The sequence below is a fragment of the Amphibalanus amphitrite genome, unplaced genomic scaffold (genome assembly GCF_019059575.1).
Source record: "Amphibalanus amphitrite isolate SeventyFive unplaced genomic scaffold, NRLGWU_Aamphi_draft 000237F_arrow, whole genome shotgun sequence".
Lineage (NCBI taxonomy): Eukaryota > Metazoa > Arthropoda > Thecostraca > Balanomorpha > Balanidae > Amphibalanus > Amphibalanus amphitrite.
This window is the reverse complement of record NW_024881732.1, coordinates 188817-260905: the sequence shown is the minus strand read 5'-3', so window position 1 is coordinate 260905 and position 72089 is coordinate 188817. Positions and strand designations below refer to the sequence as shown.

The 72089-nt window shown below is 48.5% G+C and overlaps 2 protein-coding genes across 2 annotated transcripts in view; both read right to left on the bottom strand.

The window, feature by feature from the left end:
* The window catches only part of LOC122386006, a 2875-nt gene extending 1388 nt beyond the window's left edge, over window positions 1-1487 (bottom strand). The window contains exons 1-2 of the mRNA XM_043374781.1: window positions 1273-1487; window positions 1-200 (exon numbers count right to left, since the gene is read on the bottom strand). The exon at window positions 1-200 is cut by the window's left edge and continues 6 nt beyond it. Of these exons, the coding sequence (XP_043230716.1) occupies window positions 1-200; window positions 1273-1278 (206 nt within the window). The 5' untranslated portion in view covers window positions 1279-1487. The remainder of the gene's footprint in view (window positions 201-1272) is intronic.
* Window positions 1488-14652: 13165 nt separating this feature from the next.
* LOC122386005 lies at window positions 14653-41770 on the bottom strand. Its single transcript, XM_043374780.1, has 13 exons — window positions 41623-41770; window positions 35677-35778; window positions 33008-33045; window positions 31555-31600; window positions 30243-30397; window positions 29919-29990; window positions 25143-25289; window positions 24504-24591; window positions 22514-22621; window positions 16632-16751; window positions 16177-16427; window positions 15788-15920; window positions 14653-15376 (listed from the first exon to the last, which is right to left on the bottom strand). Exons 1-13 carry the CDS (start codon window positions 41666-41668, stop codon window positions 15261-15263), a joined length of 1422 nt encoding a protein of 473 aa, XP_043230715.1. The 5' UTR covers window positions 41669-41770; the 3' UTR covers window positions 14653-15260.
* Between the last annotated feature and the right edge of the window lie 30319 nt (window positions 41771-72089).

Here is a 72089-nt window from a genome sequence, read left to right as displayed (position 1 = left end):
TAATACGGAAAAACTTCTTTCGGGAACTCGAAGCTAAGGAACCGCGCATTCCTGGACGAAGGCTCCTCTTCTGCGGTGACCGCGGGCGCACTGCTGGTCTCCGCCTTTTCGGGAGCGGCGCGGCGGATCCGGCCCGCGGAGCCCGGCGACACCACCAGGGCGAGTAACAGCACGAGCAGCGGCAGCGCAGCCGAGTACACCTGCAAATCACATCCACTGTCAGCGTACAGCAGTGGTAGGAGCCACTGCCAGTGGATCACTGGATATTTTCCCCACGAAACGGTTGGCAAATAGACGGCAAACTCATGACGTGCGGATTAAGTTGATTTCATGCTTTTGTTCCAGAGCGCTAAATGAAAAGGTCAAATAATGGTCTGAAGATACAAAATCTGCTTTACTGGACTTAAGAATGGAATCATATATTCTCTGTATTTCAACTCTATAGACCTGTTTCCAGAAATGTGCATGGATCCGAGTGATGGATCTATGATCTCAGTGGATCTCGGAGCAAACTGCAGGTTAGAATCTATGATCCCACCGGATCCGACGCGAAAAATTTATCCTGGATCTGTGATCTCACAGGATCTGACGATAAACCAAGAACATGGATCTATGATCTGAGTAGATCCCACAATGCACAACATTTAAAATCAGGTTTCCAAGTGTTTCTATGTCATTAAGTGCCACAAAACTATTGAAAAATTTTCTAATCGCTGATCTCACTGGATCTAAAGCAAAACAATCATATTCGGGTCTATGATCCCCACGGATCTCTCGACGAATTACAGAGCTGGATCTATGATCCCGACGGATCCGAGATAAGGATCTGTGGGATCAGATCCCAGATCCATTTTCTCGGATCCATGCACATGTCTGTTTGTTTCCACACTTACCAGGTCAGGTGTCAAAATGATAAATACGTCATGTCATCATGTCAGGCCAGCATTGCGATTCTGGGTAGGTATGTCAGCGCATATTAACCGTGTGTCTCCAGACATTTCGTGATTGAAACGTGCCAATATGAGAAGTGGTGTTTGTCCCATGCTTTATGGTGGGTGTCAAGGCCTCGTAAAGGTCAAGGTCAAGGTTATTTGGGGTGTCAAATAACCTTGGATGGCTTCGGTTCACTTTTTCGAATGTTACAAGCTTGTGGGCCAGTTTTTGGAGCTGATTTCGAATGAAGCACCCATTTGAACATTTGATATTTATGTTTAGTTTTGGTTCATATGTAACATATTACGAAGCTGTCAGTCAGGCTAAGAGCTTACTTACCCTCATTCTGCTGTGTGGAGGTGCCACTGACAGTTGTGAAGAAGGCGTCGAGCCTCAGCAGTGCCCTCGGCAGACGGTCTCGGGGTCCCGGCGCAGACGGTCTCGGGGTCCCGGCGGACCGTGCGGGTGGCTCCTGAGGCGGCCCAGAGGGTGCTCCGGGTCTCGCTGCCTCCGCGCTCCGTGTGTCACTGCCGGACGCCGCTGACCGCAGTGAGAGTAGAACCCCACACCCATCGATTGCGGTTCCGGTCTGACCGGCCGCCGCCGCCGCGGGTGCGCTCAGCACCGGCCAGTGTCGAGATGACCGGAACGGCAGGCTGCAAGCGGCCCGGTTCTCATGCACGTGCGGCGAGCCAGTTCTGGCGCTAGGTGCCGGTTGGTTTCAAAGCAAGCTTTACCCTGCACGGATTCACATCCGTTAGCGATTTATACATCGTCTGCAGTCGGTCTAAAATATACATTCCCTCTTCCAATGAGATAACGGAAAAGTGCTCACCTGAAGGATAGTGTATTTAAAGGCACGTACATTCGTAATATATCCCGGCGGCCGCTGGGCCTCAGCGCCACCCGCCGGCCGCTGGGGGGGGGGGGCATATAGTTGCCCCCCCTTTACTTCTGCGACGATATCGTCGCAACGCGAAGAGATAGAGAAGCGAAACTTTGCACACATCTTCCTGAATACCTAGCCGAGATTGTGTCCAAATTTGGTGTCGATCCCATTTGAAATGACGTCACAGTGACGTCATAAGTGAAATTATAGATTTACGACTCTCATATTCCTCACGATACATCAGATATATGGGACCGAACATAAAGGGCCGATTATTGGTCAGAAACTAGATGGAAGTGTAGTTAGATGTTTTAGGATGACAGCAGGTGCTGTCTAGTTCATTTACAGTTGAGTTTCATGCTCAGCGTCATCAGAAACGGTCCATATCGGAAAACTACAAAACTGTATGACGTCACTGTGACGTCATCTTAGGTGCTACAACCACCAAACTTTCCTCAAACATTGCCGAGGTATTCATTTGAAGCTATGCCAAGTTTCACACTCGTAGCTCATCAGGTTTCGGAGATATTTCACAAAACGTAAAGGGGGGGGGCAACTTTATGCCCCCCCCCCCAGCGGCTCGTGGGATATTTTGCTGCATCAGCCTTCTTACAAAAAAAAAACACTTGTTAGTTTCAGTGCTTTCGGTCATTTAATATCTATTTGGTCTTTGACCGTTTTCAGGGCTGTTGGGTCACAAATAATACTGCGGCTAGACGTCGTGCTGATACGACTGTCGTGTGATGCGTCGGAGCGGCTGCGCATGTCCCGTTAGGACCGTCATGTTTCAACGGGACAGGCCATCCAAACATTGGACAGTCACGCCGGAGACGTTCGAAGCCTTCTCTGGAGCCGTCTGTGCTTTCCCGCTGGCTGTGTGAGCTCACCGAGGGTCAGCCCGGAGCGGGGAACTATGATCGAGTATCCTCAGGGTATTGTTATATTTACCTATAACTGACCTTAACTGATAGCAACTCGCATATTAATCGAATCGTCATGCCGGTTACCTGCTTCCTGATATTGCTAAGTTTATTTAATCTTGAACTATGAGTATCTCACGCTTATTTTCGCACATTTTACTAACTATGTAAGCAGTTGCGTACCTACTGATATTAATACTTTGAGTAAAGCTACCGATAGGCAATGGCGGACGATGGGCAACCGTCATGTTTTAACCTGCGCCCCGCTGGGGGTCCTGGATTTCCACGCCCCGCTGGGGGGGGAGTGCTTGAACATCGCCCTCTAACTCGGCTCCTGGGCCGTGTAGCGACACGAGGTAAGCGGCATTCGAAATAACATCCAAAATAAGGACGAAAACACGAAGTCATCTTTTAGGTGAGGTCAATAGTCAGGTCACCAGAAGTCATCAAAGGTAAAATGTTGCCTATCTCAACATTTTTTTTTTCGAAACAGTGGCACATCACTCAGGAACCGGTAGAGCTACAGCGCCGTAGAAAAGCACATTAAATAGCCCTTTTAACGCTCTTTCTGTCGCAAGCCCTGCGATTTGATCTAGGTCCAAAAGTTTAGCCTCCAGTGGGCAAAAACTCGAAAACTGGCCGTTTTTACGAAAACACTTCCTGTAATATTCTATAACTCAAGGAAGGCGCAGTTATTTTGCCAGCATCGTGTTTCTCTCGTCAAGACCCATCGAATGAACTATGATTAGACCATGAAAGATCAGCTTGAAAATTTGACCTCAGGCCAAGGTCATGACCTGACCGGAAAAGGTCATGCTGCATATCAGTAGATCCGTTTCGTCGAGCCACAACATATCTAAGGCGTTTGCATCGCTCTAGCATGTCTTTATCAGACGTTATCAGCGAAAAACTCAAGATACCATTCGTGATCTGAAATGACCTCAGGGACATAACGAGGGGTCATGGGTGCCTTATTCTGGTTCCGTGTGTCATGCTTACTTGTAGCTTGGTATTCGAAAGTATTTAGAATGACGTTTGTGTAAGAGAGGCGCATTAAATTGTCTCCCATTGGCTTAGGTATAATAGAGAGGGCGCAAAATTGACCTTACTGTATGTCACTGATATCCAAATTCCGAGCTACCAAACTTTGCTCATGCTATTGCTCTTATCAATTGCTGAAAGTTTCAAAACGATCGGTGACTAGGTGTAGCTATGGTAGGCTTTGGAACTTTTTTTAGGTGAGATGACGTGACCTACCTGGTAACCTGGTCCTGAGTGACCTTGAGCTGAAATTTTAACAGCATGTGTAGAAAAGATTTATGGAAAGGTGTACCAGAAAAGGAGGCGCCCCGCGCCGCCGTTTTAAGAGATATTTGTGTAAAGCCGCAGGGGGTGTTCAACCCCCCCCCCCCTCCCCCAGCAGGGAGCGGGTTAAACATGTCGTAACTATAATCAACCAAGTCTAGACAGGACGACACGCTTTCTAATGTGTTCATGCTTTAGGTGTAAGCCTTAACTCGTTCATGGGTACAAAAACCATGCACATGACCTCATTTGATGCAAAGGAAGTGTCCGCTGTTGAAACATTCTGAGGCAACAAGTGATGTAACGCTGCATCTCCGGAATTACAACAGATAAGCGGCCAAACCGGTCAAACAGCCAGGCTGTTCCGCACAGTCCGCAATCCCACGGGGGTCTTGAATCAGCGCGTTTCATCACAAGTGTGTATCAAGTCGCATGCTAGGAAGACATCACCTATCCATCCGCCTCGCTGAGCGACAGGGACTCGTGATACCGCCATGTCCGTCCGCTGACGCAGACCAGGTCAGCCTGCTTACGGGACGGTACTGAGTGCGAATGTGTCCTTAATCTGATTACGCACAAACTGGTTCGGGAGTATATCACACATTGCCGGCCCGGTAGCACTCGTAATACTAACCAGTGATAAAGGAGTGGCAGATAAATCGATGGCTTCGAGGGACAAAAGACTTTTGTCTATTGTTACGGTTTTGAATCGCGATCCCTATGAGCTGATTTTGACAACTTGGAATTTAGTAGACAGGTGGCAATGACCAAGCTTTGTAATCAAATCAGAGAGCTGCCTGTTAGCATGTTGGACATCTAATAACGGCGTGTCCATAAAACGGATACTCGAGCTGTATCTGTGGTGTAATTAGAACCATACGGACATAACTATGCAGAAAACGAATTAGATACCAACCCAATACCTATCTGCTTTGCCTAGTGCTTTCCATTTTAGAACGGAGATGTGCGATTTTGCTATTGTTTTTTTTGTAAAACATGCATACTTTTTATGGCTAAATTCGTGATCAGTGCTACGAGCCGATTTGTTTTGAGTGTTTTCGTTAAAAATGAAAACGTCTGCACTGTTGTATGCCGGTGAAAAAGTCGAAAAGTTTTGATGGCTAGGACAAGGAAGCAAATATACCTACTCAGGGACTGAAGGCGAAAAATAAAACAAATTTGAATAAAAAATAAAGATAAATAAAAAAAAGCTGCACCACACCCCCAAAAAATAGTGGGCCAAAACCGAGGAGGTTTCCGTTTTTGGAGGGGTTACGACCCCAGGCCGTGAACTGTGGCCGCTCCCTGAGCAAAGTCCTGGCTACGTGCCTGAATATACTTAAGGTACCTACATCAGACAGCCATTCTTTCCGTCGGTTACGAACAAGAATCCGTTACTTCTTAGCACGCCTGCACCAGAATCAATTAAAGTCACACATTCCTACCTACACCGAATGAGAGCGAATGCCAGACCCGTTTATAATAGGAAGCGGAAGAAAGTGAGAGATGGCTAGCATGATTGCGTAGTACCTGAGCTCTGCAGAGTGTGGAAGCACAACTTTCGAATGCAGTGCGGATACGATTGCGCAAATACAGAGCTCCTCTGACGCTGGAGGTCGCTGATTGGATGGTTTCCTCGCACCGTCCTTGGGCAGAGGGCTTCACTCGGTGACTAGATCAGCCCGCGTGCACATGCGGGCCGGGTCTCTGCAGTAAGTGCAAACACCGCACTGTGCCGGCTCGGAAAAGTGAATCGTGATTTCCCGCTTGCATCGCTGGAAGAGCGGAGCGCAGAACAACAGGTTGGTACTTTTTGAATAGTTGTTGCGCTCTTCTACAGTTTATAATTATGCTTCTCATCCTTGTAAGTAATATCTCTGTATTGCATTGTTTTATCTGTAATGCATATTGCATATCATAGAGCACTCAACGCTTTACGTTTCAACGGTTGACATGCCTAAATGTATAGTAAGTTCCTGGCGAACGACATCATTGCAACTCTCGACATACCTTTTGCCTATGCAGTGCTTATGCAACATGCATTGGCATTTTCGTCTTGCTTTTCTTACTTTCTTTAGTTGACTTTTCCTAGGCATCAAACCGCACCAGCTAATTGTATTTCATTTCGATTTCCAGTTCTGAAAAACAGTTCTGCAGACGGCGTAACATCGATTATTGCCCCGGGCGCAATACTCTCACAGCGATGAGGTCCTCATTCGTTCTGGTGAGCTTTAGACGTTTGCTGTAATGTTGATAGATGTGTCGTGACTCGTGATAGTAACTTTGCTAAACCAAATAAAACATTTGTCATGATTTGATCATCAGTGATTGGCACTTGCACATCACATTACCTATGACTTCTTGCAGCCACTCGTTGTGACTGGCCATCTGACGTGAGCCCCTCCTGCAGATGCTGTTGGTGTCGGCGGCCGTCACCTACGCCGCGCCATCGGACCTGTTCCGGCCCCCCGAGAGGCCGCTGGGCCAGGACTTTGACCCGTTCACCACGGCTGTTCTGCAGCAAGTTGACCTGTTCGTGCGCAACCACTTCCCGCTGCACCCGGCCCAGCCGTACGTGGACCGGCCCGAGTATATCGGAAAGCACGGCTTCCGCGCCGAAACGCTGCTGGAACGCCTCAGCTAGCGCTGCCCCTATGTTCACTGAAAACAATTTAACCCAAGGCTGGCGAGTAAACCGGTGTTTCGCGGGTACCCCTATCCGCAACCATTTTTAACCACCCTCCCAGGAGTAGAGTAAGGTCCCATTGCAGTGTAGTCGTCCCTGCTCTCAGTGGATATCTTCGCTGACAGCGGTTATATCCGCTCAGAGCAAGTACGACTACACCGCAATGGGACCTAGCACTACTCCTGGGAGGGTGGTTAAAAATGGTTGCGGATAAGGGTACCCGTGAAACACCGGTTTACTCGCCGGCCTTGGGTTAAATTGTTTTCAGTGTTCAATGTTCAGCGCTCTCGGTCTGCTATTTCTCGTTTTCAATAAGAACAGAAGAGCTGCAAAGGTTAAGTGACCACAGTCATGTTCAGTGGCCACAGTAGCTTTTTCTCTCCTATCGAGAAAAAATGGATGCGATTTTGGATGGTTGGCGTAGCTGAGTCATTGCAAAGTTTTAGGCGATGTACCTATAAAGGTGTTCATGTCTGTCGAAGAATAGAGTGCGTTACGCTTATAAGAGAGAACTTGAACTGAGAGCTTTACTGCCCGATTGTTGTTACGCCGTGTAGGCACGTCTATGTACCTAATGGCGATCGCCTGGCTTCGGCTAGCTCTGCTGTGATGAGACATGTTGTTGTTGTATTTGTTATCCTGAATAAAAGTTATCATGCTTCAAAGGTGCGGTTTTTTGCTTGTTGTTTGCGTTAGCTAGCAGTTGCATTTTGATCCGTGATATGGGAAAGCTACAAGATCTTTTTTTGTGAATCGTTCGCACTAATCCGACAAGCTGCATATATTAATAAGCCATTCCCGTGAAAATTCGACAAATAGCGTGAATCATAAGCATATCTTAGTGACCGAATCCTCAATAAAATCTGAATAAATGACAAATGATAAAATTCGGGTATATTCGGGATCGGTTGACGAAAATCTGTGATCGAATATACCCGAAATTTGTTATTTTGTCATTTATTCAGATTTTATTGAGGATTAGGTCACTAAAATATGCTTATAATCATGATGATTTTCTTCACAACGCTTAACTCTATAAAAATAGCGTGAATCACCGAGTGCCTCAGCAGTGTCATAGCCACTCGATAGCCACCGAGTAGGGGAGAGTGGGGTAATTTGGCCGCTTTTTTTAGAAAACGATGTAACTAAAAATCGACAACACATTTCTGCATTTTCACAACGCTGACAGGTGTTGCATACATTTTACTTTCTTGGACAGTAAACTTGAAATGATTGAGTAACTACTTATATTGAAATTGTGGCGTATTACAAAGGTCTGCAAAGCGGCCAAATTGCCCCACTAGCAGGGTTATTTGGCCGGGGGTATGGGGCAATTTGGCCGGTGTTAGTTTGAGGCCATGATTTTTGTTATAGGCGAGTCAGCTTCACATTCAGCAATGACGCGTGTCCTATGACGCATTTGAAGCATTTTGGAGGTTGACTCAGCCGTCACAGGGGTCGAAAATAGTCAAAATAGCGGCTCTAGATGCGACGACAGTTTTTTACGAATAACTTTGGAAGTAATCAAGTTAGGCCAAAACTGAAAGTACCACCGTAATTCTCTCGTCATTCCGCATCGAAACATGTATGTGTTGACCTCGAGATGTCAAGGTCAAGGTCAAGGTCAAGGTTGGCTTCAGGTCACGTTACCTCAGGTCGCTTGACCTCAAGGTTACGTGAGTTCAAGGTCATCATGTATATCATTCGATGCGCCTTGACGAACTGAACACAATGAGACCATTTGCGCGGATGTATCTTTTTTCTGTAAGTTTTTTATTAGCAAAAAAGCGTTAGGTAACCTTCGATGACGTCACATGCCCTTACAGCTGTCCAATAGGAAATATGGCATCAAGGTAGTCAAAGTTGGTCATGAATTATGTCCTTTATGGTATAATAGACCATGACAACTCGGCCGTGTAGGGGTGCTCAACATCCTAGACCACGTGCTAATGTGCACGAGTCTTTTCGCTAGAAAATTGATGTGTCTGTTTTGGTCGGGATTAAAAAATATACTTTTGCTCGCTCTCGTATACGTTACGATATCTCCCTTACATGGCGCGGTCGTATTAATTAAAGTAAAAGTGTCAATATGGCGAGTGATGACCCCAGTGCCCTGCTACAACTAGCCACAGCGGCTGAAGAGTTTGAGGGGGCCAGCGGCGACATCAATACGCCAGCAGATGACACCGCATCAGCTGCAGAGACCTCACCGCTTTTGCTCCTGCAGCAACAGCTAACGGACCTGCGAGCATCGCTCCTCGAATCCCAGGCGCGCGAGGCCCAGCGAGATTCCCTAATGGAGCAGCTGACTCATATCGTGGCTGCCCAAGCGCCGAACACAAGCGCTCCTGATCAGTCATCCTCAAACCGCTCAGTACAGCGAGAAGTCAAAAATGTCAGGCCACCGACCGGCACGTACGAGATGTCCTCCGTGGAATACCGCACGTTCTGCCGTGACTGGCGTGACTACCAGCGTCTTACACAGGACTGTAATTCAGCCACCGTGACGCACATACGTCTGATGTGTGACGCACAGCTACGGCAGGCCATCGATACTATTCATGGCGATAAATGGCAGAGCTACAGCGTCGACCAGGCACTGCAGGAAATCGGCAACATCACCAAACACAGTAGCAACCCAGCTGTGGCTCGCAAACGTTTCCACGCGCTAGCACAGACGCCAACTGAACCAATCAGAGAGTTCGTCGTCCGGTGTAAGCAAACTGCCGCCGACTGCCGCTTCACGTGTCCCTCCTGCAACAGCGACCTTACCGACTGGATGCTGACTGACCAGATCACCTGCGGCGTCCAGAGCGAGGCGCTACAGCAGGAGCTTCTACTGAAGCACAGCAGCTTCTCCAGCTTCGAGGCGCTGCGTTCGTACTGTGAAGCGCATGAGTCAGCATATAGAGACAAACATGAGCTGTCGATGGCTTCCGCCACTTCTGTAGCTGCGGCCGTAGCTCCAGTCGACACCGCTGAGGACATCGAACAGCCGGATCCAGATCAAGCACCCGAGCTTGCCGCCAGGATGTCCGCTCACACCCGGCAGAAGCAGGGCAAATCCCACCAGCCGGCAGCCCCATGCTCCTTCTGTGGGCGCGCTGCACACACCAAGGGTCGACAAGGCTGTCCGGCGCACGACAAATTCTGCACCCAGTGCGGTAAGAAAGGCCACTTCAGCACTGTGTGTCGAAGCAAGACAACGCTCAGCTCGGTGCGCGTTGAGCCTAACGTCGTAGCTGGTGTCGGGCGCGGACTTCCTCGCCTGCAGCTCACTGTGATTCACCCCGGCAGCCGCAAGTCGCGTGTTCTCAGCGCCATCGCCGACACCGGTGCTGAAGTCTCCGTCATGGGTCGCTCACATCTAACACAGCTGGGACTCAGCCCCAAACACTTAAAGAAGACGCCAAGACGTCTGCAGCATGCAGCCGGTGGTGGTCTGCAAGTGCTTGGCACCATCCGGATGCGGCTTTGCCTTCAAGACAGGCAAATCACAGAAGACATATTTGTGGTAGCGGGCGTCAGTGACATGTTCCTCTCGCTATCAGCATGTAGGAATCTGAGCATCGTACATGCCGACTTTCCGTGTCACCAGATCGGCGCCATCTCTGGCGCTGATCATCCTCCTGAAGGCGCCGACATGACCACAGACAGGCCCCACCACCTGCCTGATCGTCCAAACCAGCTCCCATTTCCACCCACGGAGGGAAACATACCAAAGCTGGAGGCCTGGCTGAAGGAGCACTTCTCGGACAGCACCTTCAACACCACGTGTCAGCCGCTCCCGGCCATGTCGGGGCCGCCACACCACATCCACCTGAAGGATGGAGCTGAGCCGTTCGTCGCTCACACACCCATTCCAATTCCACATCACTGGAAGAAAGAGGTCAAACGTCAGCTGGATGACGATGTCGCCAGGGGTATCCTGAGACCAGTTCCTGCCGGAGAGCCCTCGGAGTGGTGCTTCAGGATGGTCACTGTACCGAAAAAGGACGGCAAACCGAGGAGAACGGTGGATTTCCAGCCCGGTAACAAAGCATGTCTCCGCGAGACTCACCATACCCCTCCACCATTCGACATGGTAAGCAGCATCCCCCCAAAAAGCTACAAGACGGTTCTAGACGCCTTTAATGGGTATCACCAAGTGATGCTAGACGAGGAAAGTCGCAAACTGACAACCTTCATCACTGAGTACGGCCGATATCAGTATCTGCGTACACCGCAGGGTCACTGTTCAGCTGGTGACGCCTACACAAAAAGATATGATGACATAGTCGCTGGTGTGGAAAGACAGTGTAAATGCATCGACGACACTCTGCTGTACGATGCAGGTATCAAACAAGCGTTCTTCCACACATTCGACTACCTCACGCTGTGTGGCAGAAACGGTGTGACATTGAACCCCGACAAGTTCAAGTTCTGTCGTCGTGATGTCGAGTTCGTCGGCTATTTCCTAGGATGGGAAGACTACAAGCCAACAGGCGACAAGCTGTCAGCCATAAAGAACTTCCCTATGCCGGAGCAGCCATCCATCACAGACATCAGATCCTGGTTTGGGCTGGTGAACCAGCTCGCGCCGTTCATGGCCGTCTCACCCCTGATGGAACCATTCAGAGACCTTCTGAAGCCTGGAGCCTCCAAGAAAGTCTACTGGGATCAGAATCTCCAGACGATCTTGAACAAAACCAAAGAAGCCATATGCAGTATGGCGGCAAATGGACTCGCCTACTTCGACCGGTCCCGGCCAACCGCCGTGGTGACCGACTGGTCCAGAAATGGAATTGGCTTCGTGATCCTCCAGCAGCACTGCAGCTGTGCCAAAGATCAAGCGCCGTTCTGCTGTACAGGGGGCTGGAAGCTGGCCCTCTGTGGTAGCCGCCATCTGTCTTCGGCGGAATCAAACTACTCAGCGGTGGAAGGCGAGGCACTGGCCGTGGCGTGGTGCTTCAAGAAGGCCAGGCTGTTCCTCCTCGGTAATCCGGGCTTCCTTCTTCTCGTGGACCACCGGCCGCTGGTGAAAATCCTTGGCAACAGAGCCCTCGGTGACATATCAAACCCAAGGCTGCTTCGTCTCAAGGAGAAGACGCTGCTGTTCGACTATCGGATCAAGCACTTGCCTGGGAAGCAGAATCTGGCCGCAGACACGCTCTCGAGGTACCCAGTCGGCGCTCTAGAACCAGACAAGGATGACACGGACGTTAGTGAGGATCTGGAGGCCCTGGGCGCCATTGTGGCAGCATTAACGGCCACCTCAGAAGACGTCATAGCCATGGATCCCCAGCATGTCAAAGACGCTGCGCAGTCTGACGAGCAGTATCAGCTGCTGTCTCAGAAGGTATCGTCAGACAGTTTCGCCAATACTCGGGCCCAAGAAGACCCACTAGTGCGAGACTTCTACAATGTCCGAGACCGTCTGTGCATAGCCGACGACCTTTTGATGTACGGCGTAGACGAAAAGGACCTGAGACTGGTTATTCCCAGGAACCTCCGCCGTCAGATCATCAAAAACCTGCACTCTGCGCATCAAGGCTCATCTTCCATGCTGGCACGAGCTAGACAGGTTGTTTACTGGCCCGGCATGGAACATGACGTCCAAGACCATGCCCGGCACTGTGAGCAGTGCCGTCGCCACGCGCCGTCTCAGCAAAGAGAACCACTGCTTCCCTCCCCAGCCCCAGACTACCCGTTCCAGCAAGTGGTCGCCGACATGTTTGAGCTCAACGGAAACATGTACCTGAGCTACGCTGACCGGCTGACAGGCTGGCTGGAAGTTCACCATTTTCGCTCAGCTGTGACGTCAGAAGCGCTCTGCGGCGTATTCCGCCAGCTGTTCCACAGATGGGGCGCACCTCAAGAGCTGTCGTCTGATGGCGGACCCAACCTGTCAGGGCGGCCCTTCCAGCTGTTCCTGCGCAGGTGGGGCGTCCGGTGGCGCGTCTCGTCAGCCCACTTCCCTCAGTCGAACGGCCGAGCTGAGGCCGCCGTTAAGACAGCCAAGCGCATCATACGCGAACACACAGGAAGAGGAGGTCATGTCAACACGGATGAGGCAGCACAGGCGCTGCTGATGTACAGAAATACGCCGCTACGAGACGGCGGTCGGTCCCCGGCACAGCTGGCGCTGGGCAGGCACCTCCGCGACAGCATCCCGTCACCGTCACAGCGGTACAAGCTGAGCCCCGAGTGGTGCCGGGATCTCCGCCGACGGGAGCTCTCCATGGTCACCCGCAGCGAGAAAAGCAAGGCCGCTTATGATGTCGGCACGAAGGAGCTCTCCGAAATGTCGGTCGGCGACAGCGTCCTCTGTCAGGACGCCAGAACCAAAGCCTGGGACCGCCGAGGTGTCATCGTAGAAAAGTCTCCGTTCCGAAAGTACTTGGTCAAGATGCAGGGCACTGGCCGGGTGACGATCCGTAATCGGCGTCACCTGAAACTAGACTTACAGAAGTAATGTGCTCGTGAAGTCGGCGTGACTATCCGACTTGGAGGGGGGCTGTAGGGGTGCTCAACATCCTAGACCACGTGCTAATGTGCACGAGTCTTTTCGCTAGAAAATTGATGTGTCTGTTTTGGTCGGGATAAAAAATATACTTTTGCTCGCTCTCGTATACGTTACGATATCTCCCTTACAGGCCGTCCCAGCATAGTGACTCTGAGCGCACCGGCCAAGTTGCCCCGCTAGTCCCGGCCAAATAACCCCACGTTGCCATTCTGAAAATTTTTGTTACGGAGCGAGCGAAGCGAGCGTAGTCTTTCCTTAGATTAACGGAAATTTCTGAGTATGAGCGGCCGGCCGGCCGTGGTCACGCTTTTGCGAGGCTTATATCTCAGCAACCACTTGACCGATTTACACGCGGTAATTTTTGTAGGGTAGCTTCATTCCTTCTACCAAGTATTGGACTATTCCTGATGCATGTGGGTGACCCCTTATGCACGTGCCACGTGCAAAACGAAGAGATGTCCGTTTTGTAATTGTTGCAATATCTCGGTAACTACTTGGCCGATTGCGCTGAAAGTTGGCATGTAGGTAGGCACCCACTAGGCACTGCATATCCATGTGCCAGAATTGGGGCGCTGCTGCACGTGCGCACGTGCAGGGGTCGTTTCCAGATCTCGAGAACGGCTCGACCGATTGCGCTCAAATTTGGTACACAGTTAGGGACCGGCTAGTAGGGTGCCGTGCACAAGTCAGCTGGGACCCACTCTGCACGTGCGCACGTGCAGGGTGCCGCTTCCAGATCTCGAGAACGGCTGGGCCGATTGTGCCCAAATTTGGCACATCGCTAGAGACCGGTTAGTAGGGTGCCGTGCACTAGTCAGTTGGAGGTACCCCTCGCAATTTCGCACGTGCAAGGCCCACCCTGTCGCTCGCTCCGTTAGTCGCCCCAAAAGGCGTTATACTGGTCTATAAAGTCGTCATGGCTGTACAGAACTAGCTGAAATTGCTCTTGGAACCGCTGAACACCCTCAAAAAATGGCACTATAATGTTGGAATTCGTTTACAGCCCAAATACTACATGTTATACAAATTTTTAAACGGAAGTAAAAGTTACCATTTTCTAACGTAATTCACCTTTTATTAATTTTGAATAAAACTAAGAGGGGGAAAGTTTTGACATTTGTTCTCGAGTTAGTTTTGCCGATGACAAATGAATAGAGACTAAAGTTATTTCATTTACTTTTATCAGCTTTCGTACAGGTGGGGGCGGCCAATTTACACCACCGGCCAAATTACCCCACTCTCCCCTAGCTATGACACTGACGTTTATGATGTGGCCGTGACGTGACGGGCCGGCACATCAAGACACCCACCACCCTCGCCTCACCCATCGGAGTTAGAGACTAGAGAGGTCAGCGCCGTGTGAACCAGATGGTCTCTGGGAAATACAGTGGCCAAACAGGCCGTCACAAGCGCATTGTGTGGTATGCTCAGAAACGTGTATTGCACTAACGTGATTATGAACACAGGCGTCGTGCGGAAAAACATTAAACTCATATGAAATCATTATTACCTTTAATTATCATTAACGAAATCGACATAAAACATGCGCTTCGACTACGTCCTTCAATGTTGACATATGCTTCAGATGTCAATATCGTTTTCTATGCAACTAAATTGAGATCCATGAATTACATAATAAACCCTTAGCTCAATTGCTCTAACCAAGGTACACTTTGTCTGCTATTGCATTTCAAATAAAGCCCTAAGAACAAAACAATTGATAAGGGGCTGCTCAATACCAACGCCTTCTTTCAACCTCGCGTAAGGCATGTGCTGAATGCGCAATGTACGATATGTTCGTCTCTCACTAACCGCTGAGTGGCTTTTGTAGGCGAGCCCCAGACTACAGTGACACACCTAACCAGCTAAGTATCCGACCACTCCTGGCCTGCGGATCAGTTGGAGGCTGCTCCATATTCTCGACCCAGCGGCCCACTCCCGCACTGAATCCACTGGCGCTGTCCGAAGCTGACCAGTGATCAGTCGCAGCCGCCGAGCGGGTCTGGTAGGGCCTCCCGCTGCTTACGACTGACGGCGGAGCGCGGCCGGGATCCTGGGTCGGGAGACCTTCGGAGGCCGGCCGGCCTGCGGCGACGGACGGCGCCGCTTCGGCCGCTGGGCGCGCCGCTCTGCCTTCTCTGTAACGTGGGCGGCGTCAGTACGCATGGATGGGTGATGGAGCCTACGCTCACAGTTCATAGTCCAGCCCAGACTCACAGCCAACCTACAGTTAAGTCAGCGTCCACACTCCGCAGCTCAAAGTTCAGCTAGCCTACATGGCCAGCACGTAGTTGGTCGATCATCACACGCATGATAGGCGCGACGCTTCAGCTGTTAGACCGGCTTCGCAAATCGGCTCTCGAAAAACGTTTGCATAACAACTAGATACTCAGCCCTGCGCGGTGTGGCACGCACTCTAAGCCTGTAATGTAAAAATTATGCAATGAAAAGCAAAAGTGACCAAACCAGTCACGGTACTGTTGCTTTCAGCGGTACTTCATAGTTCGTTGTCGCACGTGTTAGGATAGTTGTTCAGACGCCCTGCTAACCTTTTCTGTCGTCAGCGGAGGCCGCGGCGGGACAGGTGATGGTCAGCTCCCTGTTCACACAGCCAGCGAAGGCCCCGGCGGAGGCATCGGTCGAAGAGCACGCCTCGACAGCTCCCAGCAACGCCTCCTTCACCTACAGACAAGGCTCTGGCGTGTTACCGTCGGAGCAGCATTCATGTGGAGCAACGGGACTTAGCTCGGATGAATCCGTTATGCATGACCGCCATGTTTTTCAATATGCATAGGGTTATGACTCGGGACACGCGGTTGCAGAATGGCGGCTGATGAACGTTCAGCGGCAATGTAAGCTGTAGAGGCTAGAAGGCGATCACATTCAACAGGCATCCAACAATCAACTGGCTAGAACGCGATCAGTTACGGACGCATACCTTGGGCGTGGCCTCGGCGGCCGAGAGGAGCTTCTTGACCTCGGCGACGTTGACGCTGTCGTCCTCGTTCAGCAGTCCCATGGCGCCGAAGGTGCACTGGTCGGCCTCCTGGAGCGCCGCCCCTGCCGCCTTCAGCGCCTCGTCCAGCGGGCCCACCAGCGCCTCCAGCTTGGCCTTGTCGTCCTGCATGTCGCCGTCCCGCGGCCCCTTCCTCTGTCCCGGACCACCCTTCCGCCGCCCGGAGGAGCCGCCTGCGCGGAGAGGTGGGGGTTAGCCGGGGTATCGCGGGGACCACCGCCGCTGCAAGGGCTGGCTGGATTAGACATGGCTATAGCTAGCTTTACCGTGCCCCGCCTCCTGAGCTAAATTAAGTACTCTAAATTACATGACTGCTGATGAAATGCATGCCGCCATTATTCGCTTTGCCTAGTCTAGTTCTCGCTTCTGTCTCCTACCTTTCGTCCCCTCATCCGAGCTCGCTTCGCTGTCTTCAGCCGAGGCGTCATTTGCATCGGATTCAGTATCGTCCGCCTCCTCAGAGGCCTTACCCTTCTTCCCCTTCTTTCCCGAGCTTCCTGAAAGAGAACATGAACAATACTTACATGTGACAATTGAAAAAAGGGGGCTGCAGCTTTTCAACCAATTCAGGAACTGTCCATTAACCCGCGCCCAAGTGTGTGGGGGTGTTTGAGCACCCCCCCTGCGGTTTTTTTGGTATACCTTACCGGGCATCCTTTCCCCACCTTCCCTGAAAATTTTAGACCCAGATCACCTCAGGTCAGGTCACCAGGTCAATCGAAGTGACCCAACCTCCAAAAAACTTTGGGGTACAGCCACGGCCATAGTGGTTGACAGATGGTTTTGAAGCTTTCAGGACTTCAATAACTCATTGGTACCTACTGTGTAAAACACTGATTTGTATGTCTGTGTGTGTATACTGATGTGTGCACCGATTATTTTTGGGTCCATATTACATGAAATAATGATCTGAGAGGCTTTTACCAAAAATGCAGTCAAAAAACTTCACAAAAAGTAAATTCAGCTTGCCTAAAACGCAAATATCTTACATGACCTAGGTTGACCTTGACCCTGACCTTGACCCCTGTACATCGTCGAACAACATGTTCCATGATAGGTGGGAGGTAAGACTGGCAAAAAAGGCCGAAATCAGGGTGTCAAAAGCTCACAAGGCCCATGGCAAACGCAAGATGTTTGGGGGGTGGCAACCACCCCCCCCCCCATGTGCGGGCGAGGGTTAAGTAGGTACCGAGCGAAGCAGCTCGGTAACGTATAGGGTCCAGCTCACTGCAGCCAAAGAAGCCAGAGACGAGTATAGACGGGAGGCTGACCGCGATTGGACCCGACCCCCACCAAACACGATTTGGCAGCACTGTAAGGACGCCTGCTGGGCGTGAAGTTTTCCCTTCACCATAGGGTTTACACACAAACTGGTCAAAGTTTGAGCCAGGATATACTAGTCTAAAAATGCAAAAAACGAACAAATTTTGGCATCAATAGATTCAGCATTTCATCGTGTGCCTCAAACCGTCCATCATTTGGCCTCAAAGAAGGTAAAAATTGTTCAAAATCGAAGTTGAAAAGATGCTTTCTGAGCACATAATCTGGTAGCAATCACGTGACCTGCTATATGCAGCTTATCGATAATTTACAAACATAATTATTAATATGCTGCTTTAAACAACATTAATCATACATTTTGAGCTTTCAGTACTTTAAATAAGGTCAAAACATCGCAAAACACAAAAGTTAATACAATAGTCACGTGGGTGTCAGGAAATGTCACAGGTGCGTCAAATTTGTGACTTGGGCTTTACTTTCAAACATCGGATCTACCTGTTTCTTATAGGTATCTTGATTGGACCTTGATTGGCCCGAGGACGGATTGTGGTGTCAGCGGACATGATAAAGGTGTTGGTGATATCGATCATCAACGTGAAGCCGTGTTACTTCGTCCCTAGACTGCAAGTTTTTAACGTAACCTTTAGAGTGGTGATGCCGGAGACAGAACCGCAACACCAGAAAGGCGCTGCCAGAGTATATAGAACACCGGCGCTGCAAGGTGTTGAACGAGGGACTGGCCGGACGCGGCACTGAAGAGGTCAGCAACAGCTACTGGCCATTTTTGCAAGGAGGTCGTGACAAAAAAAAAACACACACACACACATCACGATATTTGCTGACATCTTTGTGGGGCAAAACAAGTCTTGGGCTCTTTCGGCCCTCATGAAAAAAGCCATTCATTCGAATCACCTCGCCCTTCAGACCCTGACGCTCAAATTATTCGAGCCAGGACACACCAGCATGAGCACCGATGCTCTGCACCGCCAGACCACAGGCCCTAAAACATAAGGTAGGACGAAGTTTTCTACCAAAAATGTTCTAGAATAGCGCACGAGTCCAAGCTATTTCCGTCGTTTCTTTACAATTATGTCACAAATAGGCTTTTTCTGTAGTTAAGTAATATATCGAAGTTAAGCAACCAGTTTCTAAAAATTCAATAAGCAAACACTTATTTTAAATGTATAAGCCTAGCTTATATAGTCCAACTCTAGTTGAATAATTAAGAAGCTACTAAATTTTCCAGATGTTATACATATTACGTACTTAAGACAAATACGTTGCTAGGGCGTTGCTAAGGACTCTTTCGCATTTTTTGATGCTTGGTTTTTGTTACGAGGTGAGGGAAATAAATTAGGCTTTAATTTTTTCTGGTTTTCTAGGACTAGAGGTGTCAATCTGATACCAACTTTTTAGTATACCGATACCAAACCGATACCAACTTGGTATTTGGTATTTCAAGGCGAATGTATTTGGTATTTTGTTGGTATTATGAATCCTCTCTTTTGTATAAGAGCCCGAGAACTTGGTAAAATGTTGGTATTTCCCTCATATTCCCAAGTTGGTTCGGTTTCGGTATTTTTTTCCATGTGTATTGTTGGTATTTGGTTTGGTATCGGTATCATGATTTTCCGTAACTGACATCACTATCTAGGACCGTCTTAATTATTTAACTTGACATACTTTTCTTGCTTCATTATCCAAAGCTTTTTTAATTATTGGTGAATTCCATCGTGGAAATAAAAGGGCGAACAGGCCACAGGGCTGCACAGTGCACATGCAAGTCGACTGATAGTGAAATAAAAGGTAGAAGTGTCTGTTCCATTAGAAATTTAATGTGATACAATGGAACATGAAGCAACAGAGGATCAGACGCAAGAACCACCAAGTAAGAAGTAAGAACCCAGAACCAGCAAACGCCATGCAATCAAGAGCAGCCGTGTTAACGTTTTAATAGCTTTCAGAAAACCTTGGAAGACGCCAGACGGTGAACAAACAAGAGATCTTAGCAGACCAGTAGTTACTTGATAACGAGAGCCGCCAGGGGAAAATCAGCAATTCTTAAATGGCAACCCATTTCAACATCCATCTAGCAATGATTGTGCCAGAGAGGCACAATCACTGTGTTTTGTATCTATATCCACTGCTAAAAATACGTAAATAAATATAAAAACTAAAACAATGCGTCTTTTTCTACTGAAAGCAAGTCCTAGTGGCACGGGATGAATAACAGGTATCCCAATGAATTGCGATCTATTCATTCAATGCGTAGGTAATTCAGGGCATCGAGGCAACACCCTTACTGCATGGTACTGCGGATCGTTGACGGGTTCTGGATGACTCCGACTCTGACTCAGACTTTCAAAAATGAACTCTGACTTCGATTTCAAATGTCGGATCTGACTGACTCCGACTCCACAGCCCTAGCAGGTCTGCGGAGGCAATGGATTTTTTTTTACTCCGACTCTGACTCTGGCTTTAAAAATCGACTGACTCTGACTCTGGTCAGAACTGTCGACTCCGACCGACTACAGCTCCGACAACAGAACCCTAGTAGGTCTGAGGAGGGGTAGAATTTCGGTGACTGACTCTCCAGCTTTCAAAATCGACTCTGACTCCGACTCGACGACTCAGGTCAGAAATGTCAACTCCGACCGACTTCATGACTCCGACTCCAGAGCCCTACTGCCAGCCATCACGCCAGGGAGCTGCAAATCGTATGCTCCGTGGCGGTTTATGGCATTAAGTAGACAATGCGGCTGAATCGCACTATGAAACACCCTTATTGGCTCCAAGAACCGCGAAAGTTAGCGCATCACCACTGGGAAATGTGACAAGTTATCGATTAATTGGCCCTGGACTTGGTTAAATAACATGTTGATGATCATATTAGCACACATTTGCATTATCATCTATCTCAAGGCTGCCCTTAAGGCGGCTCTAAACTATGGCAACTTTCCCTATCTTCAACATGTAAATGCCCTCGGGCATCCTCGTGGTGACATAGGCATGGGAGTGCCAGGTTGGTAGGAACTAGAATTCGACGCCCCCTGCACCAGACCAACAGGCAGCTGGAGAAGAGGTCGGTGTTGGACTTTGAAGACTAGATCAAGGCGGTCGATCGGGCGAACCTGCGAGGTATGGAACTTCGCACAATCCTCCAACTGGAAGAAGGCATGAATCGCCAAAATCTGTGTCTTTCGCAGACCGACGAGAGACCGTACCTTGCGCAGATGAGAGTGGTGCAGTTCAGACAAGGTGACGAGCGCCTGTTCATCGAGTACGGACACAGAGAACAGCACTGGAAGGCATACCAAATCTTCGAGCAGCCGTTCGACTGTCGGAGAGCCCAAATGCACGGACCAGCACAACCGCCACCCACACAGGCAAACTTCAGGAGATCCTCAAGACTCTGGGGCCATACATACATGGCATGGCACCCATGGCACGAAAAAAGAGGATCTACTAGGACAACCTCGCAAAGGTTGCGAGAACGCCATAATACCAGGTTGGAAAAAGGAGCGAGAGTGACCCTCAAGGGAAGAAGCGGCGGACCGTATGCGGAAGCACATCTGCTCCGTCTTCTACCAGGAAGATAAGCACCGAATTGTTTATGGTCGTGCTGCTCCAAATGCTGCGGCTCCTACAAGGTTGTGTGCAATGTGTTTGGCTAATCAACTGAAATAGCTGGCGTTTGATGCATGCGGCGTACTCACAAGAATGAATCTATCTGGCTGCATGCTGGCATTGTGATGTGAGTTACCCGCGCTCAGCGGCGTGAAAATATTAAGATCTATCAAATATAATTCCATAAAACTGAACTGTATTTTGGTCTTTTTAGACACCTTCACTTTGTGTCGCCAGTCCAGTGCAGTGGCGCGGGAACCGGGGGGGCTAGCGGGGGCTGAGCCCCTCCAACTTTTCGGCTGGGGGGGGGGGGGGCTCGTAATGTATTCGAGTCCCCCTCCCCAGCTGGAGGAATCGAAATCGGGAATCTACAAACATAATTCCATGGATTCATACATAGGCGCGGGAACCGGGGGAGGGGCAGTGGGGGAAGCTTGCCCCAACAACTTTGCGGCCGTGGGGGCGATGCCCCACAACTTTTCATGAGGCCAAGAACCGTTGGGCAGCTTGTCCTCCCCAAATTAGGGGTTGTGGGTCACAAAGGAAAGCACATAGAAAGCATGTAAGTGAACAATTCTCTTCTTTCACTGGCTCGGCAACTCATTTGGCAGAGTAAAACCTTTATTCCAGGTTGCCAAGTAGTTTCTTCACTCAGCTGAGACGGAATACCTCACTTTTTGCATATATTTTCGTTTTTTTTTTTCGTTGAAAAGGCCAAGGTCTGAAAAATAAGTAGCCTAAAACCGGTGAGAAAACTAGATTTGGAGGTATTAGAGATGGTAAGTTGATCTCTATTGAACAAGTTCCCGCGCCACTGCGCCAGTCAGTTTGTCGTTCAGTCAGCTCGCCAATGCCAAAATACCGCATCGACCTTTAAAACGAGCTACAGTGTTTTGGCTTCTCCAGACTGTCTAAAAAGGATCCATAAACCAGTCCAAACCATGATATCAAATATTAATAATAATTAATGGGTAGTAATATTTAGTGCGAAAATTAAATAGAAATGATTTCATTATATTTGTAAATAAATGATTTCATATTTGATTTCATTATTATTCACAAATACTGTTCTTTTATTTATATTAACAGTAATGCAGAAGTATTTGTCATTTTATATACCAATACATTAATCACTCACCTAGTACCTGCTCGTTCATCAATTTTGTTAATCAATCAAATCCTATCATGGTTTGCCTAATGGCCACCCACACTGGAACAAGTTTGATAGCAGAATCTACTGGACTATTTTATTTGTCAAAAACTGAACAAAATATCTAGGTAAAACCAATGGTATGTAAATACTATTACATTCCCAATCATCTTTAAGATGAATCTGAATATGATGTCTGACCTGTCTTTTCGACACTGGCGTCAGCTTCACTGTTACCGGTCGAGCTGTCCGCCTCGGACTCGGCTTCGTCCGCCGGCTTCGGCCCTTTTCCCTTTTTCGGCGAGCGACCTGAAACGAGTTTATAAAAGATAATAAATAATTCAAGGTCACACTAGATTTGAGTCGTACATAAAGCACAGTTTCAAGGATATCGAGATCGAGATAATTGGAACATGACCTTCAAAGCGACCGGAAGTAGGTATAATTTGATCCCACCCCCAAAAATGTATCGACGCTCGTTCAGTCACCACTCACCAGCCTTCTTAGGTGCAATGGAAGTGCGCGCGAACACACACACGCCATGCGCATCAACCAAGTCTGAATACTTTTGGACAAGATAACCACGTCAGGCATCGCTGTGGTGGGAGCCAGTGGCGGATCCAGGATTTTCACTGGGGAGGGGCTGCAGGTCATAATTGGGCGCCACGCCCCGGATGGGCGCCATAGTCGCATCGTATTGGCGCTGAAATATTGGCGCCCAGTGGCCCTGACAAGAGGCGCCCAGGATCAGTATGTACAGTGACACCACACGATTGGAAATATCGGTGCGGAGCGTACTGAAACGACGTTATTCGACTGATTTTTGCATCCTAGTCCTAGTATGCGGCACTCCGATGAGTTGCGAATTGAAAATTGGCGCCACTGCGCCTTCGGCGCAGTGGCGCCAGTTTTCCTTGGGTGGGGGCTGCCAGCCCCCGCAGTCCCCCCCCCCTGGATCCGCCACTGATGTTTGCATCTATTGGAGCGTCCGGTGCATAAACACTCACGGTCGTCAAGTTAGATGTAAGTGAATCCTAATCTATAATCTAAGATTCGGAATCAGGTGAGCCCCTACGATTTGGACCAAACTTGGTCAGTGGATAGTACGTAACGTCCTGATTACGATGCACCCAAAATCTAAGCTCGGCCCGCCATATTTACGAAGTTACGGATGTTTGAATTTCAAGGTCATTCGGGAGAGCCCCTACGATTTCCGTCAAAATTTGTGTACGGACACTCTAGATGCTCCTCATTACGAATATCACAAAATTTAAGCTCGGCCCGCCATATTTACGAAGTTACGGAGGTTTGAATTTCAAGGTCATTTGGGTGAGCCCCTGCGATTTCCGTCAAAATTGGTATACGGACATATTACATCCTCCTCATTACAAATATCATAAAAGTTAAGCTCGGCCCGCCATATTTTTCAAGTTACGGAGTCACAAAGTTACGGAATTTCAAGGTCATTCGGAGAGCCCCTCCGATTTTCGTCAAAGTTTGTATGCGGACACATTACATGCTCCTCATTACGAATATCGTAAAAGCTAAGCTCGGCCCGCACTATTTCAAAAGTTAGAGATGTTTGAATTTCAGTGAGTTTCAAACGTCAGTAACTTTTGAAATAGTGCGGGCCGAGCTTAGCTTTTACCATATTCGTAATGAGGAGCATGTAATGTGTCCGCATACAAATTTTGACGAAAATCGGAGGGGCTCTCCGAATGACCTTGAAATTCCGTAATTTTGTGACTCCGTAACTTGAAAAATATGGCGGGCCGAGCTTAACTTTTATGATATTTGTAATGAGGAGGATGTAATATGTCCGTATACCAATTTTGACGGAAATCGCAGGGGCTCACCCAAATGACCTTGAAATTCAAACCTCCGTAACTTCGTAAATATGGCGGGCCGAGCTTAAATTTTGTGATATTCGTAATGAGGAGCATCTAGAGTGTCCGTACACAAATTTTGACGGAAATCGCAGGGGCTCTCTCGAATGACCTTGAAATTCAAACATCCGTAACTTCGTAAATATGGCGGGCCGAGCTTAGATTTTGGGTGCATCGTAATCAGGACGTTACGTACTATCCACTGACCAAGTTTGGTCCAAATCGTAGGGGCTCACCTGATTCCGAATCTTAGATTATAGATTAGGATTCACTTACATCTAACTTGACGACCGTTAAACACTCACGCTTCCTTGCTGGAGCCATAGCTGCGAGCCGGGCCTCAGCAAACTTCCTCATTTCTTCGGCCGAACAGCGCACTCTGGACCAGACCATCTGACCACATGGGTAAATATAAGAACGTTCGGAAAGATAGGAGGGTTCCTCAGCTCTTCATTCGAACAGCGCACCCTGATCCAGACCATCTGACCGCACGGGTAAATAGAAGGACTGGTTCACAATGCATATGCTACATAACAAAAATGACACTTTACATTTGCACAATGCACGGACATAAGCCATGTGTGATACTAAATTTGTTATTACCACAGCTGTCCACAATAAAGCAAACATCTCTAAGAGGCCTAAGCCATCAGCATTGCATTCATTGTTTCTATCGCCTCTACGTCATTGGCCATTGGGCATCGACAATCAAACGTCGAGCGATACTATTCTACTGAACATCGCTTTTACTTACCCCTGCGGTAAACATACCAAAATATGTAGTTGAATTATTTTGTGTGACCAAACAAGTCAAATCTTTCCAAAATGTCGCTATTCTGATGAAGTGAGACACTGTGCATTTCAAAAGGCGGTAGAATATCGAAGATAAAGACGTAACATATTCAATTCAATAAATTACTTATCTATAGTCACCGTGAACTTACCTTGGGAGGTAGCTCAACGCCGGCCAAACACCTTTCTGCAGTCTTCTTTGCCACCATCAGCGACAGGGAAGGGTTCACCTTCTTCAGGTCATGCACCTTGCAGGCGTCCTGCATGCTGGCCTTCACGCAGGTGATCAGCACGTTCGCCTGCTCGGTGGCCAGACATGAAACTGTCATCGGCGACAATAGCCGTGCAGGACACATTTGAAAGCTATTTTAGTTATGATTCATTTAAGTCACGTCACTGGTAGTACACGAGTACAAAATTACGGGTACACGCAAAGAGGCGTGTACCCGAAAATGAGCTACTTTGAACAAGGAGCCAATATATCCTGCAAGGAGCTACGGTTTGACAAGCTACTGTGACTACTGACTATCTATAAAATATCAAGAATTACATAAAGGGAATACTGCATATTAGCCGTTTTCACGACGGAACTTTCGCAGAGGAACTTATTTGATACCTAAAAAGTACCTACTCTTTGAGGCCTTAACATCCCTCAAACTGAAATATTTTATGTTCAAAATAATTTTAGAAGTTTAAATCCGGGCATTCTTTGCCCTCAAATCACTTATTTATTAACAAACACAGCAACTTTCGGTTCCAGTAGCCCACCTTTCGACTATGAGGTATCAAATCAGCGTGGTAACTTGCTCCCACTTTGCTCCCTCGGGTATCTAATTCCGGAATTCTTAAAAACAAGGAAAGTATATATCGAGTTCTCTTTCATACCTATTCAGTTATGTTTTAATGGTGATTAAAATATGGCAAATTTTTTAATTACATTTCATATAAGAAAACACGCAAAACAATGAAACAAAAATAACTACAGCAGATAATTACCTTCAGGTATCTAATTCCGACCAATCAGCACCTCAGTAGGATATGACGTCATACAAGAATGGTGGTGAAGGCCGTTTGCAGTCCCGGCCGGTAGGTCACGTGACCGCCGGGCGCCTCGGGTCACGCGGCGGTCGGGAGTCGGACGCGGGGCGTGGTCGCGGGCGGACGCGCGGGGCATCATGCTTTGCTTTGCTTGCTTTGTCAACTTCATATAACTTACTATCGCATTCGTGTGAAAGCCAAACACTGCTCAGTGCCCTTAGAAATTGAATTTTGGAAAGCTCAAGTCCCTATAGCTCCTCAGGTCGGCAACAGTTGAAGCCTCATCTGAACCCATGTGAAAAAAAAACAAGGGTAAGGAACCTTGTGTTGCTTTTTCTTTTACCGTCATAATTATCTCAAACCATCACAATTTTGAGTTGCCACATTGTCTGCTTCACTACATTCGTGTAAAACTTGGGTGAAGGCTGGTGGCTCAAAGAAAGGTGAAGATATTTCTTTAAGTGCCTAATCCGTGAAATATCCCGGCTTTACAAATCTACACTTTTCATTTTCTCCACGATACATTTTTTAAAATTGTTTAAATTTAATCTACATTTGTTAAAATCGGGGCTTTGGTTTTGTGTAAACTAGATCATAAAGTTTACTATAGTTTTAAGTAACCTGATGGCTGAAGAAAATAGTTATTTTGCTAAAATGATGTGCGGAAATTTGTTGCTTTCCAAATCAAATTACTCATACCTATATTTCATTCAAAATTAGGAGGCATTATTACTGTTTTTTCTTGTAACATGAACTGAGTTTGGGTACGGTGCTCCGGAAACGTTGTGGAACTTTAAGCTAGCTAGAGCAGTTTCCATAAAAATTGTTTAGATAGTTGACATGGCTTGTTGACAACTCTTTTGCTGTTTCTAAAAAAGTGAAAAAAATATTTTCCTGCATTAAGCACACAAGGCATGTTATTCTCATAAGCTATCGAATGTGTGTGTGTGTTTTTTTAAGCTGTTTTTTAAGCTTTGAAGCTGTAACTTCAGTTACTTCACTTTAGAACATATTGCCCAGAATGCGTCACTGATCATGAGCTGGTATATCATATCATATGTAGCAAATACATAAATGAGAATAGTGTGTCATGAATTTTTGTGCATGCTTCTGGATCATCTGTAATTACATCAAAGGCTCGGCTCAAGAGTGTCCTGCCGACCAGCTTATGCCCAACCCTTTCTGTCCGCAGAACGTCGCCTGCGACTCCCGCACGCCGTTTGCCCCGGCCGTCCGTACTGGTCTTCGCGCTGCGAGCCGCGCTGGAGTTCGCGGCGGCGTCGTGGAGCTCCCATCGGGACGGCGTGTGATGCCCGCGTCGAGCTTATAAGCCGTGAGCTTCGATTGGCGGCTCACGCGGTCACCAGCTGTATGTACAGCCTCGGCCCCGACGACCCCGCTAATGGCCGAGACCGGCATACCCCCGGCATGGGTCCGCTGTCCGGCGCAGCGCTGGCCGCCCGCATGCTACTTTTGGCTGTATCGCTGCCCAGCGGGAGCGCGCTCCACGCTGCGGAAGAGGTACACGTTGCGACCCGACTGAGGACCGCAACCGGATGGTGACACGTCGGCCTCTGCGCCCTGGACGGGGCAGGCGTGACCGACGTCACAGTGGAGGAACGCCCAAACAAGACCAGCCCACCGTCGGAGCAGCATGGAAATATCATGTTCTGCCTGGACGTCGGACCCGGCGGCCGCAGTGCACCTGCACACGTGCGGAGAGGGGCGCTGGAGGCTACTCTGGAGCTTCTGCCATTCCGCGGCGCGACTGCTGGCAAAACGGCGGCGATTGAGGCGGTTGGGAACAGCTGCAGCAATGGTGATGGCGGTGATGGCGACATGGCGGTTTGGGACTTCATCTCAGCGCGGCCGCCGCCCAGGCGCCGCTGCGCCCGGCTGCTCAGCCACCTACCGGATGGCGGGTGGCCCTTACGGCCCTCACGCCCGTTCGGTCTGCGGCCACGTTGTGGGGTGGCGGTCGCGGGGTTAGCGGCGTTGGACTTCGTCCTTTATCCAGACTGCACCGTACCATCTGAACGGATGGATCTGCCAAGAAAGATGACATCCAAGGCGGCTATGAGGCGATCACAAAGCTTCACCAAGAGCTTCTCCTTCATGGAGCCGGCCGGCCGTTAAGTCGCAACACCGGCTGCCGAGTGCCAACAGCTGCGTGCGCTGGCGCCGACGCGTTGTGGGCCGCCCTGCTGACGCCCAAGCTGCGATATCAACCATCTATGAATAAGTGGCAGCGGTGGCGGCTTGTCAGTTGTTAACGTGCCTTAACAGACGTTGCGAATAGCCCGCGTTGGAATCACATGGTTGGCAACACAACGCAAGTAAAAATGGGCTTCCTTGATGAACCTACTTTTTAAGCATTGTAGCCTTTGTAATTTTGGATGTTTTGCTGTAGATATTATTTTCTACATATATACTATATAGGCACTCACGTGCTTTAAATCGCGCAATGCAATTGAACCATGGTAAAGACAATGATAAATGAACTGAGAGCTGACATGCCCCATGCTTTGTGTGTGTGTGTGTGTTTTTTTTTTTGGCGAGTCGATAAAAGTGGTTTTGGACACTGGATGAGTTTTTAGGGGTGTGGTGAGGGGGGATGTAATTCCACAGACCTCTGTAAGATTCACTAATGCAGTAGGTCTGTACGGTGTTTAGTTATCGGAGCATTCTTTGAAAGTCGTGAATAGGGCCACCGAGTACCTAAAGCCGTGATATTCCCCCACAAAAAAACTTCTTTTAAATAACCGGGGATAGGTACATGAGCAGAGTAAATGCTATTACGAACGCCTATCACAATGCTGAGCGAATAGGAAAATCCATAGATGGAGAATTGTGCCGCGTTACGGGTGCTCGGGCGCAGCCAATCCACCGTTACCCCAGCGGTGACCTTGACCCGCATCGTCTGTCTCGGCTCCAAAGCCAAACCGGCGTGGAATTGGGAGCGTTCGAGCACTCATGGTCCAGCGCAATTCTCCACCTAAATCCATTCCTGATACACATTTGCTTGCTCATAGTCATGTAACCCCGTTAAATTCACCCAACTTTCATATTGGTCGCTCCATAGACAGATGGCCACAGAGATCAACTTAAAAGGCCATTGTTGCATTCATTTAGTGGAGATCATTAAAGAGCCGTGACAGGCCACAAGTCGCGTGACATCATACGTGTAACGACCAATGACGTCGGCCTGCAAAACCCAATGGAAGCGGCTAGCAGCATGCAATAAAACAGGGCGCTGCTTTCTAAATGTCTGTCGTGCGCCATAAATGAATATATTCTTTGTAGCCTGGCAACTCAGTATCTTTTTTTAACTATTGTACTAGTATTTAATAATTTCATAATTTTATAATTGTGCTTACGCTTTATGTTGATAATAGTGATAAATCCTTAGATAAAGTAAATCGATGTGATATTTAATAGAAAAATAGCAAACTAACGCACCATTCATTCGAAAGCTGGGGAACCTACTAAAAAGAACTACTAAAATTCCTGAGGAACCAAAGGATCAAATGGGGATTAAATAGATGCCTGCTATTCCGTCGTGAAAACGGCCATTGAAACGAACGATAAAACTAGTTTTCATCCAAGGATCTAGTTTTTTCTGCACACCTCTCAAGTAGTCATACCAATGGGCCACTATGGGGTCGGTCATCACCTTTATAAAGAAAAAAAGACGAAAAAAGAAAACCCACTGGAAGCATCGTTAGTCGTGCCACACACGGGTTCAGATGTGTTCAATATTCTTAACAAGGCTGTTGTTCCGTTGCGTTCCAGTAAGGACAAACCCACCTTATTGTGACGCACAAGTCAAAACGTGCTGCAGGATTAGACAGGGTACCCAGAATTAGAAGCTGCACAGTGCACGCCCTTACCTTTCTTTTGGCCGGTACCGATTCGATGCCGTCCATGCAGTTCTGCGACATTCGCTTCATCACGTTCTTGCCCTGAAACAGACGTTAGCATCGTAGAAAATGGATGGCGGTGGTAAGTAGCGTTGGTGCGTTTATATGTACCTTTTCTTGATACACGCAAACAAACTGATAGTCATCTAAATGCCCGTCATTGTGTGCATGTTGTACTGTGCCTACATTCATGCGTCCGTCGGCGTCCGTCCACACGCCATTCTATCCACCCACACGCCATCGCATCCATTCCATATCCATTGGAAGTATCGCCACCGGCCACCGCTAACCCACCTCCGCGTCCCCGGTGTACGAGTCGATCAGTTTGACAATCTCCTCCTGAACCGGCGCTCCGTCGCTGTCCAGCAGGCCCAGCTTTTCAAACACGCACTGCTGGACGGCGTTCTCGTTCACCCGTTTGTTCCTCCTGCGCTTCCGCTTGCCTTTGGCTGAAACATTCAAACACTGCCTCTGAAACGCTAGAAGTATTTGTAACGACAAGCAGAATCGTACTTTATTACAACAAGATGGTATTTCATAACAAAGTTATTTCTGATCTCAAGGTACTCAGCGCGCGTTAGACACCAGAAAACGCACATTCGGCCCCCTCTCCGCCAATAACGCAGGCGCGGATACAAGGGGGGCATGGGGGCCATGGCCCCCCCTTGGCCGATTTTTTTCAAAAATAAAATAAAAAGTTAAAAAGCTGAAAAGGGGGCCTCCTGAAAATAAAGTGGCTATTCATGTTGAGATGTTGCCTGAACAGCTAGATAAGCTCAATAGACGCAGTTTTTTTTTGGGGGGGGCCAACAAGTGGGAAGATGGGGCCTCCAACAGGTGGGATTATGGGGGCCTCCTGGTTTCTAATGGCCCCTCCCTTGGAGATTTTCTGGATCCGCCCCTGCAATAACGTGATTCAAAATGTTCCGTGCATCCTTAGTAAGTAGTAACTAAGTACGTACAAATGTGAAAGGGAATTGTATTTCTGCGTGGTTGCTGCGTATTCAGAAATTAAAGTGTATTTTTATTCGTTTATTTAAAGCTTCGATCTGACACCAGAAATCCTGCTAGAAATAGCCAATTGGCAAAAGAAAGGTGGTCCTGTGGCAGATAATGTGTGCATGAACACCAGCGCACTGTGTCACAGACACCACCTCAAACCTTAAATAGGAGGCAGGCGGGGTCACAGCGTGACACCCGTGACCGGACTGAGGTCATCCGCACGTCACACGGCAGCGAGGGATGTTCTGACTTCTGAGCAGTACCTATCCCCGCCCGAATTCCTTTCGTTTCACATTCGCATTCAGGAAGCAAGTTGGCGTGACAACAAAACCTTTAAACAATTTGGATTTTCACAGTGTTAGGTATTCGCTTTGCGTCGTGAATGACTAGTGGCAATCGGGAAAGGTAAAGCACTGAACGATGAAGCACGGAAAGATGAAGCATAGGACTGAATAATATGCTACGTCCAATGTCCATGGTTATATCCCTACGACTGAGCACTGGATATATGCGGCGTCGATAAACTTTTGATGCCTATGGAAACTGGCTCGGTTCTCGGCCAGCCAGCCCAGCTCTCTCCATTACCTTCTGTCATTTTACTTACCAGCTTCAGTGACTTCGCTAACGCAGGTTTCGGTTACGTCGGTGACCTGAGAAATGCCGTAATATCAATGTCACAAGCTAGGGAGTGGTCCCTTACTGAGGATGCGACGGGACAAGTTAAATGGGCTCCAGTTCTGTCAGACTTTCCTTGATGCTGGCATACTCTAGTGCATAATCTTACATAGGTGGATCCTATGTAGGTCCCCTCACACGAGGGGCAACTGAATTTAACTTGCATGGTTGCTGCGTGTTCAGAAATTAAAGTGTACTTTTATGAAAAGTGTATAAAAAAGTGTAAAAATGAAAAGTGTAGAAATTAAAGTGTATTCATACCCACACTGATGGTGTGGGTATGGGTCTACCCTTAGGTCCAACGTTTGCTAACATCTTCCTGTGTTTCCATGAGAAAAAATGGTTAAGTACGTGCCCGTCAGAATTTCGTCCATCATACTACAAGAGGTATGTGGATGATTGCTTTTTGATTTTCAATGACATTTCACATGTGGATAAGTTTCTCGATTTTTTGAATGGTCAGCATCCAAAAATGAAGTTTACCAAGGAGGTCGAATCAGACGGCTCACTTCCTTTTTTAGATGTCCGGATAAGACGATCTGGAAACTCGCTAGAAACATCCGTTTATCGCAAGCCATCATACACTGGCCTCGGTCTTAGCTTTTTAGCTACATCCCTCTCTCTATTAAGAAAGCCATCCTAAAGACTGCCATCTATCGCGCCTATAACATTAGCTCGTCTTTCAAACTTTTTGATATGGAGATCAGCTTCCTCCGTAAGTTCTTTACAGAAAATGGCTACCCAAAGGCTCTTATTGACTCAGCGATTTCCAAGTTTTTGAACAAACGGTTTACGCCCAAGGTCTCGACGTACCACGTAGAAAAACTTCAAAAATATTTTGTACTTCCCTATTTCGGGAAACAGTCGCTCAAACTAAAAGAAGCAGTAGAATCACTTCTGAAAAAGTACTATCCCTACATGAACCCCAGGCTGGTGCTACGCAACAAACTAAGCATAGGCTCCCTGTTTCGGTTCAAAGACGTTGTCCCTAAGGCTTGCCGCTCTAGTGTCATTTTTAAATTCAGTTGCCCCTCGTGTGAGGGGACCTACATAGGATCCACCTATGTAAGATTATGCACTAGAGTATGCCAGCATCAAGGAAAGTCTGACAGAACTGGAACCCATTTAACTTGTCCCTCGCATCAATGTCACAATGTCAGGTGATATCAATTATAGCAAATACAGTTCAATGATTAAATAACAATTACGATGTCGGCCCATCCCCCCCCCAAAATAAATTGGGGAAATCTTGGGGAATAGCAAGTAGTTCCTCCTCTTTTTTCCGTGACTTGCCTCAAGATATGAATCGCAACTAGAAAATGCATGCAAAATACCAAGCATTGTAAAACCTTATCGGCTAAGAACACTCGTACGATGCCTACCTTTTTTGAAGGCGTAACGCCACACGGCTCGGGGGCACCTGGAAGCAAAGAAAATATGATAATGTGGCGTACTTAAGCGGTCAATGTATACTGTAGGGGTGACCGAGATTTTCGAATTTGCAATTTCAGTTCGGCTCACCTTTTTTCCGATGTAAAATTGAATTTTAAGGTGAGATGTCCTCTTGCAATTTTTTGATAAAAACACTCCTTTCGTAGTAAATTTGCACATTTGTATTTAACCCTCGCCGGACCTATTGGTTTTCTATATGCGCCCCGGCCGAGAATGAGAGGTTGGTACGACCCCCATCGCCGTTTCGCCCCTAATTGAGCTAGAGTCTTGGGGAAAGAACGAGCGTGTGCGCCGTTACAAGACGCAGCGATTCGGACCGATTTTAAGGCCTGAGATTAACTGGTGACCTCTGAGGTCAGGTCAAGAGGCGCAAGACCGGTTCGGTTTTTGGTGAATAACTTCGCTCAAAATGGTCACAGAGCCACGATTTTGTCAGCATCGTGTTTTGCTATATCAGGCGCGTCGAATGGTATACTTTTTGTTCGGGTGAGAGCAAGTTAGGGTGTTGACCTCGGGTCAAGGTCAGGTCAGGTCCCCTTAGGTCACGACCTTGATCAAAAGAGGTTATGCTGCATATCATTCGATTCGGCAGGTCTTCCTGAGTCCATTCGTGACTTTTGCGACTCGCTAACTCAATTTGATCGGGAGTTATTGACGAAAAACTCATATCACCTTAAGTATTTGATACACTCTTTATTTGGCTCATCACAAAACAGGATGGAATGAGGACAGGTGGTGATATTACGCAGTTTGTTCAGCATTTGCATAACCTTTTCCTCTCAGTTTGTTTTGCCCTTCCAAGCGCAACTTCTTCGACTCTTCTCCCAAGCTTCTCCACTTCTACCGTGAGACTCTTCTCCTAGATGATCACTGAACTGGAGGACTGAATCTTGCAATGGATTTCAGTCACTGCGCCAGGATTTAAGCGGAACCAGCTCCTTCACGATCTCTCTCACACCGATCTTCTTTCTCGCTCTTTCTTTTTCGATCATCAGCTGTTCCTGAATCAAAATTCCTCTTTGCAACACAGCCCTTACGGCTGGTAGCTACTTCATTCTGGTTAAACTTTCTACCATTTCCGACCAAATCCCTGATCTTGCCGCCAGATGCCTTCCTGATGGTTCGTTTGGCCTAAGCATCCATCTACGTTTAGCTTTGGGCTATCTGCTTGAATTATGGGCCCTGATGGAAAAGGTATAAAAAGGCATCAGAAATCGCCGCACTCTATCACTGGACTCGGATGAATGGAAACCACCAAACCGCTAAACCTACTGATCCTATTGATATGTTTAATGTTTAATTGTTCAGCTATAGGTGTATAGGTATCTCCATTCTCCACTAAGCCTATTAGCCTAAATATGAAATAGTAGGTAACTGTTTTTCACTCCATCACCTTTTCTATTTCTCTAAACTGCATGTCTATCTGTCTATCTGTCTGTCTGTCTGTCTGTCTGTCTGTCTGTCTATTGTCTACATGTCTGTCTCAGTCTCTCTCTCTCTCTCTCTCTCTCTCTCTCTCTCTCTCTCTCTCTCTCTCTCTCTCTCTCTCTCTCTCTCTCTCTCTCTCTCTCTCTCTCTCTCTCTCTCTCTCTCTCTCTCTCTCTCTCTCTCTCTCTCTCTCTCTCTCTCTCTCTCTCTCTCTCTCTCTCTCTCTCTCTCTCTCTCTCTCTCTCTCTCTCTCTCTCTCTCTCTCTCTCTCTCTCTCTCTCTCTCTCTCTCTCTCTCTCTCTCTCTCTCTCTCTCTCTCTCTCTCTCTCTCTCTCTCTCTCTCTCTCTCTCTCTCTCTCTCTCTCTCTCTCTCTCTCTCTCTCTCTCTCTCTCTCTCTCTCTCTCTCTCTCTCTCTCTCTCTCTCTCTCTCTCTCTCTCTCTCTCTCTCTCTCTCTCTCTCTCTCTCTCTCTCTCTCTCTCTCTCTCTCTCTCTCTCTCTCTCTCTCTCTCTCTCTCTCTCTCTCTCTCTCTCTCTCTCTCTCTCTCTCTCTCTCTCTCTCTCTCTCTCTCTCTCTCTCTCTCTCTCTCTCTCTCTCTCTCTCTCTCTCTCTCTCTCTCTCTCTCTCTCTCTCTCTCTCTCTCTCTCTCTCTCTCTCTCTCTCTCTCTCTCTCTCTCTCTCTCTCTCTCTCTCTCTCTCTCTCTCTCTCTCTCTCTCTCTCTCTCTCTCTCTCTCTCTCTCTCTCTCTCTCTCTCTCTCTCTCTCTCTCTCTCTCTCTCTCTCTCTCTCTCTCTCTCTCTCTTGTGACCGCTTCCACTCCTCTCTCTCTCTCTTGTGACCGCTTCCACTCTTTTCACGCCGATAACGTGATATATCATTTGGTAGTTTCTTAGGATTAATGTTTTAATCCTTTGACTTATGTCTAAATTTGTTCGTGATTATCTCAACACGTTCTCAGGTAGCCTACGCGAGAACGTTTTGTCGGTGATGATGAACGGTTGGTTCGTCGTAACGTCAATAAATGTCTGATACTGGAATCGAAGCACAATTTATACAGCCTTGATTTCCTAAATGTGTTTCATAAAAGTTACACAAAAGTTAAATGAATTTTTAAAGAAGTTCGGGAGGTGATGGTCTCCATTTACCCGCTTCTGAATCCCCCTGAGCGTACCTTCGTCGCTGTCGGCAGCTGTCGAGTCTGCGCCGATCAGTTTGATCACCTGCTCGGGCTCAATGCCAAGAATGTCGACAAGACCGGATGAGCGGCAGGCCCCTGTGAACACACAAAAACCGAGTTTAATGAAATAAATAACAAACGCCACAAAACAACGCATGTGCCAACAACAAACGCAGACGGGTTAAAACGGGTTCAGCTTATAGTCGTGGAAAAACTTGTCCCTGAAGTGGTTAACCATCTATAACACTTTTGTGTGGACTTTTCGGCACGACAGCTGAGTAAAATCGAATATTTAAAGTGTCACAATAGCCTTATTCATTCAATCCTCACCCTTCACCGATTTAGCCGAAGTGAAGGGGAAAGCGGGATAAATTGGCTGTTTCCCAGCCAGCCATTTGGTTCGGCTCAAGTCCGCTTTGCCCCGGTAGCTCTGACATGCCCGTTATGCGCCAAACTCCATATAGAAGCGGACATTGGGGTTCAGATTGTTATTATGAGTAAAATATAAGTCATTTTCTTCATTAAACGGTTGTTTCTCTATGCGGCGATCATTTATGAAGCACGCCACACTTAGTTACCAACGAGCGATATCATAATAGCTCCATTTTTGGCAGTATACTGGCTGCGGCCGAGTGCGACGGTGGCGCCGACTATCGGCTACTCTTGCAACTAGGCCTCGCGGTGGCTCCGGCGGCCAAACTTCAGATGAAAACGTCCCTGTGTGGAGACTTAACGATAAACTGAAAAATGCGATATAATGCAATTAAATTCAGTAATATGCGTTTACCCTGACGTATTTTTTACCAATATTCGGGGAGAATTGGCACCGGGGATTTGGTAGGAGAAGATAAAATGTTTATGAACATTCCAAATTGTATTATACCTACATTGCATTGTCAAAATATGTCTCAATATATGCGAGACGTCATGCTGTTTGCCGTAGTATAGCGAAATTGTTTCATGAAAGACTCAATACAAATATAACGGGAGTGATGTATCTTAATTTCATTTGGTGGTGCAAATATTTTTTCTTCCATGTCCCGATCCCGGGTCGAATTTTTCTCTCCTATGGATAAAAAGTGCAGAGATGTGTTGCTCAGTTAGTGAGCTACAGCGTAGTATAGCGACATTTTCATGTAAGCTGCCTATTTTTTCATACTGTGCTAGTTTCCACGAAAATCCGTGCATACACTGACCAATATTTTTTTCTTCCATGGCCAGATCCCAGGTCCAATTTTTATCCGCTATGGATAAAAAATGCATAATAAATGTTGCTCAGATGGTAATCTACAGCGTAGTATAGCGACATTTTTATGTAACTACCCTATTTTTTCATACTGTGCTCATTTCCACGAAAATCCGTGCTTACGCTGACCAACATTTTTCTCTTCCATGGCCAGATCCCAGGTCCAATTTTTATCCGTCATGGATAACAAATACATAGATATGCTGCTCAGATAGCGAACTACAACGTAGTATAGCGACATTTTTATGTAACTTCCCTATTTTCTCACACTGTGCTCATTTCCACGAAAATCCGTGCTTACACTGACCAACATTTTTTTCTTCCATGGCCAGATCCCGGGTCCAATTTTTATCCGCCATGGATAAAAATACATAAATATGTCGCTCAGATGGTGAACTATACCGTAGTATAGCGACATTTTCATGTAACTTTCCTATTTTTTCACACTGCGCTATCACCCATCAAAATCCGTGCTCTCACCGACCTTAGTTCTCTGGCGTTGCCGATAGGCGGCGCTGGCGTCGCGTCCCGCGCTATGGCCGCGCCTGGCGCATAACGCAGACTTAGGCCGGTATAAGCGGAACGCCGTCAGAGCCGGAGTTTGGGTCGATATGGCTCTATTCCGCTTAGCCAGCCCTTGCCGTAGCGCTCCCGAGTTGGTATGGTTTCGAACTGCCAAGTCTGGCTCAAGTCCGGCTCCCTGCCACGGCTCAAGTCGGTTACAGGACAATTTCCGAACTGCGTTTTGCCGAATGCTTATTCGCCGAATGTCAATATGTCGAATGCATTTTGCCGACGTGTCAAAAGGGCGAAGTGCTAAAAGTCGAAATGCAATTTGCCTGTATTTGCCTTTTGCCTTTGCCTGCAATCTCTCCTAAGGCGTTGCCATCGGCACTGCACTGCTTCGCCACGAGCAATTTGATGTTTATTTCCACATGGTATTGGTGCTTTTAAACTTGTTTGTGCCATGAATAATTATTAGTTATGAAATCAGGAGATCAAAGGATATCATGTGACTTGCTTCTTACTTGGGGATTGCACCAAAAGTAAATTGGTGATCGGTCCTAAGTAAATAAACCTAACCTAACCTAACCTAGGTTTGCAGATTTACATTTCGGCAAAGTTACATTTCAACTAATTGACATTTCGGCAAACTGCCAATTCGGCAGATTGACATTTCGGCAAATTGACATTTCGGCAAACTGACATTTCGACTAATTGACATTTCGACTAATCGACATTTCGGCAAATCGCATTTCGGCAAATTTACATTTCGACTAATAAGCATTTCAGCAAATTGGCATTTCGGCAAAAAGGCATGTCGGCAAATGGCATTTCGACTTTAAGCATTTCGACTTTTTGACACGTCGGCAAAAAGCACATAGGCAAAATGACATTCGGCGAAATGCATTCGGCAAAATGACATTCGGCAAATCGCCTTTCGGCAATGTGTCCGGACACCGCTCAAGTCTGGCTCCCTACGGCCAGGTCCGGCTGCCTCGTAGCTGCTCTGGCTTACTGTAGCTGAAGTACGGTTGAGAGGTACGGCACGGCTAATGCGCGTAAGTCCGGCTGTGGTGCGGGCGAGCTCCGTGATCGTGTGTCAGCTCCAGTAGAGCCTCAGACCTTGCCCGTATTTTAGCCTGAGCAAATGCCGGAGCTAGCCAGAGTGAAACCAGCTACGGCCCAGACCAAATTTGCTGGCTGTTTTTTTAACCGATATAGCACAAACCTATGGCACACTTCTGCACTCTAAATGCCAGCTAGACGTCTATCCATATTGCTCTTTGGGACATTTAGCATTAACCCTCGCCCTTATTGGTGTTTTGCCAGCCGCGAACGTATAGGGGGGGGGCATAGGCGTCGCCAGAGATTTTCGGTTGGGGGGGGGGGCAAAATCAACTTTTGTGTTAAAACTTGCCTTTCCCCAGTCATTACTCACTCGTTTTACATATCATTCGACGCGCAATGGTGCGAGGAATCCGATGGTGACAAAGGTTTCCTTCTAGCTATGACATGTAATTTTTACAGAAAAATTCGAAATTTTGAAATTCCATGACAAAAACGACTGGTAGAATTATAACTAGTATATAGTGGCTGCGATTGCCGACGCACTGCAGAGGGCCCCTGTGCAGACGCTCGACTCTAATGATCATTACCCAGAAAAAGGTGAAAAACGCTCCATTTAATCGGATCACCCTGCTAAAACATCCATTCACGCATGCATGCAGAGGTTTTACGTGAAATGCATAGGACTTATCCCAGCCGCCGATCGTAGCTAAGTTGGGCATTCGGCGGAGAGTGAATGTCAGAAGTGTGAATCGGAAGTACCTAATTCATCTTTGCTCTAGTGAGAGGAAGTGTTTTGTTCACTCGAGTGTGAACAAAAGTTTCTCGTTTTTCGTGTGAAGGGAAGCGCTGCAAACGTGCACAAAAACTGTTAAACGGAACCAAAAGTTACGCACGGCATAGCGGCAAGGGATCCATCAGAGATAGGTTTGGGACTTCCAGGCCATTTCAGGCCACTAAGGGTCAGTCTCAGTGCTGACTCTCAGAAGCATGCTTAGGGTCCCGGAGATCGGCGTGGGTCACCTCAAATATTTACGTGTACGTGGTGCTTTAGGGCTTTCCGAGCCCAAGGTGGGGCCCTCAGAAGCCAGTGTGGGCGGCGGGCGCTAAGAGACTAGGGTGAGCCTGGAGCCCTCGGATAACAGTGTGAACCCTCGGGGTCTGTGTCGAATCCCTAAGGACCCTACGTAGGGACATAATAAACATGGTGTTGCGGACCTCAGAGGGACACGTGAGCTGTGACCCCTCAGATGCCGGCTTGGGGTTAGCAAGGTCTGTCGCCTCCAAAGTTTGACTGAACTATCAGAGGCCAGTTAAGGTTCTCAGAAATGTTCGAACTTCGAAGGCTCGAAGATCCCTGTATGGGCCCTCAGAGAACATGGACACCAGTGGAACTTTCAGAGGCCGGTTTGGGCCCTCTGAAAGCTTCTTTAGGGATCAGTGGAGCTCCTTAGGAGCCTTTGTTTAAAGCAAGCTCATGAGCCCTGCGACACTTGTACGGTACTTGAGCCTGTCGCAGACATTTGACGAGAGTTGAGAAATGCCCCTAAGATTTCGTTTCACGCTTTGAACGAAAATTGTGTCAGCACTCCAAAACTTATGAAAATCAGCTGTAAAATGTAATAAAGAACGAACTAGGAACATGGAATGGATCGCAGCATTGACATTTCCGAGTCTGGACTCGGAGTCTTGAAGATTTTGGCGACTGCGAGTCAGACTCTGATTTGAACTGCACGCTCCAACCGAGTCTGACCTCACAGGCATTCTCAGAAAGGTACCCCCATTTTTTCCCGACTCCAAAATCTCATCGGATCTGTATCGATCTCAGGGGGTGCCCGGTCCGAGGTTGGGGGGCAAGCTGCCCCGCTTGCCCCCCCGTGGCGACGCTAATGGGGGGGGGTCCGTTAGACCCCCTTGCCGTTCGGTTCTTGGTCGAGCTAGAGCTTCGCAGATAAAACGAGCGTGTTGCCCGTGACGAGAGGAAACCGAAAATACCCAACTTGAAGTCCTAGGTCATTGGTTAACTTTCCAGGTCAGGTCAATGACCCAAAAGCCAAGAAAATGGGGACCTGTCAGAAGTCAGAACTTTGTAAAGTGAGGTTATTGTGGTTTTTTCGGGGTAATGATCACGAATTTGATTTAAGTTTGATCACAGATGATTGTTTCATGCATTTAGGCCAGGTCGGGTCAGGTCAGTCAGGTCAACTATAAGTAGGGGTCCTGCCGGGCATTTATAGTAGGCGTCGACCACCACTGACAGCTTCGTAAGATGTTACAAAGGCACCAAAACTACTTCGTAAATGTTTAAAATTAAAATTGGTTGCTACATAAATTCGAAATCAGCTCCAAAACTGGCCTAGAAACATGTAAAACTCGAAGTGAAACAAGGTCATCAAATGTCAAAGATCTTGACCTGACCTCCGTCACTCCGTGTGACCTTGACACCCACCATAATGCATGGGACCAACATCTTTTGTCACATATTTGAACGTTTAAAACCACAAAGACTGGAAACGCGCGGATAATGTGACTGACATAACTCGTAGCCGAATCGCGATTCCGGCAAGGCATTGTCTCAAGAAATAAGTGATAGGTCAAAGGTCATTTGGGTCAGGGTCATTCAATTTCCAAGTTATGTGTAAAATTGATTAACTCAAGGGTACTGAAAGATTCGACGCGATCGGCCACTTTTTGCGGAAGTTTTCTTGTCGCGGTAAGCCGAACGGGGTCCGTCGACCCCGTCCTTAAGTGCGAGATCGTCGCTTCAGAGAGTTCCAGTCAAGATTCCTTTACTACTCGTTTCAGTCGCTTCGTCTCATTAAAGAGCTCTAGTTCCATTAGCGACGAAACGGCGAAGGGGTGGTGATCGGCCTCTCCCCTAGCCCGGGACTTATGTTCTGTGTAAGTTTTGTTGTCGATTGCCGCCACAAAAAACGACGACACGCGCGCCACACGAGGATGATTTGAAGCGAGTAACTTCAATGCCCTGTACCAAGTTCTTCGGACATTATGCTATGCACGGCACCCAGAAAAAAAATTGTCTCGGCATCCATAGCGGTGCAAGACCTAAGGTATGGAATTCGAAAGAGCTAATATTACGACAGTATAGCACGACCTCTGCTCACCAATGGCCATGAGGCCCAGCAGGGCCGTCGCCGTCCAGAGCTTCATGTCTGCTGCTAGTCGGACACTGCGCGGGCCTGGCGCCGCTGCGGCGGCTCCCAGTCTACGAGCGCTGCTGGGCGACCCCCTCCCCGTTTGGGAAACGACAAAACCACGGCAATGTCAGGAGCTCACTCCGAATATGCCGGGACGGGTGCGCAGTCAAGTCAATACCACACTATTGAGCTGTGTACGATACGGCTAATTCCATAGAAACTATGTGGTATCCGCATAAACAAAAGAAAGACACGACTGACCCCTAGTCTTATTTCCCAATTCCCATTTTGCTATTCAATAATGCATGTCGACCGGCGTCTGACGCGAAGACCCTGAGAATTAGGGCGATACACTGTGTGAAAACGCCGTGTGCAGCTTTCATTTTTCATATTCGTACCTATCCCGAGCCATCATGCATGCATACAGACGGACAGATAGCCTCTGATACCGTATACTTTACACCTCATCCCCCTTTAGGTTTTTCGCAAGCATAAAAAATGGCGTGTGGCGCCACCGTTTTGTATATCGTATCATGCATCCTTTCTAATGGTAATTTAATGCTCTTTTGAGCTCTGCCTTCCCCGTATCACTACGTCGCCTAGGAGCCGTCTTAGAATTTTGAGTTAGAGTTACAGTTAGCAGTTTTTTTTCAAACACCCCCAGGCCCCAGCAAGGCATGTGTATCCAGGACCCCCAGCATGGCGTGGGTTAATGTGTGCTGAACGGTGTCCGGACAAATTGCCGAAAGGCGATTTGCCGAACGTCATTCTGCTGAATGCATTTCGCCGAATGTCATTTTGCCGATGTGCTTTTTGCCGACGTGTCAAAAAGTCGAAATGCTAAATGTCGAAATGCGATTTGCCGACATGCCTTTTTGCCGACGTGCAAAAAGTCGAAATGTCAATTTACCGAAATGCTTATTCGCCGAAATGCGATTTGCCGAAATGTTGATTAGTCGAAATGTAAATTTGCCGAAAGGTCTATTTGCCGAATTGGCAATTTGCCGAAACGTCGATTTCCCGAAATGTCAGTTTGCCGAAATGTCAATCTGCCGAATAGGCAATTTACCGAAATGTCGATTAGTCGAAATGAAAATTTGCCGAAACGTCAATTTGCCGAAATGTCAATCTGCCGAATAGGCAATTTGCCGAAATGTTGATAAATCGAAACGCTATTTTGTCGAGACGCCAATTTTACGAAATTTCAACTTTCCAAAATGCTAATTGATCGAAATGTCAAACTATGAATTGATTTTTAACGGAGCCTTACCGTCCTTGAGCTATTCAGGACAGCCAGCATTCCACATCTGGTTCTACCTGAGACAGGTATTATCTTCCCTCCTCGGACTCCGATGGGTGATGAAATGGCGCACACTGGTTAGGGTTAATTGTTAGTCACTTACAGCGCTGGTGGTCACCGACTTTGGTCCTCATCGACCACTGATGGGCCGGGAGTGAATCCGGGCATTGGTCGTTCTCCCCTCATCGCATCGTGACGCTCCGGCTGGCGAGGGCCGTGAGAAGGCGGAATCGGGGAGCCGACCGGCAGACGGAAGTGGACCCGTGGGGCCGGCGGACGGCGGTGGATCTCGGGAGCTGCCAGACGGAGGCAGATCCGAAGAGCCGGCGGATGGAGGCGGATCCAGAGAACCGGTGGGCCAAGGCCGATCCAGGGAGCCGGAGGGCGGAGGTGGATCCGGGGAACCGGCGGACGACGATGGATCCGGGTCGGGAGGCCGGCGGGCGGAGGCGGATCAGTGGAGCCCGCAGACGGAGGTCGAAAGTGTCGTGCGGCGGCGAGTAGTTCTCGCGATGGGCTCTACGCGCCGAGCAGGCGTGCCGCTTGTGAGTGACGGTGCGGTAGGATGGTGTTGTTTTGCGTGTTAACAGTTTTTGCTTTGTGAGCGTCATGTTTTTATGTAAAGGGGGCGGGGTGTGGTACGTATCATGAGCCGTCCCCCCTCCGGCAGGGACTGGGATCGCCCATGCCTGGGTCGGAGCAGAGGCCGTAAACGCGCGTGCGTGCGCCGGCACGGCGGACGGAGAGCGTGGAGAGCCGGCACGGGAAAGTCCCGCGCCGGGTGTGACCGATATCGTTTTGTGAAGCGACGCGTGACCAGAACAGATTATGCTGTTCTCGGCCGGACTGTGGTCAGGAGTCGCCGGGCCGATCAGTGCGAGAGTACGTACAGAAAGAATGACTTCTTCTGCCACTCTTCAGATTCATCAGATTCAGATTCAGATTCAGTGTATTTATCATATTCCTCCATACATTCGAGGCTTTTCACATGACACGTCAGTTAAATGGTAAAGGTAAGAAACAGTAAAAAAAAAAACGGGGTTATGCTATGCTAAAAACCACACATGCTAGTTCACATATCGAGCAGCACTCGTTCCAATGCTCGCTTAAAACCGCCCAGGCATTGACACAGCATCTCGCACCTCGTTTGGTAGGTCATTGTACTTCCTAACTCCTCTGTTGAAAATCCTCCTCTCTCCCGCACATGTTCTGGCCCTCACAGTCACCAGCCTATGAGCATACCTACTGTTAACGCCAGACGCCTTGAGACCCTAATTTTTCGCGATTATTTTAAAATGCGTGGAATAATTTCAACCATATTTAGGAAATAGCTGTTTCAAGACCTGCCGAAACTTTTTCTTCAAATACATTTTGTTGTCACTTAAATATTTGTGGCACTTGTCATTGACTCGTAATGTTAACTGTTTTTTCATCCTGGATAGAGGCTTTCATACGTCATATGACATTAGGCTCCGCCCACGACTGCGGCATTGACCCGTGCCAATCAGCGACCTCTCTACAAACGACACCCCTGCCATCTGTAAAGGACTATGAATTTCGCTGACGTTTCACGTGCTATGAATCGATTGCAGCAGACCGTCAAGTAAATGTTAGGCTCTTGTTGACTCTTGTAGGTATATGGGACCAAGAGGACCATCACTCCTCAATCTACTACTCACACATGCTTCGAAAAAACGTTAACGATTCCTAACAAATACGATTTTCGATGTAGGATATCTGTTTGGTTAAATAGGTACTAGCGAGCCTTATGATGTGAAGCGAAGGCAATTAGCTAATTATTGCGCTGGTCGATGGGTGCATAGCGATGTACAAATCAGGAGCTACTTGATTACATCCGACATCCCATTATCGCATTATCTGCAACGCCATAGGCTTTAAATACAGGTGAATATTTCCTAACCTTATGTCAGTTATATGCCATATGCCCGTCATTTGCAGCTTATAAAAAATAAAACAAATATCAGCGAACATATCAGCATTGTACAAGCAATGCCCATTGAGCATTTATGGCTCCTCGGTCATCATGTCGCTCTTTGGGCACTGTCAGACAAGACGTTACGCACAACTCCGCCGGCTTTCGGCACCGCTCGACCGCCCCCGCTCCCCGCCACAGCGAGTGACCGCGCGCCGGCCCGAAACCGCCGCAGGCCAAGACCACAGAGGCGGGGCTTAGCTGTGACGTCATAACGCATCACAGACTGACTGGTGATAGCCTCTACACGCCGGGTGAAAATCTGGCTAGAAAATTAACATTACGAGTCAATAAAAAAAAATAATAAGAAGTGCCTGAAATATTGAATTGGCGACAAAATATCTGAATTGTAAAAGTTTCAGCAGGTCTTGAAACGGCCATGTCCTGAGCTTGGTTGAAATTCTTCCATGCATTTAAAAATAATCGCGAAAAATTAGGGTCTCAAGAGGTCTGGCGTTAACAGTAGTTCGATGCTCATGATCGGCAGCAGAAAACAGACTCAGTTCGCGAGGTTCACCAGTGACAAGTATGCGGCGTATCAGACACATCTGGTGATACGTGACAAGTTGCTGTGCGGTCATTAGTCCGAGACGACGTACCTCTTGACTAATGTGATCATATTTGCTTTTGCGGCTAATGACTCTGGCACAAAAATTGATCAGTTTTTGTATGCGGTGGAGTTGTGTGGCTCCGCACGTACCATAAATCGATATGCAGTACCTGATCATTGACAGAACTAATGCGACAACAATTTGTTTCATCAGTGAGACGGGAATGCCGTGGCTCAGGCAGACAAGTGCAATCAAAGTGCCGGTACATTTCCTCACAACGTGGTCGATACATAAGCCTGGCGATTCCGGGCTAATATGGGAATAACGCTGGCCCGGCTGGCCCGAACTACAAACGCCTTGGAAGGCTGGCATCATGGCTTCCAGAGTCGAATGGCCTGCAAGCATCCAACTTCCAAGCACGGCCACCCTGCTCGAACCCTGCGGGATGAGGACACGGGACGCGCAGAGCTGGACAAGTTTATCCGTGGCCTGGAGCCATGGCGGCGACGCCAGTGGGTAGTGCTGGCAGCAAGGGTGCGGCGTACAGTGGAGCGCCGACAAGACGGTGAGCTCAGTGTTGCGGAGCTGGTGCGAGGGATCGCGCACAACTTCGCATGCACCGTCTTCGCTCATGCACCGTCTTCGTTCGCAACTGTCGTCCTTCTGCCCCCCCCCCCCCCCAGGCAGCCGTCCCCGTCTCCTGGCAGTGTAGGTCATGGACGTGTTTCGGAGGGCTGGCAGCCTAACCGATATACACGATATACCGATGCATGTGTATTGTGTAGCGCGGTGGGAGAGCTTAGAGGAGTAAATACATGCGAGTACGGGTAGTTTGCTTGACGAACGGTTGTTTGCTAGTGTGATATCTGAAAATAGGTCGATTTGATTAGTCTGTTTGACAAACATGATTGTAGATTGAAGATAGGAAGTAACTAGATTAGAGTGATGGATATGTACGTTGACTGCATAGTTCATGTGATTGATGAAGTGAAACTGACAAAGACAATACATTGCATATGGAAACCGCTGTAATAATGGAGCGAGCGAAGCCAGCGAAGTGTTTTTTTTTTTTCAGAGCGAAGGCACATCTCGACAAAAATGCATGTAGTGGAAATGATATTTCAACTACATAAATGACATTTCGACAAATTGATATTTCGGCACATTGCCATCGCCGTAAATTGGCATTTCCACATATTGACGTTTCAGCTAATTGACATTTCGGCAAATTAGGTAACATTTCGACTGACATTCCGTCAAACTGGCATTTCGACAAATTGACATTTCGGCTAATTGGCAGTTCGGCAAATTGACATTTCGACTAAGAGACTTTCGGCAAAAAACATTTCGGCTAATTAGCATTTCGGCAAATTAGCATTTCGATTGACATTTCGACTAATTGACTTTTCGGCAATTTGACATTTCGGCAAATTTACATTTCGGCGAATTGACATTTCGACTAATTGACTTTTAGGCAAATTGACATTTCGATCAATTGACATTTCGGCAAATTAACATTTCGGCAAATTGACGTTTCGACTTTTTGCACGTCGGCAAAAAGGCATGTCGGCAAATTGCATTTCGACTTTAACCCACGAGCCGCTGGGGGGGGGGGCATAAAGTTGCCCCCCCCCTTTACGTTTTGTGAAATATCTCCGAAACCTGATGAGCTACGAACGTGAAACTTGGCATAGCTTCAAATGAATACCTAGGCAATGTTTGAGGAAAGTTTGGTGTTTGTAGCACCTAAGATAACGTCACAGTGACGTCATAAAGTTTTGTCGTTTTCCGATATGGACCGTTTCTGATTACGCCGAGCATGAAACTCTCGACTGTTAATGAACTAAACAGCACCTGCTGTCATCCTAAAACATCTTACTACACTTCCATCTAGTTTCTGACCAATAATCGGCCCTTTATATTCGGTCCCATATATGTGATGTATCGTGAGGAATATGAGAGTCGCAAATCTATAATTTCACTTATGACGTCACTGTGACGTCATTTCAGATGGGATCGACACCAAATTTGGACTCAACCTCGGCTAGGTATTCAGGAAGATGTGTGCAAAGTTTCGCTTCTCTATCTCTTCGCGTTGCGACGATATCGTCGCAGAAGTAAAGGGGGGCAACTTTATGCCCCCCCCCCAGCGGCCGGCGGGTGGCGCGGAGGCCCAGCGGCCGCCGGGTTAAGCCCTTCGCCTTTTTGACACGTCGGCAAAAAGACACGTCGGCAAAATGCATTCGACAAATTGACATTCGGGGAATAAGCATTCGGCAAAACGTAGTTCGGTAAATTGTCCTGTAACCTTCTGAATTGTGCCCTAAAATTTGAGCTCGGGTCAACGGTTCAGCCTCCAAAGGGCAAAAATCCGTTTTTACGAAAATTGTTCTTCTTTAATAACAGCTGATCAAAAGAAAGGCACAACATTTATTTTGCCAGCATCGTGTTCCTCTCATCAAGACGCGTCGAATGAACTTAATTTGAAATTTAAAAAAATCAACTGGAAAATTTGACCCAAAGTCAAGGTCATGACCTGACCGGAAAGTGTCACGTTGCATATCAGTCGATCGGTATCGTCGACATGAACACATCTAAGGTGTTTTATCGCTCTAGCATGTCTCTTTCAAAAGTCATTGCAAAAAAAACTACTGGGGACTTTTCATCTATTGAGTAACATCAAGAGGGGTCATGGGTGCAATATTTCGGTTCAGCGTGTCAAGTTTACCTGTATCCCGATGCTTGGGAGTGTTAGGAATGACGTCCTTCCTTGAGAGGCGCCTTTCAATTTTCGCCCTTTAATTAACCTAGGCATAATGGAGAGGGCGAAAATTGACCTGAGAGATGTCAATCGGATACCAACTTTTTGGTATACCGATACCAAACCGATACCAACTTGGTATCTGGTATTTCAAGGCATTTGGTGTTTTGGTACATTTGGTATTTTGTTGGTATTCTGAATCCTGACTAATGTAACAGAGGTAGCTAATTTCGTAAAAAGTTGGTATTTTCCTCATTTTCCAAAGTCGGTTCGGTTTCGGTATTTTCTCATGGTTTTTGTTGGTATTTGGTTTGGTATCGGTATCACTATTTTCTGTAATTGACTTGACATCACTAGACCTGACGTTATGTCACCGATATCAAATTTCCGAGATAAACGTTGAAAGCATACTGTTACTCTTATCAAGCGTTGACAGATGAAAGGAGATCGTTCAGTCGGTTAACACTGAGAGCTTTTTTGATACATTTTAAGCATATTAGGAGAATTGGTCTAAAACAACACCCTGATCATTTCTCCGAATATACCCCAATTACACTTTCTTTGAATATCGCTCTGAAATTCTTCTAATATACCCTATAAAATATCGCACCGGAGAGCAATTTGATTCCTTCTCTATTCCAAGCAATACCCACATTACACTTGATGTAAACCACAAAGATTCCCGTACATCTAAGCTTCTAGTATTCCTTCCAAGCATATAAGGGTAATATCCTGCAAACTATACTCGAATTATCCAGCCTAAAATTCCCCCATTATAGTTACTCTATTTTTTCATTGCATTTTTGCACTACATCCCAACAGGGAATGAAAAGAAATAATTTCCTAGTTATACTCGTCATGAGAATCAATAAGAAGCTGCCTTTATACCCCCATGCATCCGATTCCCTACACTTTAAACACATCCGAAATTAACAAACGTTTGGTCTTTTATTATCACAAATTAAATATTTCTGTTTATTATCACAAAGATTGTACTCTTATCGATCAGAATATGCACCCGGACAATCTTCCGGTCATATTCCGTATATATAGCCGCGCTCGTCAGAATGCTTACGGAAAATCGGAATACCGATACCAAACCAAATACCCACCAAAACCGCGGAGAAATACCGAAACCAAACCAACTTGGGGACATGAGGAAAACGCCAACTTTTTACCGATTTCTAAGCCTCTTAAACATTAGCGAGGGTTCACGATACCAACAAAATACCAAACACATTAGGATTGAAATACCAAATACCGAGTTGGTATCGGTTTGGTATCGGTATACCAAAAAGTGGGTATCCGATTGACATCTCTAGTGCAGACACTGACGACAGCCGCCGCACTATGGTCGCACACTAGTCGCACAATGGTCCGGCCATGCTCCTAGCCGCGCTTAGTCGAACATTTAATACAGAAACTGCAGCCGCAACACTGACCAACACTGGCCATGCTCCTAGCCACGACACGCAGTGCAGCACGGACAGCGGCCACTGTTCAGTGGTTTACAGCTCTGCCATATTCTTCGCGGCGCTCGCTGTTGGGGTAGTATCCGCTGCTACGCGCATTACCTCGTGCGCCAGGAACCACATTATTGATCTGGTGCATCGCGCCACCTTCAGGTTGAAAACATAGTGCGCGATGCCGAAAAGAAGAATGGCATCCTTCAGCGACTCACTTTGAGCTACCTCGCAACCTTCCACCACAACCTTGTAGGTCGTTGTGAAGGCATCTTCTATGATCACCGGTCGCATTGGGACATCGTTTTCTGTCTCCAGCACGACCATCCTCTCCTCTTCGAGGAGGCACAATAGGACGGAGCAGGCCTCGTCTGCCGGGCAAAATACATCTAATTGTTCAAACATCAAACAATGCTTTAAATTTACACGGTAAGGGGTTTAACCCTCGCAGCGCGGGAGCATTTTTCATGCGAGGACGACAAGCCGGGGATGGGGAGTGATATAAACCCCGTCATCACCATTTCACCACTAGACAGGGTCTCGGAGCAAAACAAAAAAAAAAAAACGATTTGAAAGCCATAAGATGCAGCGATTGGTATCTCCTTTTAATGTGATAGGTCACCCCGTTTTAAGGTCATAGGTCATGCCAAGTCAAAAGGCAAATTTGACCCCATCGTTTCTTATTAAAGGAACTATCCCACCTTCTAAAATGTTGTTAAAATCAGTTAAATTGTGCCCGACTTTATAGATTGGATGACCAGAAACACGGTTCTGGCATTTATTTTTCATTAAACATCTTAGGCTTCCCATATTCCAAACACAAACTTTCAAATATGTGACGTCACAGCCCAAAATTACCTCCTTCCCCAGGCCACATTACTGTCATAAAGCTGATTCTTTTTATGATGATGTAAATAATAAACCAAATTATTACAAATGCATTCAGATATATTCAAAAAGAAGAACGGCGAACAAAGAACGGCTACCCGCCCCACTTAGTTAGCAGGCTCCAACACGAAGCCCAACGTGATAACCGCCTAAGGCCGACTAGATCGGGCTCTGCCCCCGTCTATCTTGCGCTTCCATTCATTGATGATGCACTCAGCCACAGGATTGAGGGTATCATTAGGGCTCAAGTCACCTCAACCTGAAAGTTGCATGGAAAGGAGGTCCCAACCTGAAACAAAAACTAGTGCGGGCGGCCTATACCAACCAGCACCCTGCCCAGCGGGTGGGGGCAGGAAGTGTCCATGCTGTGAGGCAGGGTTGCGTGGGAGATGTCATGAAAAGAATGTGGTGTACCAGATGGAATGTCAACTGTGCGCACAAGGCGAGTCTGTGTATGTCGGTGAAACACGCCGATCTGTCAGGCTTAGATATAATGAACACATGAGAGATGCAAAAAACAACAAACTAGACACCCCTTTTGGCCTTCACCAAACGAAACACTCTGTGCAACTGGACTGCTCAAACGTCTCAATCAAGATTCTGCATGCGTCAAAAGACGGCCCAGATAGAAAAATTTGGGAATCCATTTTTATTCGCGAACTTCAACCCACTCTTAACACGCAAACCTCGTCTTGGCCTATCATCTGAGTGGTCATTATATCTAAACTGACTGACCGTGGAAACTTGTGTGCGCGGGTGTGCGCCGTGCGGTTGTGCTGTTGTATACTTCTGTTATCGTATGCATGCATGTACTTACCTCATATATGCTTATCTCCATATTTTTAATGTTGGTCGGGGGGTCGGGACCCATTATTGATGATGTACCCACGATATATACTATCTCCGCTGAACGTATGACTCATGTTTTCGACATGACTATCTTGTTCTGCACTTCATGATAAATCTTTTATGTCTCTGTAAGTTTTGCATAGATGCGTTTTTAAAGAGTAGCTGGGAAGTGCGTGTGTGATTTCTGCATGTTCGTACCAATTCGAATTTTCTGTTCCATGCAAGTTGTGACGAAAATGATCTAAATAATACATAACGGTTGATAAAGGCGCAAAGCAAAGCTCCCGAAACTGTATTTTGTCTTTTTGAAATTTTATATCTTTTGGCTAATATGAGAGTGGGGTTAATATCTCTTATTATATTCGAAAAGACACAAATCTTTCGTTTCATGGAACCTTGATCACTGTGCAAAATGCGCAGTGATCAAGGTTCCATGAACCGAAAGATTTGTGTGTCTTTTTGAATATATTTGAATGCATTTGTAATAATTTGGTTTATTATTTACATCATCATCCAACCTGTCATGGATACTCAACATGATTCTTTTTACTCTGTAGGCACCACAACAAAGTTCAGACCAAGTTTTAAGCGATTTTTCAACGAACAAACCCATTTAAATCAGAATGACTAAACGAGGTGACGTCACACTAACGGTCGCTCCATGTTGAAGATAGGGCCTTGCGCAAGGCCCATTTTCAAATGAAGGGAACGAATTTCTTCAACACCAAGAGGCCGCGGGGGTTGCAACCTAGATAGATAGTGGTTTCTGAACCTCGCCGCAAACTTGGCTATCTCAACTCAAACCCCATGTTAAAGGTGGGATAGTCCCTTTAAGAGACAAATAGGGGAAGATTAAGGGAACCCTATGTAAACACGGTTATTGTCTCTGTTCAGAGATGGCGCAAAATGGACCTGACTTTAGGTCAACGATATCAAAGTTCCGATATATACATTTTGTACGTACTATTGCCCTTATCAATTGCTGTAAGTTCAAAAGCCATCAAAGCCACGACCTGACATTGAGAGACCGTCTGAAATGTTCTCAAAATGTGCACAAAACATGTATGATAAGGTTCGCCCATAACGTGTTTTTTTTTTTTAGATATTCGCGATAATACCGCAGAGGGTGTTCCCTCTCCCCAGCAGGGCGCGGACTAATCAGCTTAGGTTATCAGGTATTACTGCACTGCAATGTTATCAATAATTTCTAATGGTTAACAGTACTTTGTCTTAAACGAAAAAAAAAACAAATAAAATAGCATTTTCCTTATTTTTGGTCGTTAACTTAAACATTCAAAACGTACTAAGTCGCAATATATGTCGAAGATCCTTGCCGAAAAGTTCAGGAATTTGAAGAAAAAAAAAGCAACAGGATACACTAACCTTCTCCTCTCCAAAGATGAAGGGATACACCTTTTTTATCTTCGTGATGCTCATCCTGCCGGATATGATGTCTGTACGACGGTGCGGCAGAGTTTCTTTCGACAGTGTAATGATCTCGTCCTTCGTGACGTTTCCGCCAACCAGCTGACCCAGCTTCTTTTCGGTAGCAGCTCTCGAGAGGAGCACTGGCGGCTGGTAGCCCACCAAGCCGTCCACCCGCATCGACGTCACTTTCTTGGCCATCTTGAGCTTTTTCCGTTTTTCCAGAGTGGCTGGGCTGGACGTTTTTGGTGTTTTTAAACTTCGTCTTCAGCTTGAAAGCCACGTAGTCCTGAAGCAAAAATCACAAAATAAGCCAGACAGAAATTTTTCTAAAAAAAGTTCTGTTGGCTTATTTTTTCTAATTTTTTTACTTTTTTCTAAAAAAAAGTTCTGTCTGGCTTATTTTGATAATGACCTGTGGTCGAAATCATCAATTATTATTTCAATATTTCATCATTTGGTATTTCATTGTAAGGAGGTTTTTTCTCATAGAACTACTTATACCTATGCCTTACATACAGCAAGTGCTTCAACAAGAAAGGAATACAGTCAACTTCTGTCAGATAAAAGTTCAGGTCACCAGAGGTCATCAAAGGTCACATTTCACCTATTTCATTTTGGGGAATATTTGTTTCTGGTCCCTAAAAAGCTGTTTCTGGCACCTAATTGCTGATTAGCCCCAAAATGCTTATTCGACCCTAATATCTGAATCTGGCACCTAATTGCTTCCACACAGCCTTAAGTTGCCAGATCGTCTAGTTGAACTCCGTATTTGCTGTTTGCTGATTCAGCACCAAAACCAAAACATCCAGCACCTATTTAATTCCACGTTTGCCTACCTAATTCGCGTAATCTTCCTGATTTTATGTATCCTAACAACATGAACGTTACATTCGGTGATGTCAAGTGCCATTTTCGCCAGTGGAGATAATGATTAATGCCATTTCTAGCCAAAAGAGAATCACTAGCCAGCTATGGTGCAGCATAGCAAGACGCTCCTATACCAGCCCGCTATGTAGAGACTAGAGATTATTGCACCCTCAGCCATTTTAACGTGATAAGTTTGGATCCGTCACTTCCAGCCAGGCTCTCAGGTCATAAACTGGAGTAAAGCAAAATGTCAACTCTGAACAGACATGCCACGCAACCGGCCCTTTTTTCAATATTATTAGCTTTCTGCAATCATCGTCTGACTCCATCTCGATCAAACGCAACATCCGGTTTCTACAGGGGCGTTTGACTGACCGGCCACACAATAACCAAAAACAAAATCAAAGCTTCATGCACACATATGACATAAGTAAGAAACGGATGAAAAAGGCACAACCACGGCACAACTCTGCGTGGCAAACAACGGACAATGTCCCACGCAAGATCCCGCGTTTCTTCAGCGGCCTTGAACGGAATGAAAACATTACATTTCTTTTTTGGAGCTATTTGATGACGTCAAAAAATACAATACCCGTTTTAATGGTCAAAATCGAGACAATTACTCACAAAAATGTTTCCCTTGAACCATTACAAATAAATACTTTTAAATATTTAAATGACATTGTTTTTTCAAACAAATCAATATTATTTGCTTACTTAAACGTCATATACAATGCTGAGATCACTACGGGGCTGTCTTAGAGTGTAGCTGCACTGGCAACCTTTAGGCTAGACTCCAGGGGTCATTATACCAGAACAACATGATTCTACCAGCCAGTAGTTCATTTTTCTACTAGATTGGTGCTACGCTCAGCATTTAGGTGCCAGATTCAGAAAAAAGAGTAAGGCGTACCGATGAATAGGTGCCAGAAACAGCTAATTAAGGTCATTTTCCATGATTGGTGCTGGTATCCACCAAATAGGTGCTGAGGACCAATTTTGGGGCGAGTCAGCTTTTAGGTGCCAGAAATAGCTTTTCTGGGACGCAATTAAATGGCGTCCTTTCATTTTCAACACTATCGAACAATTCGGCGCATAGCTCAAGAACGAACAGAATTTCAACGCCGCGGAAAACGCCGCGTTCATTTGCTGTTTCTAATAAATGTTTTCAGATTTGACCTAAGGTCAACCGTTTACCTCTACAGGGCAAACTGTTTAAGCTGACGCACTTATTAGTGATAACTTTAGACAGAAAACTTGCATCATGTTTCTTTCCCCGCATCGTGTTTCTCTCGAGACGCGTCGGAATTATTATAGGGGAGACGGGGGAGAAGTGAGCCAGCCCTCTGCAAACTGCGTGGTAGGTATTCTTTTTTCGATAAAACCGAGAATAACGCGGATACTATGCTATCGGTCACTCGGAAATCGTAACAGCAAGACGCGCGAGACTCCGCACCTTAAATTGGCAATACCATCGTATTCATTTTCCATCCAGTTTGGCAACAAAACCCAAAAGTTTATATTTGCTCCAAAAACAAACTTTTGCATTTTGTTGCCTTACAAGGCATATACTTTGTTTAGTAATAGACCCAATCGAAGGAGTGAAGCATGCTGCCTCTATTTGCTGTGGGTTCCGGCCGACTGATAACATAGTCTTTGAGTTATTACCGGTTTTGTCGAAAAAAGAATACCTACCACGCAGTCTGCTGAGGGCTGTACATGGTTTAAATGGTCTAGTTGCTTTTCTTTACCTAAACTTTGTTGTAAATAACTAGTTTCTTTTCTTTACCTGGCCGGGGGAGGGGTTGGCACCCCTCCCCCCCCGGACGGCGAGGGTTATATGTATAGTTACACCATTGTATACCTGCCTTTTTTGTCTCGAGTGTGCCAATAAGTGCCTTCTAAATTCATACCCTAGGACGTAAAAAAATAAAAATGACGAACTAGGAGCACCGTTCCTAGTAAACCACAGAGCTGTCATAAATTCGAGTAAAATATGAGTATCATGAAAACAATAACTTTGAAAACTTGAGGTTCCTACTCTATTATAATCTGACAAATTTTAAAAAGAACGGACTTGAAGTGCAAATACTGTAGATATACATGCCTCTATATTGCCTCAAATATATCCGGAAACGTTTTTCTCTCATAGCTTTTTAACATATCGTGGCTTGCCCAGATAATATACAGCGATAGTACTGATGAGTAGTACTGAGCGGTAGGAGATGCATTTTTTTCTCCAGATCGGGAGGTGGCCGTCTTCAGGTTATACTCAGGAGTCAGGACCACGGAATCTGCCACACAGTCCACAGTCCAGCAGAACGACATCAGGAGCAGTAGAAAGGGCATCGAGGCTGCCGCTCACTTAGAACATATCAAAGAACATTTCTATTACGAAAACACACATACGCACGCACGCACGCACGCACAACACACACAACACACACAACACACACAACACACTTGCACACAAACACGTATACACGCTTAGTCACTACAGTCTCGGGCTTGTGTCGCAGGTTGGAACGGTCGAAGGTTTGAACGTTCACTGGGGGTATGCTGCCGTCCAAAGGAAAAAAAGGGTAACTCGATTTTTTGGGAAATTGAGATATTGGTATCAGTGGATAGCTCTCGACGAGACACATCTCCCAATATCTAAAAATATATATGATGTATATGTAAACTTTCGAGATATAGACGTTTGAAATTTGGCATTTTGTGTTTTTTTGTAGCAAGGGCTGAAACTCGCATTATGTTCAAGGGAAAAAAGCGGCATCTCGATGCCGCTTTTTTCCCTTGACTTTACTACGCCAGAGGAATCTAATTTCAACGGAAAGAGACGATAAGTCCACAAATAGTGTCTCCTGGCTGGAGGTGCCTTCTCGATTGTTGACATGAAATCACTGCACAAGGACCACTTTAATTGGTTCTTATTTTAGCGCCAATTATTTATTTAGACAAACTCCGATATAAACAACTTGTTTATGATTGCAACATGAAAAAGGAATAAACAAACACCTTTATTAGGAAATAATTTACTTCTGACAATATTCAAACATCGCTAAGATTAAACCCGGCCTACTTTTCTGAGCAAATGCATCTGACGAACCGCGAGACCTTTGAACCTCCCGCCAAAGCGGCCATGGCTTGCAGACTGCAGTAATTAATTCATAGTGCGAAAGTCATACGATTAACGATGGCCTCCAATGTAAATTACGAACATAAAACTATTAAAGGGAAACAATTCATCAAGGTGGCCTGGGACAATCCTGACGCAAAATATTCTGCAAACTTCGTCCCGATTTCAAGCATCAAGTTCAATGAAGATGATGTTCTCCAAGCTGGTACGTCCGTGCGAGTGAAATACGGGAAGACACTCTGGACAGGGACAATCGAGAGTCGCCAGTGCCCGATAAAACGCAGCCGTCCAGCTTCTGACTTCGTGGAAGGCAAGTTACACTTAATTGCGTTCTCAATGCCTATTGTCTACAGCGTTTAATAAATTCCACCAAATAAATCAAAATCTCGCTACTCCTAAACTGTCAGCAGACTGACTGCGGCATTATTAGGATTAAGAAGATTGGTTGTCCCGGTAGATGTGCTCAGATCCGTTGTCATCGCTTAACACCCCTATTTACTGCTCGTAAGATGCAAAATATTCCCCAACTTATTCGATCAGAGAGTAAAAACTGAGGCGCTTCGTGCCGCTTGATTTTGAATAACCGGCCGCGTTGGTGAACACCCAGTGCATGCTTCTTTAGCCGTACCCACCAAAGGCGAGGTCATCATGCAAGGTCAACATCCGAGCTCGTTTTCAGAGCTCATTTGTGTGCCAAGACAGCTCGCTGCAACAAATGCTTGGAGCAGTAGCTTTAATTTGTATGGCTTCGTCACTTGTGGTTCATAATTGACACACCTTTAACCTCCCCAGATGTGTCCGACGACGATCTTCCGCTTTCAAAGCTGGCGGCAAGCCTTCACAAGCAGCCCGGTGCCCTGACAGCCGATGGACCAGTCAGCCTCAATCAGCCGCCTGCGGGGACGTCCGCGTCGGTCCGACTTGGACAACACAACGATGTGGACCTAATGGGGCCACACGACTTCATCACAATAATGCAGAATCTCCAAAGCCCCGAGTATGTCAGTAGCGTGTTGTCCGACGAGGCATTCCAAACCATCGTAAGTGCCGACCTCTCCACCGAGTCGCCGCCCTGCCCCGGCACCTCCGGCGCGGGAGAGCCGCACCCGACTCTCCTCCCAGGGCCCCCTGGCTTCTCTGCCGAGTCGCCGCCCTGCCCCGGCACCTCCGGCGCGGGAGAGTCGCACCCGACTCTCCTCCCAGGGCCCCCTGGCTTCTCCGCCGAGTCGCCGCCCTGCCCCGGCACCTCCGGCGCGGGAGAGTCGCACCCGACTCTCCTCCCAGGGCCCCCTGGCTTCTCCACCGAGTCGCCGCCCTGCCCCGGCACCTCCGGCGCGGGAGAGCGGCACCCGACTCTCCTCCCAGGGCCCCCTGGCTTCTCTGCCGAGTCGCCGCCCTGCGTGGGAGAGCCGCATTCTTCACCCGACATGCAGCCGAACTCGCGGAAACGTGCGAGAACCAGTGACCAACAGAGTCGAGCCTTCCTCAGCAAGCATGGTGTTAGGCCAGTTCCAGAGAGCTGCAGTAATGGCACGTGCAAGTACGGCTGCGCTGAGCGGTTTTCTGAGGCGCAGCGCGCACAAATAAACCAAAGTGTCAACCTGTTGCCCAGACAGGCAAGAGTGCAATGGTACGCCTCACATGCCGATGACATAACACCCACTGTTGTGGACTGCCTGCCCGTCAGTGACCCGGCCGCCCGAAGGAGGAGGCTGATCGCCTACTTCCTGCCGTTAGAGAACGGAAGGAAACAGCCCGTGTGTAAGGCTTTCTGCCTCGCCACACTTGGCTTCAGTCAGGCCAACGATGGGCCAATGCTGTCCGCCGTGCGTGCCCTATCTGCTCCGGAGGAGACACGGGGTCGCTCAGTCCCGCCTAACCGTGTCAGTAGGGAGGTGCTGCGGGCACACATCGAGAAATATGAGCCGGTCAGTCCGCACTACCGCTACCTACATGCTCCAAAGCGCAGGTATCTCCCTGCCGATCTCACAGCCATGGACATGTACAGCCACTTAACGGAGGAGCAAGGCGCGAACTTTTGCACATATGAAACATTCCGTAAAGCACTCAGGGAAGCAAATGTCAGCTTCACGCGACTTGGCTCGGAAGAGTGCGACATGTGCAAGGCATACAGCCTCCACATCAAGGAGTGCCATGTCGATGCGGAGTGCCAGGTGTGTTCCGATCATGGAACTCACCTGAAGAACGCAGAAGAGAGTCGAAGAGCCTACCAGAAGGACAGGGACCGAGTGGCGGGGGAGGACGAGACTCTGGTGTCCGTGGACATGATGCGAGTGACCGTCCTGCCAATCCTGCCACACAAGGTATGCGTGTTCACGCCACGTCTCGTCGCATATAACGAGACGTTCTCGCCGCTGGGAGGAAGCAGGTCCGGGCGGCCTGTCAGTGTCACATGGCACGAAGGTGTCGCAGGCAGGGATGCGTCTGACGTGGCGTCGACTTTCGTGAAGTTTTGCGAGCGCAACCGCAACGCGGAGGCAATTACGTTTTGGGCAGACAATTGCTCTGCCCAAAACAAGAATTGGATCTTGCTGACTGCTCTGCTGCACCTCGTCCATCGCCAGGACCTGGCACTCAAGACGGTGACGGTAAAGTTCCTTGAAAAGGGACATACCAGCATGTCGGCAGATGCTGTCCATCAGGTGGTCAATAAGTTTCTGTCGAAGAAAAATGAAGTAGCCGACTTCCAGGACTTTGTTGAGGCGTGCGCCCATGCATCAGACGTCGTTGAGATGGCAGCGACTGACTTCCGCGACATCAGTAGCGGGATCAGCGCCAGCAGACTGAAAAAGCTAGCTGGCGAGGACCTAAGACCCACACTCAGGAAGATGAGGGCAATTCAAGCGCGGCGAGGAGAACATAGGCTTTTCATGAAGGAGAGCCACGAACAGCCAACTTGGAAGGCCTACGAGATAACCAAAGTCACCTTCGACGAGATGGAGCAACCTCCGAGACGGAAGGTAGAGAGAGGAGTGAACAGAGACAAACTCGACAAGATAAAGTCGCGGTTGGCGCCGCTCATGAAGCCGCACAAGAGGGCCTTCTGGCTCGGACTCGAAGGCAAGAACGTCCGCGATTTGAATGGTTAGTCTGTGTGAAGGGGGGGGGGGGGGGAGCGGGGGTGATCCAATGATCAGTCCGAAGCGCTGAGCTTTGGGTGATGAAATAAGATGAATTGAGATGACCTGGTGATGATTCAGTGTGACGAGACTGTTGGTGACTTTTGTTTGTTTTGAAGTTCGAGCACCGCGGTCTGCTTCGTCACACCTTCGTGACAGCGCAGTGCGTCAATCAATTTTTACTCGTGCCAATGTTGAAGTTGTTTCATATATGTTGGTGTTGCATGCATAGTTCAATGTAACATTCTCGCCAATTATATTGCTCTTGCGACAAGCATGAACAACAATTTGTACCTCCCCCAATACAACAGTTGCAGTGATTTTTGTTTGAGACAGGCTGCTGCTGGTTGCATCATCGGTCAGATTTTTCCGAATTCGAGAAAAGCATGCTCATCGGGTTGGGTTGATGTATTATGATCGACAAGTTCGATTAAAATACATCTCACATCCTCTTTTCTTGCATTATTTAAATCGCCCTGTAGGCATTTAAGCCATTCATTCTGCCATTCATTGTACCTGTCAATCTGAAATGCCTTGTAAATATTTGGGATAAAGTGCAGCTTTTCAAGGGAAAAAAGCGGCATCTCGATCTGAGACGAGTTGCCGCTTTTTTCCCTTGCATGGAACTTCAGATACAGTCGCTGGAGGCAAAGTCAATAAACATTAAGGCTGATATATTGCATTAGGGGCATATCTTATTGAAAATAAGGCGATAGTAGGATGTAGCAAGTCTTGCCGAGTCGAATGGTGGTAAGAATATTGTACTCAATCGCACAGCGCCGATATAAATACCTACAACTTGACTGAAATGGTTTTCTAGCTCTCCTGAAAAGTTCAATTTTCAGAGATGCCCTTTTTTTCCTTTGGACGGCAGTATGCCTCCCTGATCAGCTGCAGGATGTTCAGGAACGGGCGCACGTCGTCGCGATCTCTTGACTGCCACCAGAGGCGTGCCAGGTGGCCGGGAAACAGCTCAGGAGATGTTCCTCTCTTCAGTCGCATGAGGTGCAGCTTGGCACGAGACCATGCTCCTTCGATGCCTTGCGTGTGCACCGCCTGGTCTGCTGGGTTGATGAAGTTGTTCTGCAAACATGCAACACATTTGGCTTTTCATCATCAAGTTTCATTAAGGTAGCGCAAAAACATTTCAATAGTTGTATCTAGGCATTTCTCATATCGTATTGATGCTGCAAATTTTAACCCGTCCAGTAGCCTACCTGGTGGTTCACTGTCCGGTGGATGTAGTTGCCGCCTGGGATCGCGTCTATGCCATGGTAAGCAGCCCATTCGTCCGAATACACGGTGGTCCCAGGAGCGATGTGACGCTGAATCAGCGGCAGCAGAGTGGCCGCGTCCCGCCGGTCCACGCGGATGAGGCGCAGCTCTCCTGTCCTGCGCCACAACATCCCAAAGACCTAAGGTCCAGCGATCCTCCTCCCATAGCTGCGGTTACCACCGCCGCGCAATCCACCGCCGGCCACCGCACCGCCGGCCACGCCGGCCACCGCACCGCTGGCCACGCCGGCTCCCGCACCGCCGGCCACGCCGGCCACCGCACCGCCGCGCCGGCTCCCGCACCGCCGACCACCGACCGCACCAGGCACACCGCCGGCTGCACCACCGGCTGCTTGGTCACCTAGGAACAGGCTGTTATATCTAGGTACATACGTTTGCCCCTGAAGAGGCTTTCATCTATCTCAACCTCTTCTCCTGGGCCGCCCATGGGTGGGCGAAGGGCTTCAAACAGCTTTCGCACATAATTCCGCCAGTCAATGACGGTGTCTTTGACGGTCGTTAGGGTTGGAGCAGTCAGTTTGATTGATTGGGACACGGACATGCCTTTGGACATGGAGTACACGATCCATAGTACCTCCCTTTTCCCCACTTTAGTGTTTGGCTTGCCCTGCGCGTCGAGCGAGGCAAACCATGTGCCGACATGGGCACCGGGCCGCACAGGGCTCATACCATGCAGCTGTGATCAGGATATATAGAACAACGGGTACCTACACCAACGACGCGGAAAGCGCCCATTTTACCTGGATGAGTTACATGATGGGTGATATATTTTTTGAATATGGAAAAAATAGTACTCTTGTCTCTTACTTACTCTTTTCTGACGAGTAAAGCCAAATTCATAAAGCAGCTATTTTTAAATTATATTTACCAAAAATAACATACTAACCATAGTTTAAAACTTAGTCTAAAGTTAGTTGAAAAGCGTATAGTTAATACTGAGATGGAAGGAATTAATTGAAGGCAGAAATGGCGCAGCTGTTTAATTCTTAAAATGTGTTCGCAAGCAGGATTTACGTGATGCTAGCGATATCTATTAACGTAATTGGGGACGCTGATTGGCCGATCGAGTCCGTGAGCAGTATCACTAGTTTAAGTCAGTACAGGGTTGAGGCAATGTGCGCATGCGCAGGAACTTGTGCTCTCATGGACGGGCTTTCGGTACCTCGGGCAGCGCCCAATGCTTTTTGGACCTGTTATGGCCTCCGCATCGAAAAACGCTAGATAAAAAGGTTTTAGAGAAAGCTTGAGGCTACCAATCCCCACAATAATATTGACACTTTATCTTTTCGCTTACGTGTGAGGCTCGCTTGAAAAAGGTCGATATAACATGGAAACCCTATGGGGTAGTAGTTTTTGAGCGCCCATTTGGCCTAATGCTACCAACTGTTACTGGCTACCCCTGGCTGTGATAGCTGTTTTCGACATCTGACGCAGCGAAACTGCGGTTTGGGGCCATTCTTAAAGTAGCGCACGATTGTGGTTACCCGGCCAGTGCATTGAGGCACAGCTGGGTTATAACCCACTGCACCGCAGATGCTCCACTGCTCTCATATGTCACGAGCCAGTCCCCTTCGCACTGCAGCGGCTGCGTTGGGTGCCGGGATCAAACCTTGCCTCTGGCAGTAGTTCAGGGCAGCCTCCTCGGACTCAATCAGTTTTAAAAACTCGAAGAGGTCCGAGTCTGCCATTTTGGAATCAGGGTTACCAAAGCTTGGGATTTGTCCCAAGATCTTGGGATATTGAACCCGACCTTGGGACCTTGGGATTCAACAGCAAACCTTGGGATTTGTCCCGAGCTTACGACTCCCGCTAATTTTAACACATTTTTTTTTAATTATTGGAAAAAGCAAAAGTATTAATAAAGACCAAACAAAGGAATCAGGAACACATCTATCACAAGTTAATTGTTTTTTTTTTTTTTGTAAACCGTCCTTTTTGGACGAACACAACCGAGCGTTCTTTCGTTTGGTTTCACTGTACCTTACCAAGCAACCAACGAAGCACGAAAGAAGCGCTAGTTCCAAAAAAGCGCTAGTTTAAAACTATTGTTATAATTCCTATCGTAAACCATCGGACGCTCAACGATGCATTGGCATAGGTCAACATTCATTCATTTTGATTCATCATTCTGTGATCATCTCGCGGCTCGGTTCGTTATTATACCTTGTGTTGTAACTATTGTTGATATTTTTGTGAGCTGTCCCAATATTCGTTCGGGTTATCGATGCTAGTCAAGAGCGTACATTTTGGATGGTTTTGCCGCCAGACTGAAACCGCATGAAACGGGAAATAAACGTAAAACCCAGACAGGTAACTTGCTGTGTCTCTGTACCTATGCCTGCGTGTGTAACTGTGCCGAATGCAAGTTATGTTAACGATATTGATTTATTTAGTCAACCAAAGATTTGAAAATACGTCAAATACACTTTATTTGCTCTATATTTGGTTTCTATAGACCTTGGGATGCACATTGGGCTTTAATCCTGTCGACCTTGGGATATGGAGCTCGATTTTGGGAAATTCGCGCGGCGATCTTGGGATTTAGAAAAATTCCCGTTGGTAACCCTGTTTGGAATGCTGGGAAATGGATGTAATTAGGATAAGGATTAGAGAGTCGAGGCAACATTTTCAATTACACTGGGTGGGTAGGTTCCGGTACCACAGACGGCGGAACGATTTGAGACAAGGAAGGGGTATCGTCTCAAGGTAGGTCAACCCCGTCGTTTGAACTCAAATTTGACGGTCAAGGGTCAAGGTCAAGGTCAGGTTCACGGAGGCTGCCCACAGTGACGAGCGATCATGTATGACCACTTTTGGTCTTCTTGAGCCCATAATTCGGGATGTTATCCGGTACCCCGTCATTTGACCTCAAATTTGACCTTGAAGGTCAAAGGTCAAGGTCATGGTCACAGAGGCTGCCCACGGTGACCAGCTATCATGTACTACCACTTTTGGTCCTCTTACCCCCATAATTCGGGACGTTATCGGGTACCCCGTCCTTTGACCTCAAATTTGACCCTGAAGATGACCTTAGAAATGTTTTATGTCTATTTTTGGAATCAGCGTGTCCTACCTGACCTGATGTGTTTTCAGCGAATTCTGAATCCGACGCTGAATCCGTCGCTATCTTCACGCACGTGCAATTTTTTGGCCCCTTAGCTCCATTGGGTGGGCCACAGTCTGCTGTGCAAATTTGGGGTCGTGACCGTTGTTGACCTAGTATGTATGGTATGGGCTACCTAATGGCTCGCAGTGACAGACAGCGAATGCTACCGGAGAGCCATGAGGGCGGAGCAAAAGCCAAATTCCTTAGTTGTCCAGCCGGCTAATATGACGTCGCTTTCAGGGCATCTCCCCGAGCATTTCCTATCATAACAACGACGACGCGTATTTTGCAGACGAGCAGAGGTCAGCGTGAGCCCTTCATATGTCAGCAAGGGGTTCTCAGAGCCCATCTAGGTCAGTGGGGCCGGTACGGCGTCCTCTAAGGGCAAATATAGCCCCCCCCATGCCCTAAAAGGAAGATGTGGATTGTGGGGCCATCAGAAGCGGCTTGTGGTCGTCGGCATGGGCAGTAGCGGCGGAACACCCTCAATTAACCCTCGCCCGCACATGGGGGGGGGGGCTGGTTGCCACCCCCAAGTAGTTTTTCTGCTCTGCACTCAACATTTTTAGAGCTAGAAGGCTGATTTTTCGTATGGCTGCTCCTCTATCCTTTTTTGATGTCCACTGAAAATTGCAAGCTTCTGTGGTTTTTGGTTTCGGAGATATGACCTTGTTTTTCAGGTCATGTCATGGCCCAAATGACCAATTCTCAACATCTTGCGTTGGCTATGGGCCTTGTGAGCTTATGACACCTTGATTTCGGCCTTTTTTGCCATTCTTACCTCCAATCTATCATGGAACATGTTGTTCGACGATGTACAGATGTCAAGGTCAGGGTCAAGGTCAACCTAGGTCATCTAAAATAATTGCGTTTTAGGCAAGCTAAATTTACTTTTCGTGAAGTTTTTTTACTGCATTTTTGGTAAGAGCTCAGATCATGATTTCATGTAATATGGACACATAAATACTCGGTGCAAACATCAGTATACACACAGACACACACAGACATACAAACACATACCATTCACCTGATTACGTGACAAAAGATCGTATGGAAAAAGATCGTAGGAAAATAATCGTAAGATGAAGATCGTATGTCGCAAAAGAGCGTAGACTAAAGACCGTAAGCAAAGGATCGTAAAGCGAAGGATCGTATGAAAAAAGATCGTAGGAAAATGATCGTAAGATAAATATCGTATGTCGCAAAAGATCGTACGACCAAAGATCGTAAGCAAAAGTTCGTAAAGCAATGGACCGTATGAAAAAGATCGTAGGAAAATGATCGTAAGATAGAGATCGTATGTTGTAAAAGATCGTAGGCTAAATATCGTAACGTTAAGTTCGTAAAGTAAATAATCATATAGAATAGGGTTGTAGGAAAATTATTGTAGCATAAAGCCCGTTAGTCGTAAAATATTCTACGAAAAACCGTCACGTGCGTGTGCTGCTGTGCCCTGTGGGATGCCCCTGTTGGGGTGCTCAAGTCTTATTGGGGCCGTGCTCAATCCAGCATTGGGGTGCTGAAGCACCCCCAATGATATACAAATTCACCCATGCTTAGGTCACCTTATATAGAAAAAGAAATCCGAGATATAGAAACCACGAATATTTATGATGCCATGTTATCCACTTACTTCGAAAATGTTCATGCCCACAATTAGGTATATCAAGAAATTCACAATTACGAGTGTGACTACAATGGGCTTCGATGCTAGAGTATGGGTGTGGATTCTGAACACACAAAAAAGACATTGGGGCGTCACAGGCATAGGTGTGCCCCTCAGGCTGGGTGTGGCCCCTATGCCAAATAGGACCCTCACATTTCACATGTTGTTACCGGTCGCGTGTACTTTCCGGTTTCCAGCTCGAGAGTCTCGATTAACGGCAAAAAACTGTATTGCCACTCACACGGCGATAACATCCCCCCGCGGGTTCCCAAGCTCGACTGCCTTCCCGCCGCGTCTCTCGCCGCGCCGCGTCGCGCGGCGTCGCCATGGCAACGGACAGAGGAGATGCAAACTCCGACACACATACCCACGGACGCACGGCGGAGGGCGGCTTGGCGACAAAGAACCAAACATTTTTACTCTGTTACATCTCCCCCCGCCAGCCAATGCCGCCTCTCAACACATACAACGAAGCTTCCAAACACATACGATATGTACACTACACGCACAGATATGTCCCTGAATACCTCTCACATTTCGTAATCGCTTAGCCACTGCGGCCGACGTCGGGTTCGCGAAGATCTGCGCAGGCCATCGTTAGAAGGCTCAGTAGTGGCTGGCAACTGGAATCGCACTTGCCGCGGCGGAGATCCTTCAGCGCTTGGCCGTGGCGATTCTTGAGTTCCCTGTTCGCCGCCCCGTCGTGGGGACCGCAGGCAAGGTCGAGGTGATGGCACTTCACACGGTGCTGTCGCTTCGTGTTCAACTGTGTCACATGGCATCGCCGCCTGCGTCACTTCATGTCTCGCCATCCCGGGCTGTGTCGACTGCGGTACCAGGCCACACGGCACGTGAAGATTGACGGAGGCGGTCCGTTCTGCCTCATCTGGTGGCTCCGGTTCGTCGTTCGCCCAGTGAAAGAGCCGACGTACGCGCGGAGATGCTCGTTGGAGGTACGCTGGCGGGTTTTTCCATGGTCTCAGCTGCGCGTGGTGGGCTCGCTGTGAGTGCCCTCTCTGGTCGCTGACCTCGTAGGTCACGCCGTTGTCGTTCACTCGCGTCACTGTCAGCGGGCCAGCGTAGCGAGGTCCGAGCTTGCTGGCCAGCAGGTTGCCAGGGCGTTCGATCGCCTTCTTGACCTGTTCGCCGACACGGAAAGGCGCGAAGCTCGGATGTCCCGGACTCCATGTACGCTGCGTCGTCAACGGGACTCGCGGAACATCGCCGATCTCGTGCGCGCGTCCCAGCAGGTACTGAGCTGGCGACACGCCCAGTTCGGAGTGCAAGGTCGAGTTGTACGCTGACACGGCTCGGGGAAGGCGTAGGTCCCAGTCGCCAGGTGCACCGTCCAACATTCGCAGGGACTGACCAAGCGTGCGGTTTAAGCGTTCCACCGCGCCGTGACCTTGTGCGCGCAGTGGCGTGGACAGAACGTGGGCGATGCCCCATCGCTCCATCACGGTCTCGAACTCGGCCCCGCAGAACTCTCCGCCGTTATCCGTCAGACAGCGGGCCGCTGGACGAAGGAGTGCCGGCAGCACCCGCTGTTCGAATGCCGTAGCAACCGCTGGCGACGACTTGGACCGAATCGGCACCGCGATACCAAACTTAGAGGCATGGTCGACCACCACAAGACACCCGATGTGGCCGCGTCCGCTGCGGGGAAGCATCACCAAGTCTGCCTCGATCAGTTCGAACGGTGCGCTGGCGGTGATCCGTATGGTCGGAGGAGACTTCACGTGGGAAGACGGCTTGAAGAGCTGGCATTTCTTGCATGCGCCAACCACGTCCGCCACGATGTTGGCCGCTCCGGGACAGAATACCTGCTGGGTCACCATGTCGATTAGCTTGTCGCGACCGGCGTGAGCCGACTCTTCGTGCGTGGTCCCAACCAGTTCCACAAGCCAGTCTCGGGACACCACCGGCACGTGTCTGTGCTCATCGAACTGATACACCACCAGTCCTTCGACCATGGCAACTCGATCCCAGTGCTTGCGGAAGTGACGAAGAGATCGTAGCAGCATTGCCCTGCTTGTCTTCCGCCGCACATGATGAGCGAGAGAGCGGATCGCCCGGTTGTGCTGCTGGTGTTCGCGTACAGCTGGGAGTTCTGGCACGCGTTGCACCTGAGTCAGTCCGACCAAGGCGTCACCATCTGGCACATGCTGCTGCTCCAACAGGGGACTCACGCGATTCCCACAGGTCACCTCTCGCCGTTCCACGTCGATGATCGCGCCAGCTTCGTGCAGGAAGTTCACACCCAGCAGCAGGCAGTGACCGAACGAGCTGCTTCGTTCGATCACCAACGGCACGCGAACTGTCTTCATCTCAGGCGAAAGTGCGACTTCAGCTTCAACGTACTCAGTTCCGAACGTCAATCCAGCGAGTCCCTGCAGCGCAACATTGCTCCGTCGAACGTCGGAATCTCTGAAGCCGAGGCGCCCCAGCGAGTCAGCACTGCACAAGCTGACGGCCGCGCCGCTATCCAGCAGCGCGCAGGCCGCCTGTCCATTGCAGATCGCTGCTGCCGAGCAACGCGAACTGAACAGATGGCCACATGCAGGACCCCTTGTCTCCTCTGCCTCGCTCTGCAGATTCTTCACTTGCGCTTCCGGACTGTGTCGCCGAGACAGTCCCTGATCCGAGCCGTCACGAGCTCGCTCCTCGTTCACGATGTACGCTGAGAGCACGGGGTTCTGCTCATCTAGCGCGCCGGTCTCAGCGAGAAGGTTAAAGTGAATGCCCGCCAGACAGTGCAGGTGAATGTTGCCGTGTTTCGAATGGCGCGCACTGCAGAAGGTCATGGGATGATCAGGTCCGAAGTGCACCAGAACTCTCACATCGAACAGGCAGGCGAAAACCGCAAGCAGCTCCACAGCCAGCGGCTGTCCGGGCAGGCGCATCAAACGCAAGGCCTGGCGCACAGACCGGTCGAGTTTCAGCCCATATTTTCCCGGTGAGCGAAGGGCCTCGTCGATCAGCTTCGCACGGAGCTCGCGGTTGACAGCCGGCTGAAGCGCGTTAGTGCTCATCCACTCGCAGAGGCAATCTACCAGGCTGTCCCCTCCCCCCCTCCGGCCGATGCGAGAGGATGAGACCGGGAGGGAGGCCCGTGTCGGCAGGAGTCTCAGGCGCAGGCGGCGCGCCGTCTGGGGCGCCCACGCGGGACAGCATGTCGGCGGCAGCGTTCAGACGACCGGGGACGTGACGGATCTCCATGTCGTAGGCCGCCAGCTCTTCCACGGTTCTCGCGACCCGATGGTTAATCAACCGCAGTGAGTGCAGGTGAACGAGGGCCTTATGATCGGTGTACGCGATGAAATGAACCCCAGCCAAGAACGAATGAAAAGTTTTCACGCCCCACCGGAGCGCCGCGAGTTCCCGACCGGTCGCTGAATAGCCACGCTGGGCGTTCGTGAAGGACATCGAGGCGAACGCGATGGCGCGATCCCGCCCGTCCTGACGCTGAGTGAGGCACGCGCCAGCCCCATAGGCCGAAGCGTCGACCCAGAGACAGGGAGGGTTGGCGGTGTCGCTGTAGTCTGGAAAGGCGAGCATGACGTCGCGGGTGATCTCATTCTTCAGTTGTTCGAACGAGTCAGTCATTTCGGGTGTCCAGGTAAGCGCAGTGGAGCCCGACTGGCCGGTGAGCTCAGACAAAGGGCGAGCGACCTCCGAGCAGCGGGGAACGAACTTCCGCTGGAAGTTCACGAGGCCGAGGAACCGGCGCAGCTCCTGAACAGTCTGCGGCCGCGGGAAGCTTTGAACTTTCTCGATGTACTCAGGGGCCTTGCGCAGTCCAGCTGCCGAGAGCTGATGTCCGAGAAACTTAACTTCAGGCTGAAACCAGTGACACTTCGATGTGTTCAGCGTGATCCCGTGCGCCTCCAGCGCCGACAGGACAGCGTCCACGAGCTGCAGATGGCCGGAGAACGACGATTCCATCAGGAGCAGGTCATCCAGATACACCACAAGCTGCTGACGTGAGAATCCCGCGAAAATGGCCTGCATTTCGCGCTGAAAGACAGCAGGAGCGTTTTTCAGTCCGAAGCTGAGACATCGGAACCGGTAGTGGGACCGCTGCGTGCTGAACGCGGTGAAGTCCCGCGACTCTTCTGCGATGGGAAGCTGGTAGTAGGCTCGTTGAATGTCCAGCGCGCTGAACCAGCGCATATCATGCGCGCTGTAGACGGAATCTGCTACATCTGTCATCGGGAAACGCTCTGTGACGGTGCGGCGGTTCAGGCGGCGGTAGTCGATGCATAGCCGAAGCGAACCATCGCGCTTCCGGATCGGAACGATTGGTGCATTCCATGCTGAGTTGCAGTGTTCGATGATCCCCAGACGTTCAAGCTCCAGACATTGACGCTCGACATCTTCGGCGATCGGTGGAGACATCCGTCGGGGTCGCACGTAGATCGGGGTGTCATCCATTAGTTCGATTCGGTGCGCGGTCAGAGCAGTCCGCGGGGTGTCATCGTCATCACCCCCGAACACTCTCGAGTGCCGGTCGAAGATTTCCTGCACGGCGTCGCGCTGTTCACGTGAGAGGCCAGGTATCTCGTCAGCGGACGGCGGACGACTGACCTGTTCGTCAGCGGCGTCCGACGAAGCGGCAAGGACTTCCACGGGGGGATCGCAGTCAAACATGTTGTCCGCTGCAGTGTACAGCTGGCCGATCAGTGCACCTTTCCGGACAGTGGTTGGTACAAAGCCTCGGTTGCAAACCAGCACACAGGGCTCGGACAGATCCACAATTCCATCAACAGGTTGCAAGCAGGGCGCACTGGCGACGTCCCCAGTGAACACATACGAGCGGGAGGGCGCATCACAAACGTCGCAGGTAGGCTGGGAACTGATCAGGCAGGGGAGGGTCACAGAGTCACCAGGCGCAACTGTGACGTCTCGAGTCGCGTGACAGGGCACTGCGCGGGCGAAATACGCACAGGCGGAGTTGCGATCCCCATCAGGCAGGTACAGCGTCCACTGCGAACCATCCACATGTCGACCAGTGACCGCTCGGCGAGAGACATCGATACACAGTCTGTGTCGTTCCAGCGCGTCACAGCCGATAATCAGATCAGTTACGGCGCGGTCCGAGTCGAGCACCAGACAGTCTGTGAGCTGAAGCGGCACCCCGTGCAGAACAACGGAGACCTCTGCACGTCCCACCGGATGTAGCGTGCGGCCGCCGATCGCGTGAACAACCTCCGAACACGGTCGAATCACAGCATCATCAACCAAGTGTCGCGCGATCATGGAGCGGTCAGAGCCAGTGTCTATCACGCCCGTCACATTCTCAGAGCACCCAGCCACAGTAAACTTCGCGTGAAGGGCTGGCTGCGGTCGGGCAGACGAGGCGAAGACAGCTTCCGCATGCAGGGGAAGCGCGGGGCTAGAATCGGTCGTAGCGGCTGGCCCCGCCGCGGCAGTACGACCATCTAGTTTTCCGTCTGACTGAGTGCTGAGGCACGCCGGCCGCGGCGGAGGGCTCGAGAAGCCCCACGCTCCGCATGCATTACAGCCGGGCTTGGCGGGTCTTCTCGGGACCTGTCCAGCGGGAGTGGCGAGCTGGGGCGGCGCGCGCGACCTGGGGCTGAGGGGACAGGCCCATCGTCGTGAGAGGTGCGGCAGTCACGCGCAAAGTGGCCAGAGGCGCCGCACGTGAAACACATGTCATTGGCACGCCGGCACTCGTCCGCGGTGTGACCACGGCGGCGGCAGAAATCGCAGCGCAGAGGGTTCCTTTGACGGTCGCGGGTTGGCGAGTGTGCCGGCTGCACGGCGGTCGGTGCGCGGTGTCCGCGGGCTGACGCACCACGTGACTTAAATGCACCACGCGGGACGCTGACGGAACGATGAGAGCAGTCCGAGTCGCTGTCTGACTCGTCAGTGGACAAACGGAGGTCGTGGTGCGCAGGGCGTGACCGTGGTGACGTTGTCCGGGGGCGGGAGCTTTTGCACGACCGGCGCGCGGCCGTTGACTG

Bases quoted from the DNA above. Each gene is read 5' to 3' on its own strand.
- LOC122386005 (XM_043374780.1), bottom strand. From the start codon at position 41,668: ATGAAGCTCTGGACGGCGACGGCCCTGCTGGGCCTCATGGCCATTG. The intron at 33,046-35,676 runs GTACGCTCAGGG...CTTTGCTTCCAG, and splicing joins AGCTGCCGACAGCGACGAAG to GTGCCCCCGAGCCGTGTGGC. The intron at 15,377-15,787 runs GTTAGCAGGGCG...CCCACGTTACAG, and splicing joins CTCCGCTGACGACAGAAAAG to AGAAGGCAGAGCGGCGCGCC.